Genomic DNA, 61,673 nt, shown 5'->3' on the forward strand with positions numbered 1-61,673 from the left:
GTCTTCCCTGTCAACCTAAAAATTCGTCTCCAATAACAACGAGCACTCCATAGCCCGCTGAATTGCTAATGTGTGGCGGGGGCTACATCTGGAGTGGGCGGTCACTGTCCTGTTACTTTGACCATATCTGTAGTCAGAATAACAGCACAGCGATAACATGAATCCATCATATTGTAGCGAACGGATAAATGGATGCAGAAGACGTCATCTTTCATTCAGCGACACACAATAATAAAAACATTAATATATGAACCTGTGTATTATCTGAATAGCTTAGTATTGAATGCACAATAACAGGGTATCTATGTTTATACATGGCACTAGGCCAAGTTTAATATAAAACACAATTATTTAAACTAAACTTATATATATATATAGTAGGGGGTCCCTGCTCCATCTCTCCATCAGTTTGGGGTCCTAGGCCTGAAAAACGTTGAAGACCCCTGGTCTAACCTATAAAAACGTCATTTTATCTTACATCTTAATTTAAATATTTGTGAATCCCTTTGTCTGCCTTTATATAACAATTTAAATTAGACAATATTCTGAATTCTGATACGATATTTTTGTTGCAGAGCTGTGTTGTAGCCACTCATCCTTTTTTTTATCCATTCCTCCTGAGCACCTGGCTTTAGAAACCTGAGATGCACCCCCTTTTTGTGACTATTTTGAGAATACTCTCTGAGAGCTCTTATTTCACCTAAAAGGTAGCATCACTTTACGAGCGGTTTCATCACTGCAGTTTGATGCACTTTATAGCATCTTCTTAGTACAGCATGTGGAGAACTTCTCTCTTGTCTCCACTTGTTGCAGCCAAGTCCCCCTCACCTTGTTCAGTGTGGTAACAGATGACACCTACAGTATGCATATATGGATCACTTTCAATGGCTCTGTGATTTTATCTTTTAGGGGAATATTCTTAGAAAATGAGACATTTAGTCACCACTGGGACATGATCGATAGCACTGGAAAGATTTGTGAATCTGAACTTTGGGATGTGATGGCATGTGTTGTTCCAGTAGAAAAACATTTTCAGTGACGGTGCATCTTTTTTGAGTGCAGCTCTGCACACTCTCGATGACTTGCAGTATATTTTTGGAAGGGCTGCTTGGAGGACAGCAAGTAAGTTGAGCAAAAGTTCACCTCGGAGCCTGTTGGTGTTCCTTGCTCCTTCTCTCCCATAACCATGAGTTACTGTCTGCTAGACAGCAACACATGGTCGTTTACAATCTAATGCTGCTTTATAATATGCTGCGATAAAGATAATCATTAAACAGTTAATGTTGTGTGTTTATGAATTTGCCAACTCCTTGCATTAATAAGGGTTTCGGCAGCCAGCTGTTGTTTTACTGTCGTTGTAATTGGTACTTGTACGACAATGACTTAAGTTGATTTGCACCAATATAAGAATAGGTTTGTCGGAGACCAAAGTAAACACAAGACAGCCGATGTACCAAACCACACAGAGCTTTAGTTTGTTTGAATACATATTATTTGACTCCCTAATTTAACACAATCTGTTCATTCTGACTTCATTGAGTTAAATTAACTGGCACAGAGCCGTGCCTCACAGGGTGGTCGAGTGTGCTGCTCCACTGGCTTCAGCAACACGTCTGTGCTTCTTTCAGCCTTCCATACCTCCGACATCTTCTCCTGCATCCACACCATGTGAGAAACCTATACAAGCTTCAAAGTTCAAAACATTTAAATTACATTTTGTACAAATTCCTGTACATTAAATAGAGAATTATTTAATTGGATGTATTTGACTTCGGTGCCATGACGGCCAACATTAAGAGGCTGCCACCACATCCACCCGTAACTAAAATCTGCTTGGGAGCCTATCATTTTTTATTCACATATCTCTGTTCTAATGACACTAAACTGCTTTTAGTTCATGCACTGAACTTTAGATAATCTCCTGAAATTATCCGGAAGAGCTGAATGTGAGGAACCAAATGTCCTTGTCATATGAAGCTGAGAATCTCCAGTTTCAACGCTGATGTCCAGGTGCTGTTAGCATCTTATCTCCTGTTGCGTTCTTAATTGGAAATTTTTCTGGAGTTCATGTTAGAATACAGCTTGTTTAAAAAATGCATAAGCACCTCTGGACTTCTTCCTCTCGGCTTAATTTGGATTTCCTTACATTTTTAGACCTGTGGCTTTTTCCTGTGGCTCCCAAACACTGACATTGCTTTTTCACAATATTGGCACCATTAGAGGGAAATCAAAGTGTCAGGAAGCAACCAGCTGGTTAGTGTGCAGCTACAAAGGGAGGCGGCGTCAACCCATTCGTTTGCTCGTCAAGAGTACTGACCAATTTAAAGTGTTGGAACCTGGACTCTCAAGGTTGGGCATGTTAAGACTTTGGTCACGGTTGGTTACAAGGAGGCACGGAGATCAGGTTGTGCCGATTCCGACACCAGAACACGTTGATGCACTCGGTAAGAAGCGTGAAACCCTCCCACACGACACGAGCGCAGGCGTGACGCACCCTGCCAGTTACTTCCGAACCAACAGAGGAGGTGGCGTGAGGGGAGGCAAGGAGAGGCAGCCTGTGGAGGAGAGCAGAAGCACAAACAATAGGTGGAGGGGTGGGGGCACCACCACCACCACCTACCACTCTTCCCTCCATTATTGCCTTCCCCCATCCCCCTCTCACCCTTAACGAGGGATAGTTTTCTCCTCGTCTCTCATCTCTCTCCTCCCCTCCATTCCTGGTCGTCTCTCCGGGGACCAAACACACCCCTGACAGGTTGCCATGGAAACGCCTCACACATACTCTCTCTCTCTCTCTCTCTCGCAGACACTCATCCTCTTTCTGTCTCTCGCTCCGTGTCTTGCAGCGGTAACGGCTGCATCCTCTCTCTCTCTCTCCCCCATTAGCATCCCTCTTGCTCAGAGACAGCAGGGGTGGCACTTGTCTGAACCCTGAGCTACCTGCACCTGAATGCATCCGTCACTAGGAAACTTGCGAAAAACCTACTTTTGTGTTGGTGCCCGAACGCGAGATGTGAGACCATCGTCCGAGTGGTGTATTGTTTGACACGGCTAACTCCAAACTATTGTTCCCGAACGCCCATCTTTCTTTATTTTTAGACACGCCACGTAAATGCATTCCTGTCCATTTCCCTCGAACTTTGCTCTCCATTATAAAGATAAGAACGTCCAAATTAAATTTGCACCCAATTACCTTGGCCCGTGCCATCCTCAATTAATGGCCACGGACGTCAGACAAGAGACAGTCGCTGAGTCCCTTCACTGGAGAGTTACTCATTTATAATTCAGCCCTATATCTCATAGGTCACGATAGAAGTGTGTAAAGTGTTTTTGTATGAAAGACTATATGTACACTATAGCTGACCCCTGCAGCCTTTTAGAGATCCAGGTCCACTCTGAGAGGGGGGGGGTTAGAAAAAACAGGATTGTGTTTCTGTGCTGCAGGGCCACTTTGACTCACAGCAGAGCGCCAGCATCCAACTTCATACAGTGCATGTGTCATCCCCGCTGAGCCACCCGGGGGGGGGGGGGGGGGGGGGGGGGGGGGGCTTTATGCACCTTGTGAAGTGAGTTGGTGTCATCGTGTGTCACCTGGTGAGCAGATGCAATCGCTCTGCTGCAACACTCCCATTCCACGGGCGTCACCAAACCCCGAGCGGAAAATAAATAAATAAATAAAAAGACGCTTTTAACACATTCATTCATTTTGAACAATATGAAATCCGTCTTCATCAGCAGTGGGTGTTATTAGGGAGGAGTGTCGTCACCCACCCCAAACTCACCCACAGTGAACGCAGCACATTTCCATTTACACCTACATGACTCTCAGGGGATGAGGCAAAGCTTCCATCTCCATTCATCTCCTCACAGGGACCTGCTCACTTTTATTTATTTATCCGGTGAATTACCGGAGAAGTCCTCACGCCCACAGACTGCTGAGGAAACCAAGGGTCATTATCATTTCTCCCATGATCATCATGCCAGTTGATGGTGAGTTGTGCGGGGACAGACTCTCACTCATCTTGGCAACAGATAGATTGAAAGCACAGATTGAATTCCCCCCCCCCCCCCCACCCCAACCTGCCCTCCATCCCAAACTATAAGACATGTTGAAGGTGTGTGGTGAGTCTTACCTTTCACCTGCTCCTGCACACGCCAAAATCCACCTTCACGTTTTACATCACTGAGTGGGAGTCCGAGGCACGCACACACGCACACACACACGCACACAAACTGTCACTGACACACTCTCACACACTTGCACAGACTGAGAATGCAATCCTGTCCCTGAGTTGCTCTCCTTCCACTTTGTCCTGCGTGGGGAAAAACTACCCTGAAGGAAATCCGTTGCTTGTCTTTTTAATGTCTTAAATTTCATTCATATCTGATCTGCGTCTCTCTCCAGTCACCAGGCTGCTAATCCGTCCTGACGGCGGCTCCGGGTTTGAAGAGGGGAGGCAGCGGCACCGCGATGGATGACGGCGGGTAGAGAGAGGTAGAGGTAGAGAGAGAGAGAGAGAGAGAGAGAGAGAGAGAGAGAAAGAGAGCGAGAGAGAGAGAGAGGGCGTCAAGCACGCAGCTGCATCCAAAGAGGCAGTGCTGGCTTTGCCTTCAGAATAAAAGCCTAGAATTTAAAAGAAGAGATCAAAAACCTTGAATAATAATTTAAAAAAAAAATTACTAACAATTTTTTAAACTAACAATTTAGTAGCACTTAAATGGCACTTACTTATAGCATTTTGTAGTTTTGCTTTATTTTTGAAGAATTTGTTCTTTCTTGATTCTTGTTGAATGCACTTATTGTAAGTCGCTTTGGATAAAAGCGTCAGCTAAATGAAATGTAATGTAATGTAAAATGTAAAAAAAAGGCATGAAATAATGACGTCCAGCAGTGACTGAATCCACTTGTATGTTGCACAGGTGTTGATTCTGCCTCTACGTGGACCTGCTGCTGTCGATGAGTGAGTCTATAGGGGCCCAAACAATGGAAGCTGGGGAAATTAATTAAAGGTCCAGTGATTAAGGTGAAAGGGATATATTAGCAGAAAGTCAATACTGAGTAATCCTATTGATATTTTTACTAGAGGCTGCCATGTTTTTTACAGAAGTCCATACTGGACAAACTTAACACCTTTGGGGGTTTTACGACAACTGAAGGCGACCACAGGTTCTCTATCATGTTTGGAAGGGGGAGGGTGAGAGTGCAACATACAACGTCACCATTAGATGTCACTAAATTCTACACACTGAACCTTTAAAGTAATGAATTAATGAATTTATCAGTAATTATGAGATCAGAGCTAAGAACTATATATACAATGTGTAAATACAAATATCTTAGTAGCTGTATCATTCAGGTGGCCTATTTATTAACTACTGCTGATAAATCCTGGTCAGGAACATATTCTGCAGGTTACTGTATGGCAGATTTGTATTACTGATAAATAAGGCTGTGTCCGAAATATCCATTCATTCAGTATCCCCTACTCACTATATAGGGACCTCTATATAGAGGACTATACGGTGAGCGCATCAGCAAAAGACACTACAATGCGCATTTCCTATGCGACAGTTATTATGCTATTGTCGCTGGATTATGACTTAAAAACCGCAACATCAGCCAGTGAAAAATCACATTATATATTTAAATACTTTACTGCAATGAAGATTTCATAGTCAATATTTTTCATAAAATGAAACAGAAAATTACTGTTGTCATGAGTGGCTAATATAAATTTGAATGACTTACACAATATTCAGACCCAAGTTCACTACTTATCTAAAGCAATTAAACAAACGTTATGCTTTTACTTTGATGAAAAGCATAACGTAGAAGAGGGTTCGAGTTTTTCCCCCAAATCAGTGCAACGTATTTATTTGAAAAATCCTGATTTAGAGATTTTATTTTGACAGATTGGTAGGAAGTCCCGTATCAAATTCTCGGTGGTTTACCAGGATGATGGGAATCGGGTCTTCCAAGTTAATCAGTCTGATATTACCAGTGAACAGCAGCTCACAGCATGGGGCAAAAAGAGAGGAGTGCCTGTGGGACCTATTTTGTTTCTACCTTCAACAACCCTCTTTTTTCATTTCTTTTGTGCTCTGCTCTGTGTGAGTTTTAATCCGGGTTCATCTTTTATCCACCTTTACCCCATATCCATGTTACTCATACACACCACACTCCCCTAATCCTTCCCTTATTTTAATCTTCTGTGACATAATGTCCCTTATAACTAAGTCACAGGGGACCCCCGACTCACATGTGGCATAATGAAGATATGAGAAGTGTGTGAGCCTCACATGTAGGTTGTGCCGGTTTATCTCACTGTAGGAACTGAGATTTGGAGTGAAGATTACATTTAGGATTAGGTGAAGATTCTTGAGTTGCTTCGTGCGTGTGGTTTATTTTTCCAGCTCAAACTGTTTTTAGAGCATCAAACTTATAAGAAATACTTACACTTTAACAAGCATTAGTATGATAAAACTAAAAGAGCTGACATCTTTAAAATTAGAATTCGAGCTCTGTGAGTTCATACCTCTGACAAGGCTCCTGTCACACCATGTCAAAGCACTGTTTCCCATATATTATGTAGACTGTGGCAGGCTGCCATATTCCAGTTTGTCCAAACACAGTTTCATAATACATTTCTTAATCAAATCTAACATTTATAACTTGCTATCTAACACACAGCTATACAATTACAAACAGCATTTATTAGATAGTGGGTGTCAACAAGCTGGATGGAGAGCAAGGTATCTCCCAGCTATATTATGTGGCGCTCTTTACATGCATGATATGATGTAAGATGTGATTTGCCCCCATTGGTTGTGAGGCGTTCAGGCGCCCCACATGGATTTCGACATTGAACTTTAACAGAGTTACACAGTCAAAATCGTCGCCATGCTCTTTCTTTATCCACAGGCTTGAATAAGTTATTGTTAAAGCGAGGAGGAAAACCCTCCCTCGCAGTAGTTTGGCAAACGCATTGTAGGAAATATAGATTTTTTCAAAGTGATGTATAAAAGTAAAGTAGGTTCGCAAAAAAGCATTGGATAGAATTAGCTGTATAATCCAGACTGTGGTTCATTTTTCATTTGTGTGAATCGGGACCAAGTTTAGGCAATGGGGGGTTCTCAGAAGTATAGAAGCCTGCAAGTGCGGAACTGAGGGGAGGATGGTAGGAATATATTTTTTGCTGTCTTCATTAGCATGTACCTCTGGGGCTAATGTCTCTGCGGGGTTCTGGCTAGACAACCTAACGCTCCCCTTCTCTCCCTGTGGTGAAAGACTGGCTTGCCGCTCCCTCCTTGCACTGCCTGACACTTTGGACTGAGACAGAGACCAAAATAGAAGCATTAAAGACGTAACAGGGCCCAGTGGACACACACAGTTCTGGTATCATGCTGAGGAAAAAAATGAAACATTATCTAAAATGTTTGTAGCCATTTACACTTTTTAAAGCTCCATAATTCATCACTCTCCAATTAATCATCAAATACTTCCTTTCATAGTTTGATGCATTTTCCTCGTCTCAGCTCTTCTGATGTGAACCAATGTTAATCACACTAACTTGCATCAAATTGAACAGACTGGAAAAGCATGTATTTATTTATATTTTATTCTACTTTATTACAGACAAAAAAATGTCCATATCTATTTTTTATTTGATTAATTGAACATTACTGATAAAAAGGGAAACAAACCAGACATTAATATTAAATGAGAGGAATTATTCCCCCTTCAGCATTTTCTAGACAATGCTTTGATAAAAACATGTAGTGCTTAAATGAGGGTTCAGGAATAAGAATCACAGAAATCAGTTTCAAATGCATCTCTGGCAGCAAACGCCTTGTTCCCCATGAGAACAAATGTGTGATATGCAAAAAAATGTAAACCCGCAATGAACTATTCTAAACAGAGAAGATAAGAAGTCAATCATCAAGCCCAAATAAATACTGTGAATACTTTTTGTTGACAATATACCTGTGCTTTGATGTATGATGTCTGTATGGACTCAACAGGAGCCGGTTATATTTTAAGATGAAACACTATGACTGAAATTATCTGGAGGAGCTGTAACAAAAAGTCAGAGCCAAAAAATCAAGCCGGAGGATTCAGGGCGAGCGAATGGGCGCTTCGATGAATTTTCAAACTGGCGACTGAAAAGGAGTGGCCATACATGTAGAGATGCTGATGAAGACGTCAAATCGGAAAGAGCACAACAGACAACAAACTGATTTTTCATTTTTGTCTATAATTTGAACAGTTTATCAGTCTGAACCTCTTTATTTTACATTAATTCTCCTTTGCATCACCTATTTTTCTAATGATGAAGAAGCTAAAAGATTCAAAGTATTCCAGTTATGTCTGTACCACTGCAGACTCCTGCTAACATTGAGGGAATATTATTCTTCACTGATGACAAATAATGATGGATGCGAGGCTTTTAATATGAATGCCTTGCATTTTGACATTTTGGATTGATAACCAGGAAACAGTAGTTAATTAATATTCCCCGTAATTAAAAATGTAAGTTACATGACATTTCAATTTTCAAAAGGTCAGCTGAGGAGACTTTAAACTTATTTTGAGACTGACAACCCTTTCATAAGGAGCGTACACTGCTAGTTCAGGATGACAGTATTTATTCCTTATGAAGCAATAGAAGAATCACCAAATTTCAATTCATACCAAACTGTTGGTTTCACTTGCAGACCCATTATTTAGAAGAGGGGTACTTATTTCTATTATTGACCATATGCAGAGGAACAATTGATCATAACAGGAGTTTCATGCATTCATTGTTTCACTGAATAGGATGTGGATGTTCAACAGTTTGTTTGTTTGTTTATTTTTTTGTTTGCTTATCTACGTCCCAGCATCGAGTTTCTGTAGATAGCACCGCTTCATGACTCAAAAGAAGATCTGAGCGATAGGCTGCAGGTCAGCCCCTCCTCTCAACGAGCCTCTCTTCAACTGTGTCAGAGCCTGGTGGTGGCAGAGCCGCAGGGTCACAAGCATCTGGCTTACATCATAAATGTCGCCTTTACTCACGCAGCGGTTGTGCAGGGAGGTAGAAACAACAGGGACAGACGGCAGACCATTTGGTCCCAGGTCTGAGGCCTCAGAGAAAACAGTGCCACCTTGACTGCCTCATGCCAAGTTTGTTCTGCCACTCGCCGAACCTTGGGAGTAACCTGGGTGCACATTATTGGGGCCACTGTGGGGTACTCAGGAACAGGGCTTTGGTGTGGGTGGAGCTTTTCATAGTCTTACTTTTCAAATTGTTAATATGCATCCCAAATTACATGCACTGGGGAAAATGTAGAATACTTAAACCATACTACATCCACAGGTCCAACTTAGCTAACAATTCAGCTCTATGAGCAGCTGCTTTACCTGAATGATTGGAGAACGTTCCAATTCTCTTTTTTGTTAATTTGTCACAAATACCCTCATTTAAGGAAAAAGGTACAAACCCCAAAATGTATACAATGGGTGAACTTCTTGAAACAATTAAGTCAACTCATCAACTGGAAGAAACCTCCAGCAGAACCAGACTCAGTGTGGATGAGGGATATGGGAAATTGATGCGCATTGGAGAAGATTACATATGTTCAGAAAAGAAAGAGTGAAATGTCTGGTTTGATCTGGGCTCCCTTTTTACACTTTTTAAGTTCTGTTGATATGTCCTATTTGCTACGGGATGTTGACAGCGGGAAATGAGGTTGCCTTTAAGGTTCAGTATGTAAGTGAAAGAGATCTGTTGACAGAAATTGAATAATAATAATAATAATCTTAGTGATGTTTTCACTAGTTTGTTTCATTTAAATTTTTTTTTTTACAGTACCCAAAACTGGACAAACTAAACACCTTTTGAGTTTTTATGAGAACTGAAGGCTTCCACAGGTTCTCTTTCATGTGTGGAAGGGGAGGGTGAGGTGACGTGCATTCAACTGCAACATGATGCTTCACCACTAGATGTCACTAAATTCTACTTACTGAACCTTTAAGTCTTTTTTTTATTCTAATCCTTTTTTTATTATTATTATGATTTTCATTTTATACATTTTTTTACCGCTTTGCCTCGTTTGTTCTTTCTCTTTTGTGTGTATGTATGTGTGTGCATGTAGAGGTATTAGTGTATATATGTATGTATGTATGTGTATGTATCTATATATATATTTATATGTATTATGTGTGTCTTTATGTAAATAAGTGTCATGTTTGCAGATGTCCACATATATAGGTCTGTGGGTGTGTATATGAATATAGGTGTAGGAATATATACAGATGGGTGTATGTATATTATGTTCTTCCGTGTATTACGTTTAGACCTTATGGCGGAAAAAAGTAGATGTATTATACATGAAGAGCCATTTTAACAATTAGTCAAAAGAGATGGTAGTCCCCTGATTGTGAAAACTGTATATATTTGCAGTGAATGAATTTCATCATTCAGTATTTCAGGTATTCCTAATCAACACCTGTGGGAGATGTTTGGGGCATGATTAGCAGCATGATGGGAATCCGAAGGGAATGGCAGTATCCAGTAATGAAGATGGGGGAGGATGCAGCAGTGTCTGATGAACAGAAGGCAAAGATGATAGCGGAAGCACTTATTCAAATCCAATGTTCTGACTGACTGAGGGTGGAAAGAGAGCAAGGGCAAGGGCGAGATTAGCTAATCCTGGAATTCTTGAGAGAAGGAACGATACTAACAATACAATGGATGCTCCATTCACATTGGAAGAAATGAGGAGAGCAATGGAAAGATCTGGGCCAACATTTCCAGGGAAGGATGAAATCTGTTATGCAATGCTAAATAAGTTAGGTTTGGTAGCATCACTGAAGCTGTTAGGTTTGTATAATAATGTATGGGGAGTGGGGAAGTTGCCAGTTGCTTAGCAAGAGGCGGTGATTGTTCCTATCAGGAATCCAGGGAAAGATCCCTCCAATCCAATGAACTGGATGCCAAAAGCACTGACATCACATTTAGGAAATAAAATTTTTCCGAAGAGATTAGAATTTTCTATGCAAAGCAGAGAATTCTTATCTCGCCTTCTGTGTGGATTTATGAGAGGAAGAGGGACCATGGTCATTCAATCCATGAGCATGGTGACTCAAAGGTCATGACCAAATTGTCACAGATGTAAGCCCACTCCCAACCAAACCTTTATAAATAGTTCAACACCTCCACTTGCTCTTATACTGTACAATACATACAAGACATTTGCATTGACAACATTTCATCAGTCATACAACAAACATAAAACTCACAAATCTGTACATTATAGGCTTTGTTACAGGTTTTGTGGAAACATTTGAAAACATGTCTGCAGTTGGACAATGTCAACATGCTTGCATCTTTGACGAAATATTGTGTTTTTGGACAAAGCATCAAATATTTAAAATGGTGCATATTGGCTCTGATAGGTAATGAAAAAATGGACTGACAGTCCAACTTAGATCAGGTCTGGTATACGTCATCAAGTAGATCAACCTGCCCACTAATCCACAATAGATCTTTAGATTAGTAGGCTCACCATCAGAGTCAAAGTTTTGTTTTTGTTCACATGGGGTTAACCTTGGCTTACATTCAGACATGCTAAAACTTTCTAGTATCTTCATCATGTATCGATTTTGGTTTATCCTCATTTCCCAATTTCTCTGTGCAAAATCAATGCCAAAGAACTGCTTCAGTTTCCCAAGTTCTTGCATTTTTAATTTTGATCACAGGCAATATTCAAAGCATCAACCCAAACGATCAGAATTATTCTTTCATTTACTTTGTTCACTATAGACCCAGTGGTCTGCTGGATTCAACATGCAGCTTCACCACTTTATGTCACTAAATTCTACCCACTGCAACTTTAAGATAGTACAGTCTATCTTACTATATCAAACCTGGATCCGTTCTTGTGGATGAGCTAATTACACCCCTGTCTGTAGTTGGTCGTCACTGCTTTAACTGGGAAGGTGCTTGTGGGAAGGATGGGAAGTACAGCATTCTTCAGCATTGTTTTTTGTTGATGACCCTTGCTGTCTGTCAGGCTGACACCTGCATCACCTCTCCTCTATGCAACACCACTCATTCTTTTGGTTGAAAAGTCTCATTACAACTCTGAAACTTGTCAATGTCTGTAGTTATGTGTGACTTTGCTCCCGTGTCAACCATCGGCCTCTTCATTTGCAATCCATGGTCCTCGCAGTAACTTACCTTGAATGCAAACATGTGGACTTCAGCATCAGGTGCTTGCTTCATAATGTTTAATTTCTTTGTCATCTTTGTGTACTGTCTTAGTCACTGTCTCAGTGGTCTCTCAGTATCCGCAACAACTTTCCCCCCCGTCATCCGCTGCCTCCCTCATAATTAGCGAGAGACTTTTGTCTCACTTGAATTAATTCAGCGTAGGCTTGTTCGTTTTTCTCATCTCCAATGAAACATAACTGGTACCATTGGCCTCCAGACACCCATGACATAGTAAGGGTAGAAAAACACTAATGGAGAAAAACACATCAGTAGACCTTTATTTTGTGCATGCTCATTTAATACATGAGCGTGGTGGATCAAAGGTCATGATGTAATTATCCCAGTTAAGAGCGCACCCCCAACAATATTGCTTCTTATTATAATATCGACAAACATTCTCTTTTCTTCTATTTCAGAATAAGATCAGCTTAAACACTAAAATGTAACCGACAAAATGCGCGTCATATTATTATTATATACTCACACAATCATATATGTATATAAAATTACATGAAAAATCAAATATTTACATGGTTAAAGGTTGACACATAACACATCTCAGTGTAGCCTTCGGCCAATCAGACTAGAGTTGTGACGTCACAGAAGCGATGGCCCCAGGGTGCTGCAGCTGGACGAGAGCCACTGCACGCTCTGACTGTGATCGGTTGTTTTCCTTTAAATGTCAGCCCTGGGATACGCTGGCAACATGCTAATTTCCAACGTGTGAAAGAGGCACTGATGACATGCAGCTACATATTCCGATCATTTGCCACAATGTTATTAAATAAATAACTGTCACCTTCTGTAATTTTGTCAACAAGATGTGGTTATTGGCACCTCCTCCCACCTCCTGTTAACAGAACAAACACGTTTCCCAACAACATACTCTTGGCCCGTCTGAACAGTAATACTTTACAATAGCACAGCACTGCCATTAAAACATGTTAGCATAAAAAAGGGCAGTAAACTGAAATCAGAACAAACCACAGCAGGAAACAAAGCAAAATTATCAATCAATCAATCAATCGATCAATCAATCATTCAATCGTTTTATTTGTAAAGCCCAAATAATGAACAAATCACAATTCATAGGGCTTAACAAGGTTCGACATCCTCTGCCCTAAACCCTCAACAAGCAAATATTTCAATTAACAGGGGGAAAAAACAGTAGAAACCTCAGAGAGAACTGCATTCGATGATCCTTCTTCCAAAAAAGACATAAGTTATAAGTGCATTAGATAAATAGCAATAACAATATTTAAAAAAGTTCATGAGAAAAGTCAGTGTCTAAAATACATTGAGAGGTGAATCATAATCAAACGTATTGGTTCGAAAGAAGAAAGTCAGAATTGCTTTTGACGCAAATTTTTCAGAAAAAGTTGGTATCATTATTTCTTAGTTTTGCATAAAAAATGATTACATCCACTGACATTTTAGTTCTGTTCTAGAACAGGTAATGAAATCCCTTGTCAAATGCGTCGACCTGAGATGACACGAGTGGGGATGTTCATGCCAAGTGAGGGTTTCCAAGTAGGTGTAATGATGCTATGTGAGGCAGGGTGTAAAGGGTGTGGTAGAAGCTTCATTGGCGTCATCAGGTAGGCACCCTCCTTCATAGGTGTTTCAATGATATGTCAACAACGACTCCAAAGGGCTCATCTGCAACATCTTACAACCACGTTGTGCCCCCCTCTGCTTTAACTCACTCTATGAAGTGGACAGTGGGACGTGAGCAGGACTATAACACGAGGTCTGGTCTGAGGTTTGCTGTGCAGATCTCTCCTGGTAAGCATTGCTTCTTGCTCTGTCCACAGACAGCTTCCTTGTATCCCCCCTCGCTGGCCTGTGTGTGGCTTGGATGTATGGGCTTTGCTTTGCCTTGCATCTGCACTGACAAAGTCTATTGCAGGTAGATCAACATGGCTGTAATGTTGAGGTTAACATTTTTTAAGAAGTCAGCCATAGAAATATAATTTTATTTGACTCCACTTCAAAAAATGCTTAATAATGTCAAGCAGAACTTCGTCACAACCGTCCAAACCTGTTCAACGAACTCATCACTGTCTTATTTCTCAATAAAAGTAGTTCACTCACTAAAACCATATAATTTTCCCGCCAAAAAAATTGCTGCAGCCACTGGGGAAAGAGCTAGCATGCAATCCTTTCTACAAAATTCAACTCATTAATTTTCCTCTGAAATAGTTAAAACACCTATTAACACTTTTTTTATGCCAAGTAATGCCCTAAAAATCCTTCGAAATGTGATTGACTAGCCAGCTGTTAATTAGTAATACCTTGCTATTGTAATCTGCAAAGTAATCTACTTAAACTGTCATCAGCTAAGTATGCTAATAACGTAGCCAGTAGGAAAAAAACAGTTCGAAAGTTACTGACAATTATTCACTTTCTTGACCCTTCAGTTGTTGCTGTTTACACTCTCCCACTTCTCTCCCTTTGTCTTTATTTTGCGCACAAAGTTTGCCATGGACAAATAAGTTACTATAAAAGAGTATTTGAGTTGACATTCTTGGTTGCTTTACATCACAAGCTTTGAATGTTTTTGCTCTAGCTTATGCGAAAGTGAAATGTGACATTAAAAGCTGAGGTTACTGGATGCCATTCTGACAACTTGATCCACAACCCACATTGTGTTTTTTGCATACACTGCAGCTGGACTCTGAGCATAGATAAAGAAGAGACATTTTGGAGAACCTCTTATACTCTACAACACAGGTCAAATAAAATATTAAAGAGTTGGCTCTATGTTATATTAATGGAAGGATTTGCAACGACCCTAAAGCCTAAATATTTCTGTGTTGCTCACTGTGATGAGTGTGTTTTTACCTACAGGGATGCAGTAAGAGATGCTGTATGTTGGACGGTGGAGGATAAAGTGAGTGGTTGGCTCTGGAGGCAGCAGTATTAATGAACCATTTTATCACTGGTCCAGAGCCCTGTGACTTGCAGCACCTGCAAAGAACACCACGGCCTCTCTTCATCTTCACTGTGCTGTGGGAGGAAAAATTAGTCAGGAGACAACATAACCTAGTGAGTCAATATGTGTAATGAATTTATTTTGCAACCACCTGGTAAATGAGAACCCGCAGAGAGGGATCAGAAGATGAAGATCACAGAGCTAAAAAGTGGTCATTATCATCATGGAGCTAGAGGAAGCGAGTTTCATGTTAATGGGCTTTCCAGGAATGTTGTGATCGTGTCTTGATAATTGCCACATTTGAGAAACCACCCTTGTTAATAGCCTTTTGCAACTTTCCATGATAGTGCTTATAATTCCTGAACAGTTCGTTATCTCGATTTATGCTCAAGAATAATGTATAATTTGAGCTGTAGCCATGTAACTCAAGCAAAACTCTGTACTGTAAACATCTTAGAGGCGCAATTAAACAAAAAACACAGCCGATTTATTGTGCACATTGAGTTCAAACGACCGGGTTCTCCATAAAATCATGCTCAAATGCACTGGGAAATAACAACCATGAAAACGTGACGTGAAAGATGTCTCTGAGGTGGACAAGGCTGCATCAGTCTGTGAAAACAAGCGTACAAAGATAGCAACAGACTGCAAAGTACTTGAGGCAATAAAAACATGGAGCAAAACATCATCAAAACAGCACACAAGCATTATGAAAAAAATGCCAATATAAATGAAAATTCTCTTTCACTTATGCCAATAAAGGCAAACAAAGCTCGATGTAACACAACCATTGTGTCAAGGAGAGGACTTCCCCCTGGGGACACCCATTCTAAATATGTAGTCTGTGCACTCATGCAATGGTAAAAGCCCTCATTGACATACTGGTACTGGGGAGAAAACATGTATCTACAAACAGAAAGGAAATGTTTTGAAAGCATATTCATGAGAGCAGCAATAATGTTGCTTCAGTCCTTATAAAGGACCAAGAGGTTAAATAATGCTAACAACTGTTCATGCAGCGTCGTCTTAATGACAGAAGAGGGCCTCTTCTTTTTTTTAAAAACCAAATGTAACATCTTTCTTTGTCTGTAAATGTTTTATTCACCAGAAGGAGGGGATCATTGTTGGAGGGTTTCTTCTGTTGGTTTAAAGGTCCAGTGTGACGAATGTCAGAAATGGAAAATATTATTTAAGTCCATTAGTGTACCTGAAACTAAAAATCACTATGTGTCTGTTACCTAGGAACAGTGGTGTCAAACTCAATCACAGAGAGGGCGTAAATTAAAAACTGGGACTACTTCGAGGGACAAACAGGGTCAAAATTTATTAAACAGGATAGACAAGATATTGGATAAAGAGCATAAAGAAAACATATTTAGGTGGGCTACATCCTTCTTTTATGTACGTGTGCCAGATTTTCTAGCCTGCCTGTTCGTTATGTTTGGAGTTAGGTTCTGTGCTGTGGAAACGTGAGACGGCTCCTGAGTGTATTTTTGTTCATCTTCATCACAGAGAAAAGCTGCTCACACAGGTATGCAGTGTAGTGCCAGTTCACACTTAAAATGAACTATAGTTCACGTTCAAGGTTCATTTTTTTAAATTTGGAACTAAGTTCATGGTTCCAAAAGTGAACTAGGTCATGTTCATTTGTTCCATTTTTTATAAGGATGATTTCGATGACAAACTCACGATCATGTGTTTGATTATTAATCGATGGTGTTGGATCATGTCTGCGTGTCGCTTCCCTCATTTTAACACTCCTGACTGTGAGCGTCATGCCTAGTGTTGTACTGAGATGTTAAATGTTGATGAGTCCTTTTTCATGATGTTTAAATGCAGTCTCATAAACTCAGGAACAAATAAAACAAACACTTAGTTACTTAATTTACTGATCAGGTCCTGATAACTAATGATGAGTGTTTATTAGTTCAGTGAGAGCAGGTCAGAGTGGAGGAGGAAACAGAAACTCCAGCTCGTTCCGAACCAACTGCAGCTTCTGCTCTGATGACTGAGCAGCTGTGCCTGTGTGTTGTGCCAGTGAGTGTGCGCTGTCTGGGAGCACACACACACACACACACACACACACACACACACACACACAGACAGACACACACATTGTCTCTCAATCCTGGTATGTCACATGATTTTATTCACCCCAATTATATACTGTAAACTAACTTTATATAGAATCCATGATGAGTTAATTGTCATTGTATACTGTCTTTACTGGTTCCATACCAAAGAAGAAAAAAACATTTATTAATCAAATTACAGTTCGGTGGAATTTTTCAACAATTATCACATGTCTTTATTCCCGGATAACATATTTCTGCAGCTTTGTCATGACAACCCTGAATTTATTTCATCTCACTGAGCTGTGAGTGGCTATTCAAGCGGCTGTATTAATCAATATGTTCATATCAGTAATGGATCAAATGAAGATGTGTGTTTGATGTGTTTACTGCTGCCAGCTGGCCCAAAACACCTGCTGAATGCAGCTTTAAGTCTTTGGGATTCATAAAAACGTGCAGACCCTTATCAGTTATATATTGGAGGTGGAGTGTGGGTGTGGCATAACAAAATGTTCACCTCAGTGAATCCAGATGACAAATTCAATGTGACTGCTGAGTCTTTCATGCTCATTTGTCACAGCTGGATTACACAGGGGTAACACAGGGGCCTATTATTACCAGCCAGTTTAATACATAACTGCAAGTAGAAACACCACGAAACTTCACAAAAGGCTAAACGCTAATTATCTCCAGTTTGTATATACATGACTTCTAATGACCTCACCATCTGTTGAAAGTTGGTTGGAGGCAAAGTTGAAGTTAATTGGAAATTCTGCTGATTGGAAATCTTCAAAATATGTTCAAAATGCTTGAAATAATTGATTGATGCCCTCGGTTTTGCAGAAAGAAGCTTTTAAGCTTAACCTTCTAGTCAAAGCAGTGGTCAGCTACTGGTTTTCACTCCTTCTAATGAAGGGCTAACTACCTGCCATGGTGCAGGCTGAGTGTAATTTATCGTAATGAAGCACTTGGTAAGATAGATAATCAGCATTGTGGGTCCTGAGGACAGGAGTCAGAGCCACTGTATTAAAGAAACAAATCACTGTGGCCATTAACACAATGCAAACTAAATGTCAATTTTTCAATTAGCAAAGGAAGGAAGAAAAGGGCAAAGTGATTTGTAGCAATGAGTTAATGAGTAAAAGTCAGAAAAGTGACCAGATACCAAAGGACAGCTCAGCAAAGGGAAATTACAAATGGTTATTTCAAAGTCTGAGATTATGGACCTTCCCTCAGACAAAGGTTGGATAAAGGTTCCTCCTCACCCTTCCCTTGTTTACTTGCCTCCAGTTTCATCCAAATTTCTGGATGCCTACGTTATCTTCCATACATCGGTTAGCTAGACCACTCATCTTTTTGAGGGTAGCAGGGGGATTCTGGAGCCAATCCCAGCTGACATTGGGTGAGTGCTGCGGTAAACCTTTGACAGATCACCAGTGTCACACAGGGCTAATGTACGGAGACAACCTTTCATGCTCACATTCACACCTATTGTCAATTCAGACACCAGTCTGCATTTTTATGGACAGTGGGAGGAAGCCGGTGAATCGGAGATTATCCACACAAACAGAGGGAGAGAATGAAAACCCCAAACAGAAAGACTTCGGTCGAACCGCGAATCCAAACCTTCTTGCTGTGAGGCAACAGTGCTAACCACCACACCCCCATGTGCTATCCCCTGTGTTATCGTGACAACATACTTTTGTCTGCTTACATAAAGCCTAATATTGCTGTTTGATATATTTCTGATAGTACAAAAAAAAAGGTTTGCCCGAAGGCATTTATTTCTTTCAGATTCAAGGAAAGTGGCAAAAAAACTGTAGAAATTCCCCCAAAAGACTTTATTACTGACTTAAAACCAAATCTGATTTCCTTTTGGTGACTAATGTAAAAGACCTAACAGATGTTATATTACTCACTTATGAGAATTTCCCTCGACATTGTTTGGAGCCTCGATCCCTGAGGAGACCTACCACGCCCTTTGGAAACATCCAGGAATCTAATGCAATGGCTTGGCATTTTATTAATGATATCAAAGGATCAACATTGCTCTCCTTTTAATTAAAAATGGTAAATGGTTTGTATTTATATAGTGCTTTTCTAGTCTTGATGACCACTCATAGTGCTTTACATTACAGTTTCCCATTCACCCATTCACCCAGTGTATCTATTAGCAGCACAAATATTTTGTTCCATGAGGGGCAGCATCTTACATGCAGATGACGAAGACTGGGGATCGAACTGCCGACCTTCTGGTTGGAGGACGAATGCTCTACCACTCAACCACATCTGAGTCATTAGTGAGTCCTCTTCAAACAGTTTGACAATGACCTGTCACTTTTTATCGTTTGATTGCTAGACGTTGTGTGCAGAGCTTTTATTAATCAGTCTATGGAGCAAAGTGTCAGAGAACTATTTGTTCCTCCTACCTGGTTTATCTGCACTGAAGACTTTATAGTCAATGTTTTTCACAAACACGTGTGGCTTATATGAATATGATTTACGTAACTGTTGTTATTTTTATAATCATTGCATGTTGGTTATTTCAGAGGCGTGTTAAGCAACTGACACAATCTTCAGACCCAAGTTCACAACTTTAACTTTAACTTTAGCTCAAAATAAAAGTGCTGTAATTCCTCTCTCTATATAGCAATACTGCAACAAAATGAACATGTGCATTTACTTTAAAGACAGCTTGCTAAAGAAGAAGCGATTCTGTGTTGTTGAATGTTGATGCCATTAAGAAAGATCAGCATCCGCTACCTCTGTGCATGTCTGTCTCAGTTCAACAAGGTGAAATACAAATAATGAAATCATCAAAATGATCTGGCGTGATCGACAAGTTTAACTCACAGACAAACTGTTGGCACACTGCCTCCACCCCACTGACTGGAGAGAAAAATAATAAATAGGTCCTTGTCTAAGATGTGCCTAACATGTGATCAATAAAATGTTCAAGTCAGTGGTCTTGCGTACTAAGAGCCCACAATGTTAAGCTAACATGGGAACAATACGCTGTTTCTTCTCAGTCGGCTGTCAGGAGTCGGCTGATGGCAGAGAAGGGTGCACAGGGAGTTTGAATCAATAATAGAGACACCACTATGTTTGCAATGACTGCTCTACGCTCCATGGATGGTGTTCTGTTTTCATGTGCTAATGGATCTCAAGGGTCCTTCTGTATATATGTTAAGTATGGGCCGCAAAATGTAATCCGAGGATCGTAATTACAAAGCCGCAAAGTAAGCTAATTGCGTCTCTCATTACCTCCTTCATTCATTTAATCTGGGTTAACAAATCCTGCCATTGATCCCTGCGCTGGTGGGAGAGAAAAGAGCACCCGAGTGGGCCCTGGGGAAATTGATCAGCCATCTACCGAACGGTAAACTGATAAAGCATTAAGCTTCACAAATAGCCATGGCTTAGATGCTTTCGTTGTAAGGGTATTACACATTGTAATGTCCTTATTATAACTGCTGGGAACATACACTCTATGTTATAAAGATTTATTTGATGGCAAATGTGTAATTTCATTCCTGGGATTCATTTTGTCAATACATTATGTATCCTCTACAGAGATAGTGAGTGCCTTTAAAATAAAGACAATTCACAGCAACACCAAAGAGGAAAGAGTTACTTCTGATGTTTTATGCTTCTGATAATTTATCTGGAATTTCCTCGTCACCTCTGCACACACAAGACATTATCAGTTTATATTGCTGTCTTGGTTAATTACTTTTCCTGTTAATTGTGCGCTGCCACCATCAAAAGCACCTGATAGGAAACAGACCGCAGTGTAATCCACACCACTCTGAGCTGCTAAATTGCTTAATCACTGCCTTTCGAAGATGAGAGCCTGCATTATGCAGATTTATGGCTGTAAACAAATCCCTCCCTGGACTTTTCACTGCCCTAAGAAACACCAGTTTAAAGTTGAAAAGTTGAATGGAGTTGCAGCTCTCTCCAGTGTACACTGCAAGCAGCAATGAAATCATCACCTATTAAAACCTGTCTGGAGCCACAGCATTAACAGAAATACCTAGAGATGCTGAGTAAATATTCCACAGTAATAACATTTTTTGCTCTTTGCGTTTTTAGCTCAATTCAATAAGCTCGAAAACAAATTGCCTCAGCGATATTTTCTCCCTGTTGGAAGGCTCTTCTGATTTGGGCCTTTATTTCGTATATCCCCCTGCTGAATTATCACCTCCCGTCCCATTGATTCAACCCATTGTCTGGCGCTGGAGGCATCAGGGTTTTTTGAGAACTGCCTCTGATTGGAAAACAAGGAGGCCCTGCAGCTACAGGGGAGCCAACTGGAGACTGAGAAACTGTTCTCAATTCAATTTGCCACATTGATTGCGTTCATTGCTGCCAAGGTTAGTCCGTAACCCCATTTAATAAAGTGACCATGTCAGTGGCCTTGTGGTTACCTGTCTGCACAGACTGGGACATTTGGTTTTATTGCGATGCACAACAGACAAAAAAAAAAAATCATTTTAAACTGTGGACAGATTTCAATAGATGCAAGTTGGAGAAAAAAAAAAGGATTTAATTTTGATGGGAGTTGCACAACAGATCTAATTAAACACACCATACTGAGGTGTTTCAGATGTTTTGACCACTGTATTAATATAACATGACATTACCTCTACCAAAGAGGTTTAGTTTTGAATGTCTGTCTGCCTTTCAGCAGCTTTATTCAAAAACCACTGACTTGTTTCCCATATTGTGTGGAGGGGTGGGGCCTGACCTAATGAAGAACTGATTATATTTAGGAGCAGGTTTGCATTTTTTGTTCACATTCTTTCGGGCGTCGGCCTTGGCAGAGGTATGGCCTCCCTTTAGGTTCAAGGAATTTGCAGAGCGGTTGTTTGGGTTTATCAGTGCTGTGGATGTGGCACATTCACATTATTACTCAGTTACACTGGTGTGATTTGCCTGATTAAGAATTTGAAGTGACTGATTGAAGTTTTGGTTAGTGGAACGCTCATCATGTGGTTTTTGTGCAGCTGTCTTGTCTGTTAAGAGTCATTGTGAGGCACTTTGTGATGTCTTCAGTAGAACGGGACAACAAAGACATATTTTACTTCCATTTGGCTTGCAAATAGTCCCACAAGATAAATCAGCTGCCCTTTAAAGGTTTCTACCACAACCATGTCGGAAACGTCAACAAGGACCTAATGAAGCTTCTCCACTCACTTAACGCTTCATCAGCTCAAGAAGGCTCCGGTTGTAGACGCTTCGCCTGCCGGCTTAAAGAATGCCAAACCTTGAGAATGTGATGACATTTGTCATGTTGAAGTGACATTTTTAAAGCCGCCCTGGTGGCATGAAGTGAGATGGGAAGCCATGTTGCCTAAAGTAACCTTTTCTTTCCAAGTTCTTTTCATTCTGACATTTTAAAGGATCTTGGGATGAGGTAGAGGGTGGAGTGGGGGGGTTGACTTTGTAGTTTCACACCAGCTCGGGCTAACAGTGAATGCTAAGCTGCTGGGAAGCTGTGGGAAGGATGTTCCTCTGTTTTCTCTTTCAGAGTTATTGGATTATACAGCGGGAAGATTCAGTTGGTTTTCCATACAGCACCACTGCAAGTGTAAAAGCTTTTCATTTATAACGGAAATGTGCCGATGACAGGTTGCAAAAAAGCATTCCACAATTGAAAAGTTAATAACTGCAAAACCAGTGTTTTAATTATATTAACACTCCGCTGAGTCATGATATACTTTAAAAGGTTGATTATGTTCAACAGTTCAAGGCAAAAAAGCAGAAAACAAAGGTCTAGAAATCTAATAAAATGCAGGCAAATTAATAGAATAAATTAAAAGGGTTTAATGTCATTTAGGATTACAGCAAACAACAATGCTGTAGAATAATTGTTTTAGCATTTCAGGGTTCCCTGCGATAAAAAAAAAAAAAAAAACTTTAGTAGAGTATGCAGTACTCTAGTTACCATCGACTATTAATACCTCTCACGGTTAGTGTTTTGGAAGATTCATGTTTGTCATGATTTTTCCGTGGGTGTTTTCCCTGTGATTCACGTCCTTGGCAGTTTATGGAAACGTTTGGCTTGTAGTCATGGATTGAGCTTCCTTTCCTCATGATTGCATTCCGCACAGTCTTTGCAGCAAAGTAAACATATGCACCAACAACAAATAAGACAAGAAGATGAGAGAGGCACATAGGGCATTTCTCAAACAACAAATTTGTTCTTGGTGGTTGAGCCGCTCTTGGTGGCTGTGTCTGCGTGGGACTGGTAGCCGATGGTCATCTTTGTGGGAAGCCCCAGGCGCTCCTTGTACACTCTCCTGTTATGGAAAATGGCAACATATGACAATGTAGAGATCGCCACCACCTGTGTTTGAGATACTTTCAACTGACACCAAACATCCGTCTCACCCTATGTGTGTTACAGCTTCCCGGTTGTCGTAGTCTGCGGTCCACACGGCTATTTTGTCTCCTTTTGTGCGGATGTTGACCACGGCTCCGCAGACATGATCGCTGTAATCGTCAAAGGCCTCTCCGACTAAACACAGCAGCTGATGGAGGGATAGAGAGGGAAGAAAAGGGCTATTGAGATAACCTGATGAGTCACATCGTAACTTTAAATATAATCGCAAATCCACCACATTCTCACAAAAGAGGAAGGCCACAGACATTGTTGGCTTTGTCACCTTGATCACTGAATCAGTGTGAACTGTGGGATTCCTGCGCTCTTTCATTCTGGTCTACGCAAAACATTTTCAGGTTGAGATGTGATTTTTTTACAATTCATGTTTGACCTTTCTAAGATCAGTGAGGGAGAAAGAGTATTTCACAATGAAATAACTTTTTCAATAATGAAAACTATCTCAGTTGGAGCTATAACATTTAAATACTATACTCGAAACACCTTATCCTTCAAGGGCCATTTTTAATTCATTGTTCAGCTGCTGGAATACTTGTGTTGCATTTGTGCATGTAAAGAAAGGGAAAACCAGCTCTTTATTCTGATTCAGGAGTGAGTGATCACCTAAAGTTATAGTCACAACAAATAAATACCTTCAATTAGCCGTTTTTTTAAATATATATTTGTAGCAGTTTGCAAAACCATATACATTAATATATAATGAGTAGAAAGGTTTGCAGTTGTGTGGTGGTGTATTCGCAACCCTTCTGCCTTCAGTCTGTTAAAATGTCTGTGAATTTTTACACCAAGTTTTAAAATATTGTCATTGTCAGATATTCAGAATATATCCTATGTTTATTATTTGTTTAATAATCAGGCTCTTTGTGATTGTGGTTTAAACAATATGATGTAAACCATTGTCTGCGCAGGAAGATGGATGGGCAGCTCCAAAATGTCAGCAAATGAGACTTAAACCTCCAAAGAACACGTAATTTTTCTCAAAGATGGTTTCTCTCATTTATGATTATTATCCTACTGCTTTATATCAATTTTTCCGGTAGATGTGGTTTCAAATAGGTATTTGATGCTATAAAAACAGGCTGAGACGGCATGATTTAAGACAGAATTGTGATTGGTAGAGCATGTGAATCAGCAGAACCCTGATGCCACTTCTCAACTCCACACTCACTAATGCCCAGACTCAGGCTTTGAATAATATCTCTAGTGAAAGATGGCAGCACCCATGCTTGGGATATTTTCTACAACATAGCCTCCGGCTTGTAGTGGCAGCACACCGCTTAGCATCAATCCGACCACCTGCGTTGTTTTACCCAGTCTGGCTGCGAAGTCTTCGTATTATCTGCAAAGTATTTTCAACAATTTTTCCCAGAACACCTTTTATGATCAGATCTGTGAGGGAAACGTCTAGGTAGTGGCAGCTCCGAGATCAGGACTAAGCATCCCTCCACAACTCGATACGAGAGCCTAAAAGGAGCTTATTTAAAACTGTCTGCAATCGTTAAAATAGGTCTTGCTTAGCTCAACATATAGTAAAACATTTAGTGTGAATGTCATTAGAAAAACCTAAGTGAACCCTTTCAGCCCACAAGAGTCTCAGTATTGACAGTACAGTTCAGGAAGGGCTGGTGAGCAGTGTTGGGGAGTAACGGAATACATGTAACGGCGTTACGTATTTAGAATACAAATTATGAGTAACTGTATTCCGTTACAGTTACAAATTAAATAGATGGTATTCAGAATACAGTTACATTGTTGAAATCAGTGGATTACATGACGGTACTTCTCTGTTTCACGAGTTTAATCACTGTCTCGTAAATCCACCGGAGGCAAAGCCCCCAGGAAGCAGCTGGAGACCAGGGCTGCCGTAAGAGCGCCCGGACCCCGGCGGCGTGAAGAAGCCTCACCGCTACCCGCTCGGGACCGTTACAGGCCCCGGGACCTTGGCTCTGAGAGAGTTCCGTCGCTACCAGAAATCTACGGAGCTGCTGATCCGCAAGCTGCCCTTCCTGCGCCTGATGAGAGAAGACCAACCTGCGCTCCCAGAGCTCTGCTGTCATGGATCTGCAGGAGGCCAGCGAGGCACGCCGGGTTCACACCGGACGCTGAAGCGACGCTAAAATAATATCACCCGTTGACCCAGTAGTATAAAAGCATATAGTCACTTGTTGCTCCAACATTAACTGCAACAGCGTCCCAATTTAATTTCATCCATCTTCAAGAACTTCTCCGCTGTTTGCTCCGTTCAATGTCGGGTGTCGAGGGTAAATTACGTATTCTCCGCCCCCCCCCCTCTCTTTTTATCTTTATGACTGCTTGTGTGTCTGTATGGAGGGGCAGAGGGGGGCATTTAATAATGTGATCGGTCAAATTGGTAAATTTAAAACTCCAGGACAACAGAAGGGGAATACAAACTATGGGATGCATGCTTTATCATTTATATCATATAAAATATGTCATCAATATCGTTTGAAATCATTTTTCAGTGTGTTTCCTGGAGCGATACGCTCGCGTCAAGCGCAAAAAAAAATAGACTCGACGCCGAAACGATCGTAGCACGGCGCGAGGCAGCCTTGGCGCAGGGGTGGGGTCCTTCAGCCTCCGGTGGGACCCGCACAGAGGTGGGAGTGGATGGGAGCCGGACATCCAGCGGGCCCGCAGCATCGGTGGAGAGAGAGTTTAAACTGCTGCTGCTCCACTGACTATAACAACGCCGCAATCATACACTTAAAAAATGCAATACAAACCGGAAGTATTCCAAGTATTCAGAATACGTTACTCAGATAAGTTAATGTAATGGAATACGTTATAGATTACATTTTTGTGCATGTATTCTGTATTCTGTAACGGAATACGTTTTGAAAGTATCCTTCCCAACACTGCTGGTGAGTCACAGCTTGATAGATGTCTGTGTCAGTGACCTTTAGAGCAGCAGGAGAGCTCACTACACTGTGTGGACTGGAGATTTAGCAGCGAGCAAGTCAAATTTCAATTATACTTATCTGAGTGCGCTGTGACCTCATCATCAGCTCAGCTCATAGTCAAGGGGATAGCAAATTTTCTTAGACATTAGTTGAAGATTGTGTGCAAAAAAAGAGAGGACTGAAACATTCACATCTGTGGCCCAGATCAGTTTGGAAAGTTATAAAAGGAAGTAATAACCCGTATAAACATTGTGAAGGATGTAATAATAGAGTGGTCGACAAATTACATCTGACAGCAGGTAAGAAAGGCTCAGAGGAGCCACAAGGAAGGATTAATTTGATCACTTGTTTGAGTAACAGCACTGAAGACTTGACAAAGCAGAACTGAGACGCCCAAAACTTACTGTTTCCAGCCAGAAGCGGTCCAGGTCTGATCTCCTCATCTGCTTGTTGAGTGTCATCAGCCAGCGGCCGCCGCGCTTGTTCCTCTCGTCTTCCCACATGGGTTCAATGCCATCCTGCAGCGATGGTTCAAACTGTCAATGCACATCCCAAAGCACTGCACCACAACTTCAACACAGCCTTAAAAAGTGAGGTATGGACAGTTTTCCCACATTGGCTACAGGAAGAATATCTTTTGCGGCCTTCAAACTATCACAGTGGAAAATCTTGAAAACCAATTGTAGATGTCTGCAGTTGGAATACTTAAAGGATAGCGAGAGATCAGCACTTGTCCATTGATGGTTCAATTTGTTTCACATTTTCTCAACAAGTTTTATTTCTAACCTACTATACAAGATTGGCCTTGACATCCTCAATCAGATCACCATTCTTGTGTTTTTTTCTTGTCTTTGTTCAAGTGCGTGATCTTAAAGTTTCAGATTGTGTACTGCTTTCACTTAAAACACAAGGCTCACACTCAGACTCTGGGTGTGCTTGGATTTGCCCTGCTTGTGCTCAAACTGAGCGCTTGTAATCAGATATTTTGTTGCCTGAAAAGATTTCTTCTCCTCACCCTCTTGCTGCTTCAATTTTTTCTCCTGCAGCTGCAGAGATAACAAATGAAATTGATCCGCCTTTGTTGTGAGCGTGTTAGCTTTACTTCTTTGGAAGTCCCATATGGGCGGATACTATAACTATAAAGTTCATGCATGCACGCCCTCCACAGCTTTATTATTTCACCAGCTTCTCGTCTGTGTGCTTGAAGTACAAACATCATCTTCATGCAGCAGTCCCGCAGATCCCTGGTCAACATTAAGGGGCAAATTGAAGGAAGTGTTTCTATATTATAGTACACTGTCAATGATAAAAACAAAATAGACACCGTTTAATTTTCCTCTTTGTATTCTACGGGTATAGTGCCAACAGCAGAAGTAACCAGATAGGCAATAGACACACCTACAACAGGGGCACAGGGTTTTCAGTGAAAGTATTACAAAATCTGAACGTGATATCAATCCTGCTCTCAAACCGAAAGACCACGCTCATGAATTAAGATAAGGACAAAAAAACAGTGTAAATAGAAAGACACTATAATTTCATATCTGAAATTTGTTCAACTTTAATTTTACAGGTGCTGATAAACTAGCTCCCCCGCTATGAATACCGGTTCACTCATTAATCTCTTCCACAGGTGATACTGCCAGGGATTTACATAAAAAGCTGGCTGATCAAAGAGCGCAGTCATATTTGATGACTGCCTTTTCCATTTATTATTATCACCTACCTCAAATGCAGTATAATTAGTGGCTGCTCCTGCTTTTCAACTTACAAGAAATTTCCACCCACGCTTCTCATTTTCTATCAGCACTGTGGCTAAATGAGCTCTTTTAATCGGATGAGTTCTGAGATTTAGTCAGAGAAAAGGAAACCTGTCCACTTCAGTGTTTGTTTGCCTACCCTCCGGTAATGATGCTGCCATTTTGACTGGAATTATTTGGTTCAACAATCATAATTTAAACCTGCTGTCATAAAGAAATCTTGCAATTGGGTATTATTGGTGTGCTGGTGATAAAAATGATTTTAATACGCTTCAGTTCAGAAACCCAACTGTAGCATGACAGTTTATAGCTGCCTATCTAATGTCTCAACAAAATAAATGAATAATGTAAAAGCTAGATATTTGTTTCAATAGCTCATGTCCATTTAAGTGTGAACCACCACCACTTTAGAAGAAATATGTTTTATAGTTATTAACATTGTGTCACAGACAGAAAACACTGTAGTTCATATAGATGAACAGAGCTGTTCTAAGCAGGGTTGGTCACTGTTACGCTTTAATACTGAGGAAGAAGAATTTTAAGACTTTCTCTGCACATTTACACAAATACAAAATTTAAATAAATGGACACAAACTTACCTTAAAAAGTGAGTAATCGCAGCCTGACATGAGGTTGCTTGACACCTGGATGTGATTGTAGAGACTAGAAGGGACGAGAGCACAGCATTAACGAAACAAGCTAATTCATCGCTAACGCATGTAATGGTTATTCAAAAATGCAGCATCTGTTCAGGACATTTGATTGCTCCCTCCATAGTTGTGCAGAAAAACTAAGAGAAGACTCAGGGAAATGTATAGCTCCTTACGCCCAGAAATCTTCAACCGTGTCAAATTTGGAGATGAGCCGCAGGTTGGCCTGCCACGTCTTGCTCTTGTCATTCTTGAAGAACCAAAGAGACCAGCTGTTGGGCGAAAAACAGAAAAGGTGGAAATTTGAATATATGTCACAAGCCCCTAATTAAAACATGAGGTAAACAGAACTAACCAAAAGCCATTGAGCTGTGGAGCAGCGTGGATGCTGCTGACAACACCGCCCAACTGTTAAGTATGTCACACTGTCACTCGCGTGGTCAAATTAATTGTGACACAGTGTCATATTTGTTCATCGCTAAATCCTCTCACAGCTCAACAACTGCCTTTACCCCTCTAGGTTCGAGAAGAATAAATAATTGTGTGGCTGTTGACACTAGAATAAAACCATTAATGCCACTTGTCTGTCGGGGGCCACAGGTACAACTGTATTTGCATACATACATAAATACATAAATATAAGTGCCGGCTTCGCTATATGTCAAATCCGTGTATTCCTTGTTAAATTGTCCAGTTCAATATTTCATTGTTTGACTATAGGTCATAATCGGAGGCGGTTTATATATTTATCAGTCTTTTTGACTGGCAGGTTCACCTCTAGCACCCTATGACCCTGTATCAAAACACAGAGATTGATAAAATGAATGAAAGGCAGACAGAAGGCTTGTCTCTGTTGTGCTCTGTCATAACTGTAAATAAAGATGGACAACGCGTCCCCACTTCCTCACACTATTTACAATTTAGCGCGTTTGAAGCCTCAGTCTGTATGGTAGTGATCAGGCAATGCAGCTGCTTATCAAGGTCTCACCGATACATACATACCAGTCATGACTCAGTCTCAGCTGTTAAACATGACGTTTCACCCTGTTTGAATAACGTCAAATAACTAATTAAAACAAGGGAATTTAAAACTCGATCATTATAGTTATAAGAACGACCTAAAATGACGGAAAACCATCTTTGAGATAAATGTATTTGAACTTTGTACTTTGAATCAGTTTTGTCCATGTCTCATGAACTGACATGGAGGAGGCAGGATTTATCACCTACACTGCCACCAGCCACCAGGGGAGCAATAGAGATGTTTTGGCCTCAACTTTGGGGAGCTGTCATGATATCCATCTTTATGTACAGTCTATGTGCTTTGGGCACTGGTGTTTTTAAGCCAGTACAGTAAAATAATAGTCATTAATCTTGAAACAACAGTCGGGGGGTTTAAGTGTTAGTATATTTAAAACCTCACAGTTTGAGCTGTGAGTCACCGATAAAGTGTTAGTGTAGGGTCCAACTTTATTTCTTTAAGCAGACTCTCTGTTCAATCAGTTTATGTATTGTACCTTTTGGGCATAATTAACTTCATGCATTTTAACTTTTATAAAATATTAATACATTGCTTGTTTGTATTTAGCACCAAGGGGAGCTGAGTATGGATTCAGAGGTAAAAACTGAAAGTCTTTTAACCGGTCACAAGAGCATAACAGTCAATCACAGTCTGACTGTGGGGAAATAAAAGACCCCAACCCAGCAAACTGTATTTGTTTGGAATGTGACAGGAGATCTACTTTAGCACATGAACCACATAACCACCCACATGGCATATACAGAATCGACAAACAGCTCAGTAATTACTCATCCATGTGCAAAGCAAACATGTTTATTTTGAGGAAAGAGGTTTTTGGTGCTTCTATTTGGTGGTTTGACTTATTCTTTAATATGAACTGTGCACAAACAATTTTGTGAAATGCGAGGTTTCCTCTCAATGAACAAGGAATTCACTTTTTTCAGTTTTTATGTCTTTCTTTCAGTTCCCTATAGGAGGCCCCATTCAGGAGAGAGGAGGAGGGGTCATTCAGTTTCTGAACCACACATAGAGATAAAACAATTGGGGGACGCAGAAGTCAATATATGAGTCTATGAAGCTGGTGATGGACCAGACTGCATTTGAATACTACGTGATAACTACGTGTAATTATCTTTTTCACATTCAAAAGCATACTTTACCCAAATAACGTATTATTCACGTTACTTACTTTCATCAACTTTTTTAAATTTAAACCCAGTAAATTCCACAAGCCAACCAAAGATTTAAGCTGCAATCACTAGTTAGGTAATCAATCAGCTGATTGATAGACAAATTACTATTTTGAAACCATTTAAGTAATTGGTCTTCTGTGATATAAAAATTGAGAACTGTCAAAAGCATTTAGTCGGTCGACTAAATAATGAATTAATCATTCAAACAAAAGTAAATGCCTGTATTAATAAAAATCTTCAACGCCATGTAGTGAATAATGGATCGTTCACACCGATGCAGACATTTTGAAAAAACAACTTCCTCCTGTGTTGGGGCCTCTCGTCCACATGCAACTTTATGTCAATTAGGGCTGCAACTAACGACTATTCTGATAGTCGATTAGTCACCGATTATTGAAACGATTAATCGACTAATCGGATTATGAATGACACAAATTCTCAATTGCTATTATTTAGCAAGCAGCTTTTAAATTTAGCTTGAGGTTGTTCAAGGCATGTGATGACTGAAAATAAAGACAATAAAGATTGATACTTCATTATAAAAAATGTCTTTTAATAAACTTTGCTGCATATAAGGGTACTGTTGACACAAAAGCAAAGAAAAATCAAGTTTTTGTCCATTTTATTAATAAAAACATCAACAAACGAAACTACAGTCTTCTTCGGACTAAATCATTTTGATTAAAACAAGACGTTTGTCAGGCAATAGGATAACATTTCGCTTTTAAACTCGTTAAAAAAAAGTAATTACCTCCTTTACAACATATTTTTGTAATGGATGCTAGAATCCTGCGTGCAGGTATATACGTTTAAATATAACATCTGACAGAGGCGAGTCCGCATCGTCTCCGTTACGAAGTCACACGTGCCGCCTCCTCAAATGCGCGTGTCCTGCTTCAATGGAGAACAGGTAGTTTTTTTCGGGCTGTTACGGGTGAAGTTCTCCCGAACTTTTTACTTCCTGGTGCGCGACTGCCGACATTGGTCCATGTTTTGTCGCTATTGCTCATGCGCGACTTTCAGAGACAGGAAGGGAGCGAGATGGCTCACTCCTCAGGTACTTCCATCAGCACCTCCGGTAAAACAACGTTAAGTTCCGCTGCGCGGCACGAGAATCACGCGCTATGACGTCACCAACGATTCATCGACGAGTAAATTCGTCGGCGACTATTTAGGTCATCGATTTTTGTCTTCGACGTCGACTAATCGTTGCACCCCTAATGTCAATATAACTGCGATTTTTACAAAAACCTTCCAAAGTGCCGATTTTCAAGAACAACAGTTTCTATATAGTTTCTACAGTGTTTGGGAAAAGATGATGTCTCCGCTTACTTCAGGCATTCTCACTGTTGCTTTATATCAGCACTGTGTGGCACAAAGTTCTTGGACAAGGTGATAAAACAGATGTCCATTAACAATAAGCAAAGATGCAGGTAAATAAAATAGAATGAGATGCTTTTAGTTAGAAAATGCAGTTTTTTTATGCAATGTAAAGGTAGTAGTGTAGATGTTGATGGCTGTTTCAAATCGATCTAACCTGTTCTGGAGGGGATGTTTGATGTAGGCCTCTGGGCTCACAATCTCCAGTCCCGACACATCAGGTCCATCTTCCTCAGGCAGCGTTGGACTTGCGCTGGTTTCCTACAAGGCAGAGAGGCAGATGTGAGGTAAAAAATCTCTAGTGGTGATCTCACTGGAGAAAGGAACCTGTACCAGCTACCACCAATAACTGTCCATTGCATAAGTGGACCTGATTACATTACATCACATTTCATTTAGATGACGCTTTTATCCAAAGCGACTTAGGATAAGTATATTCAAACATGAGGGAACAAACCCACAACAAGAATCAAGAAAGTACAATTTCTCCAAAAAAACAAAACTACAAAGTGTCATTTAAGATGGTGGTGGCACCATAACTATAAACAACTTTTACCCAGTGTCCAGCTGATTTATCAAGTGCTGGTTGTGATCTCAGATGAGATCAGTAATCTGCTGAAGAATCTAACATATGTAAAAAAAAAAATAAGAATCTGTGAGTGTTGACTTCTGAACCCTGATGTGAACATCTGGCACACATTTCACTGTGATGTCAACCTGGTGTTTGGCGAGCGACCATTAACTCGTGTACACCACGACATTTCTATTCATTATACAGGGCTACACACCCACTATGAACACATTAAAACATTTCAGCTAAACTCAACATTCGGTATACATGTTAAACAGCAATCCTGATCAATGAGGTGACAGATCGTGGTGACATTCACCCACGCTGCTCCACTATGTACGTTTAGACACTAAAATAGTCACTGAAGTCAGCAGAGAGCAGCGTCAACTAATTTTGAAGGTCGAAAATGTGACTTCAAGAACACAACTATTTAGCACTTTACGTAATTCAACGTGCCGAATTCACCAGTAATCTATTACAGTTCCTAATGTTTTGGAATCAACACGCTTTCTTCACGTATTCGACCAGATTACTCAATCGAGTGCTGAAGTGAGTAGTTCTGTAATGGAGGTCTGTGTGGCCAGAGTTAACGGCACGTTGGTAACGTCAGCCTTAAAGTTGGGAGACACACGAGTGCTGCTCCTGGGTCGTGGCACGGAACACACACTTGAAAACAACACGAGTGCTAACAGCAACAGCCACTTTCCGCCTGAGGGAAGAATCGTACAGCTGTTCCGGAACTTTTCAAATGTTCTCGGCCCGTAATTAAAGCAAGAAGCCCCCCCGAAAAGAGTGTTTAGTAGTGTGGAGAAAGTGCTCACCGGTTCGGCGGTCGCCATCTTATAATTCTCGGAGTGGGGGAAAGTCTCCGCCGATTGGACGGGAGCGGGGCCACGTGACGCCGCCGCCTCGGACATGCGAAGCGCGACGCCGCTGGCCTGCGCTGCTCGCCGCCGGCTCCACCCTCTCCTCGCAGACGAAGGCATGGCGAGCACCGAGACCAGGAGGGAGTGTGAGACCGAGGGCTGCAGCCAGGACGCCAAGCTCCAGTGTCCCACATGTATCAAGCTCGGTATTCAAGGCTCCTATTTCTGTTCCCAGGTACGGCTGCCTCCCCGGCTCGCCCCGCTGTAACGCCGCTTGTGACTGTCTGAGCTCAGGCCCCCCCCTGTCTCATCACGAGGCTGCTAACGCTAGGTGTCATGCTAGGTAGACATGTGTACGTGCCCGGTGAAGCGGTCACAACGCGTTAGCTGAACTTGACCGAACGCCTCCCGACTGAGTTACCGCCACACCGACCGCTGAGGATGTAATGGTGCAGCCGGTAGCCGATGCTAACCCTCTGCAGCAGCAGGCCGAGGGGAAACGTTGAGCTAGCTAACGGTTCGCAGGTTAGCAGAGAGTGACTCCAGGTAGAATCTGAACTGTGCAGGGTGGGGTGTGAAATAATTAATGCCGTGTAGGAACCGGGTACCAGTGTGTAGTGTAATGTAACACAACACAAGTCGTGATACTGGAGTGTAAAGTGTTGCAGAGGTAATGTGGCGTGACAGATGACTCGGTGCCACGATGTGTGATCCTGGTTCTCCCCGGGGGGGGGGGGGGGGGGGGTGCAGAACTCCACTCCCAGATCAGACAGTGTAGATCTAAACTGGTTATGGACCAGACTGACTGGGAATGTAAGATGTTCTCCAATTAGCATACAGATGATCAGCTGAGCAGAAGTCGATTGAACTGTATGAAAACTTTTAGTTTGGGCACATCTCAGCACTGGTCTCTCACCAAAATATTGAAGGGACTTGAAACACGTCTAGTGGGACCACAGAGAGTTGGTATTTCATTGTTGAAGTTGGTAGTATTGTGGCATCTGCTTTACAGCTGCACAATGAAAGTAGACACAATGTAAAGACAGGGTGAAATAACATACAATATAATACCATTGAACTGCTAGGATGGGATTTTAAAACAACTTAAGGACACAGAAAAACCTGCGGACATGATGGTCTTCAGTTAGTCTTAAATATATTGAAGGAAGGAGATCACTTCATCGAAATAAGACTATTGTTACGAAACTTTGGGGCAGCTCCAGCGAGCGCACCATCACCCACTGCATTTATTTGTCTCCATTTTGAATAGACCTTATGTAGTGTTCCTTGAATTCAAAGTTTTATAAATAGTTGGGCTGGGGGACCACGTACAGGCTCCCTTGGTGTCATGGTATTTGGTCTTTGGTCTTGCTGTCAGTGCAGTTTTGGCTGTGCAACCTGACCCTGCTCTCTATACCACCCCCCACCCCTCTTTCTCTCTCTGCAACTAATTGTTCACTTGTCGCACACACACACACACATACACCATTGAAATAAAGAGCATGGCAGAGGGACTGTGTGTCCATCCAAGTAAAACGTTTTTGTTTCTTCTTAAATAGTTTAAACACCATCACAAGTTCAGTGACCATGTTCGGGATTATTACATGTTAGTTACTAGTTTTATTAGTGCACCATTAAGCCCAGTTTGCTCTGTATCGGTAATAGTTTGTCTGTCCATCTCTATCCTTCCTCATTTCGATGTTTTTGTTTGTGTTTTCTTTTCCAGGAATGTTTCAAAGGGAGCTGGGTGTCTCACAAGTTCCTGCACAAGAAAGCAAGTAGGTATCCCAGGTCACTGACTGTTCACTTATCCCCCGGTTATGCTCACGGTTTTGTAGTAACCCATTTTTGGGTTAAAGCATGTAAACGTCTTATTCCAATATCAGTATCCCGGATAAGCCTTTGTCTGGGTCTTGAGAAATACGATTTTACTAGCTGGGGTGCTCCATAAGCAACTGGGATACTGGTACATGTACACGTCTTATTCTGGTTTCTGACCACTGCCAACAGCTTGCACAGGCGTTGCTTCAGCCAAGTACATCTGCCAGTTTGTACAACACAAAAGCCACTCGTCAGTATCGGAACTGGTGCTTGAACTTTTGTTTCCTCTGGTCGCATGAAGGGTTTAACTGTGACACAAAGCCGGCAAAAGGATAAGTCACAGCAGAGGCCTTAGCCACCGTACTCGAGTCAAACTGCTGATAGCCAGTGCTGTTGTTACTATGGTAATGTTAAACATGTAAGGCACCTGCGCAAACAGCACGCAGTTATGAGTTGGCAGGATACTGGTATTTATCATGTATAAGGGGAAATTAACCAGATTTTTCAATGTCTAATGTAAACACCATGTCCCGAATATGATGAAAACCAGAATAGTACTTATAAAGAGATACTAGCTCACATTTAACAAGTCACTTTTAAACTGTGTTGACTTAAAGCTCACACATCACATTACATACATACTTTGCATGTTATTTATGTCAATGACCAGGTTAAGAATTTAGAAACAGCTGTACTCATACATGGTGTTTTATTTAGAACCTGTAGCAAAAGTCCTGAGTAGATTATATTTCTTGGCAGAACTGACATTGTGGTGTCACACGCTTTAGAGGCTTTGTGTTACATTTTTTCAGAGGAGGACAAGAACCAGACTGAACCCAATAATTGTGTGGAGAAGGATATAAACATAGACCCATGGCCAGGCTACCGCTACACCGGCCTACTACACCCTCACTACCCTCTGGTTGGTTATTTTTTGTGTGCAGTTTTTTTCTTTTCAGTGGTGATAAATACGTTTAAACATTCTTGTCATATTTTATTAATATGTACCACTAACCACTGTAGCAATGGGAGCAACTAAGAGGACAAGGTTTTGAAAAAATGATTTAAAAAATGTTTTAAATGTCGATTGTTCCTTTGAGACATTTCTGCACTGTGAGGGGAAAGAATGTCGGTTTACTCAATGGTCTCATGCTTTCTTATATACATCCGTGCACTTACATTCAAATGTTTTGTATAAAAGTACTGGTTGTGGATTCCATGATGTGACATTTCTATCGTCTTGGTCCCTGGTGTAGACTCCCATGAGGCTTGTACCTGGTGACATCCAAAGACCTGACTATGCTGATCATCCCAGAGGTAACTATGCTTCTTTCTCCCAGGATGTCGTGTGTTGACTGTATTGGCTGATTGTCCACCTTGGTAGCTTGGTATGGGGTTGCAGCAATAGTATGAAAATGTATGGTTATCATTTGTTTAACCAAATGGTTAGTGGGGGCTGCAACTAAATGGAGAAGGTCACCTGTGTTATATCTACACACACACACACAGAAAAAGAGAAAGGAGACTGATTACCTCCATTTGTCAAAAACAAACTTAAATCAGCAGTGGGATCACTTTTGATATCCAAAAAATGAAATGTATGAATCAATGGATTTATTGTCTGATGAAGAAGGGAGCACTTCAAACATGATCTGCCATCTTCCAGAACACCATTCTTCCTTGTTGTGTCCCTTGTAGTGTTATGAGTCCCCTTAATACGTTTAATCCCTATGAATATGTGTGATCATTTAAACACAGACTAAATTATGCAATGTTGAAATAGTTTTCCACATCACAGATTCTGTCTGTATCTGTGTCTTTGAAGACACAGTGACCCTGAATTCACCCCATTAGGAAACAAGTGCAAACTTTTCTGACTGTGCTGACACAAGTGTGAGGATGTGAAAAGTTCAGACAGGATCCGTCTATTTTAGGGCTGAAACGATTACTGCACGATCCAATTTTTTCAGTCCCGATCCGATACCATTATTTAATCAATAACTGTATACCATGCCACATTACACTTTTTTTGGATAAGGTTAAATTGGTATTAATAAGGTAATGACACTCTAAAATGCAAGACAGACCCACCAGGAGTAAAAACAAACAATTATTTCACTCATAATATTTAGTGAAAACTTCAACCAATAAAATTCTTCGGACCGAAGGACCTTATTGGCCGACAGACCTGTCTGTTTGCTGCATGGACATGCAGGTTTTCCGTCTGCTTCTTGTGGCGCATTCGGGCCCGCGTCACAAGGCGCGTCCTCAACTAGAGGGTTTGTTTTGATTCCACGGCAGACAGTAGCGACCGTAGCGACCGTAGCGACTGACGATGGCAGACCAAAGTGGTCCACGGCGTACTGAAACAGCCGCTCCCGGGGGGAAAAACAAAAGAAAAAACACCGCGGATGGGAACGAGGGGGTGGGGCATTGGAGGAAGGCGGGATGATTTGAATGTGCTGTAATTCTCAAATGCAACAAAGGCAGGGTTCGTACGGTCATGGAAAACCTGGAAAAGTCATGGAATTTTAAAATGGGTTTTTCCAGGCCTGGAAAAGTCATGGAAAAAAATAATTTCCCAAAAGTTTTGGAAAAGTCATGGAAATTTGTTATATTCTTATTTTCATGTCGTTCGTTTTAGGGATGGGCATAAATACTCGACTATTGATTAATTGATCATTAAGAATTTCATTGATGACATGTTTTCATCGATAAACTATTGCATGTTCGCTATGTGGCAGGAGGTCGGAATATCCGAGTTGCCCTGAACGCAGCATAGCGTGTCTGTTAGCAGCTGGAGGAAGCAGCCCGGAGCTAAGCCTCTGCTGCTCGGCTTCATGTCCGCACACGGACCCTCAGTCCACGCGGAGGGTAACCCGGACAGACCCGGGTCTGGGTGAGGGGTTCCGGGAGTGAGGGCGTTACAACGACCGGACTGAGAGGTCGAGAGCCGTCAGATCGAGCTAGCTCTCAGCGGCTAGCTGCTCTCTCAGCGTGGCTTAGGAGGACAGCAGCGCTTATTTACAAGTGTAACATTGAACGGATCCTGTTTAACTGCCACAAGAGTTGTTAATCTTGTAATAAAGATCTCAATGAGGAAACACACTGTTTTTTCTATTTTCACTGCATTTTAATATAGGCTATAAATAGTGAATTTTAATATAAAAATATGAATGATTAATCGAAAAATCGATCGTTAATTCTTCCGACGATCGATTAAGACAATTTAATCGAATGCCCATCCCTAGTTCATTTACGCTGAGTTTTAAATAATTCATACATTTTTAAAGAAATATGCTCAAAATATAAGCAGGCATACTTTGGTTTGTGTCATTTAAGGTGTGCTGTATGCCTTGGAATTCTCATTGTTAGTTTGAATACTACATTTTGTCACTTTTTCGCGTATACACCGAGATTTCACGCAATGTACGGTCATGGAAATTTGGTTTAAAGTCATGGAAAAGTCATGGAAAAGTCATGGAAATCCATTGGTCAAAATGTGTATGAACCCTGAACAAAGGTGAGAGTCCCTTTAATCATTAGTCATTAGTAATCATCGCTAACTTTGTAAACAAATTCAAGTCAGTGACGGAAGCCTTTATTTTCAACAACCGACAGGGGCTGAGCATCCAAAAGAATAAATTCCAGAACCTTCTCTGATATTTTTGTTAACAGCTAACAAATGCTAACATCTACTGTAGCCAAACTGACAACAGTTTATATGTTGAACTTGAACTTCCAGTTTACCTTCACAATAAACAAGCTGTTGTTATCCTTGACCGTTTTTCTTTTTAAGTATTGCCTCTGACACAGATTAGGCCCGGTACAGATTTTAACAGTGATGAGTAAGCTCCGGTTGGAGGATTTTTTTTCTGCTTATTAATGCCATATTTATCCTTTTTTTAATAGTTTCTTCTAAAATATGCCGATTAGTATTTGAATCATTGTGATTTTAGTGGCTGGAATCTGTTTACAGCTGCACAGTGCTATATATCTATTCTCAGCAGGAACAGTGAAACACTTGATTTGACTTAGTATTACACAATTTTATTTTTTTTTGTGCATAAGTACATCATAAATTGATGCAATTATTCTGTTCTTGTGATATTTTGACTCAAAGGCATCTTCTTCCTGAAGATGCTTGTTTCAAAGCAATAACTGGAATTTCCTCTTTTGTACAGTCCCAAATGAATGATGATCTCTTTCCACTATTCGCCCTATAGTGCAATATACTTGTTGCAGGGAAAGTGATGCTGCCGACAGGTCTGCTGTCACACTTTCTGTCACACTTTCTCACCATTTTGCTTCTTTTGTGTTCTCAGACAGTCATAATTGTAACCTTCCTTATTTACGTCTATTTCTCTGGGAAAGTCATTCATTGTGCAACCATGGCAACCTCCCCATCCTTGTCACCTGACTGCATAGATCCATACTCAGGTAGTCATGGCTACAATCTCCTTTCATTCTCTTGTGATGCCTATTCAGGGACTGAGGCACAGTCGTTACAGGCTTATCTTTCACACAGATCTGTCAGCTCGGTTTAATTTTATATTCTTAGATTTTGAATATGCATTTTGACATTGTTTCCACTATTGAACCTATAAGCATCAAGCCAGAAGACATAGTAATGTGCACACTGTGGTTTTTCTCATATCCTGTGCCTTCTTTGAGCAGCTGTATCAGAGCGTAAGTAATACTAAATGATTGTTGCACTCACACTATAGGCTCTTGGGGTCAACAGAAGGGCTCTATTTGAATTGTACACAAACCTGTCTAAAATCCGTGTTGCTAGGCAACTGTTCACGTTCATCCAGCAGTCATCTTGTTGAGTTAATAAATTATAGATCAGTGAATTGCTGATGACTCCAGTGCTTTCACCAATACACATTTAAATACTCCATTAAAATGTTTACGGTCTAGAAAAGAAAGAATAGAATGTGGAGATGCCGTTTATTCTGCAGCTGAATTGCTGGTAGTCTAATTTATTGTGGGGCTGAAAGCACTGGCAGCTGTGCTTCTGTTTTCTGTACAAACGAAAAAGACCTGCTCTGCTCCTCTGAGTCCACAGTGTGAGTGTCATTAGAGTCTGCCTCTGTTCAGGAGCTGATACTGTAGTGTGTTCTCTGTAGGAGCAGCTAGTTACCCACAGCACCGCAGCTCTGCACGACCATTTTATGTTTTCGGGGATTTGGGAATTTAAGTACATAGTATAAAGACAATGCAGTTTATATTCATAATTTATAGAAATTATTTTAATAGTTACAATTATAAAAACTGACATGAGAAGCTGGAGAAAAAGAATAGTCCATTTTAAATGTACTATTAAGTGTGTGTGTATATATGTATATATAAACGTAATATTGTTTATATGGCGAGATATACTTGAAAGTAATATTCCCACCAAGTTTGGTGGACATTTTTTGAGTTTTTTCTACACATTTATGCGCAGACACACAGACATGGGCGAGAACAATGCCAGTGTGCAAAGCTATGCCAGCACACATGCTACAAAGAAACATGAAATTAATGTGTAGGTATTTGCAATTTTTTGCTATTGCTACATAGTAGGGCTGAACGATTTGGGGAAATAATCTAATTGCGATTTTTTTCCCCCAATATTGCGATTGCGATTTAATATGCGATTTTTTTATTTGATCCAATTTGTGGATCGGAGTTGTGTTGTCCCGCGGCATTCTGTCTGCGGGTGACGACGGCAGCCCGGTGCGCTCCTCTTGTTGGCACGTGATAATCGCGCACGTTGCGATTAGGAAATCGCGTTTTATCATATCGCGATTAAATCGCAAATGCAATTAATCGTTCAGCCCTACTACATAGCCAGCATTAGCATTTACAGCTGTTTATTTTTATCACTTTGCACTTCTCCCCAATAGCTGTCTCCAGAGGTGGAAAGTAGCACCAGTGTTTTTGATTTGCTTCTACCAAAGATTAGCATGCTAACCAGTTAGCCCTCGCTAAGATGGCCCATGTTGTTTCATTCAAATGTTCCGGTCTGACCATAAGCGCTGCTCAGAAGACTCAATGTATCCAGTTGACTTGTAAATTGAAATATGTTGGAGGTATTTTGATGAATTGTCAGCACCACCCATTCCTGGTGTGATATTATATGTTTTAAGTCCTGATTTAAGATAGATGTACAAATTGGAATTCATAACTATTCACCCTGCCACTTTTTTAAACCTTTTTTTATAAAAACTGATCAGGAGACTGTAAATCCAGCTGTTATGGTCAAAGTGAAGGCTGGCTCTGAAATTTTACATCTGCTGCTTTGCCAGGTCCGATCTGAGTGAGCTGACCATGCCTGTTGTTTCTCTTTGTTGCCATCCCACAGGTGTGTCTGAGTCTGAGCAGACCCTTAAGGGGACGTCACAGATCAAGGTCCTTTGTCCTGAGGACATTGAGGGCATGAGAGTTGTGTGCAAGGTAACTAATTGGCATGTCGCCACTGATGCCATAGTTTATGTCCATAGTTTTCCATTTATCATGCATTTTTTTAAACATGTTTGCAGCTGGCAAGAGAAGTCCTGGACATTGCAGCCGTGCTGGTGAAACCAGGTGTCACAACAGAAGAAATCGACCATGCTGTGCATCTGGTGCGCATACACACACAGTTCAAGACTTAGTTATCAAACGTAACTCTTGTAAAATATCATGGATCATTAAGGTTGTGTACAATGTAGGGCTGTAAAGTTTGCGAGACACGAAGACGGAGCCGCGACATGTCTCCCTGCCCAATCTTCTGAAAAAATATTACTCTAGAAAATTAGATAAAATAAAACACTCCTAGTCAGAGTAGGTAGGAGATGCTACATTTGTAAGGCAGGTTTATATCGTTGAGGGATGAGACTACATTGACTCACTGTCGCCTCATGAGGTACAGAGTGGTATTACAAGCCAGGGCTAGCTGTTAAGGATAATAAACAAATGCGTTGTTCTTCAAAACTAATGGCATGCCCGTCAGCCTCAACTGTACTTTATGTGTTATGAGGCAAGTACTATCATGCTAACATACTTAAGTAGGATTGCAGTCATGTAAACATGATCTGCTGAACATTAGCTTGTTAGCATTGTCTGATGTATTTAGCTCAAACCACTGCAGCCTCACAGATCTGTTAGCATGACTGTATACACTCTTGTTTGAATCGTTAATAATTGTAGTTCTATAACTGACTCTGCTGATGAATAATGCAAGACTGTATGTAAACAGACCCCTGCTGTGGAACAGCAATTTAAACTTCAGTAAAAATTATACCGTATGCTGACACGAATACTGACGCACTGTCATATCGTGTATAAAACACACAGTACATTCCTGTTAAATTACTATGTGCAGATACAGAGCCCACACTGCTACTGATCTTTATTATGTGTGGTCCATTCTTGTTTTTCTAACATGATGCTTTTCTTCTTTCTATAACCAACATGACTAATCTGTTAAGGCCTGTACAGCGAGGAACTGCTACCCATCCCCTCTCAACTACTACAACTTTCCCAAGTCCTGTTGCACGTCTGTCAATGAAGTCATCTGTCACGGCATCCCTGACAGAAGACAGCTACTAGACGGAGATATCCTCAACGGTATGATCATTGTTTAAGTTTAATAACACGGCTTTCAGACATGCACTAAACTCCGGATAACCTCATGAATTAAATCCACTACACAGTGAGATCGGAGCTCGTTCACGCAAAGTAGCCGTCAATGACTTTGTTGAAGAACAGTTCGGTCACTGACTCCATGTTTTTAGCCTAAATGTCCGCTGATATCATCGGACAAGGTGCGATCAGTGATTTAGAGGAGGTTTCATAGCCTAAAAATATAGCAATATTTGTTTTTCACCCATATCGCCCAGCCCTCTGCTTAATTATGGTGTTAAAGTCTTTCTGCTTTGGGTTTGCTGCTAACATAGATCCCATACAGTAATCTATGAAGAAAGATTTTACTCATTTAAAAAAAGCATTGATCATTATGTGGTGATCAGTGTTGATATTGTGGCATCATTTCAAATCAACTGTAGCGGGTCAGACACGTCAGCTGTGTTGGTGTGTGTGTCAGCACAAGAGAGAAGAGAGCGAGCGTGCGTGCATTCAATGACATTGATATATATATAAAATTAACCTAATAAATGCAAGTTCGTGGGTTAATTTACAACTGAGGCATCGAGACGTCCACGAATGTGGTGAAGTAATGATGTGGCTCATCGTAAAGCAAACTGGTTCTTAAAAGCTTTGCAGGTTGAATCAGTTCTGAATCGTCACTTTGGTTGAAAGGAGGTAAGAGATATTGTAGAGCTTTTGGTGGAAAAGGCTAGTGTTTGTAAGTCATGTAATGCCTCCTGTAAGTTATGTCATGCCTCCTGCAGGCTGTGCCACCGCTCAACTGACGCTCTGCAGATTTAGTTGTTGCTGTGAACGTGTCTGACCTGAGAATTTCCTGCTGCTTTCTACATATGTGAAAGGCAAAGTCTAAACCCCATTGTGAGGACATTCTCTGTAGTCCATGTCTGAGAACGGCTTAGGATTGTCAACCACCCAAATAGCTGTTGTCATCTTGGCATTCAACCAAGTCCGATGAATAGTTAAGCTAAGTTTTGATGTGGGGAAATGTTTAATTGAAGATAATTGAGGGGTGGAGGAGAGTGGGGGGGTTTCTGGAAGATGACAAATGGTTTTAGCAGCATGCTGAAATGGTGTCAGCAGGAGTTTGACAATTTTTAGCCTCTTTATGAATTTTCCTGCTAAGGAGATGTCTTCAGTCCGCCACTCCCCTCAGTGCAACTGATGGAGCAACTCGTCTCTCACTGCATGAACCGACAAGACAAATAGTTCCATTAACCTTTTCCAGCTTTTCTCTTAAGATCGTCCAAGCTCTTTATTTCATCTTAAACGAGACGGGTTGACCGATCTGAGGGTTCCAAGTTCATCAGAAGTTTTAAAAGCTGGGACATTTTGCTTGGCCTTGCAAATGGGTTGATATATTATAAACGTCCATGTTCACCAGATCCGTTCCATTATCAACTGTTTCAGACAGATTATATAACAGCCATTTCGTTGTGTTGAACATAATATAATCTATTCTGTCATGCAACACAGTGGCTCTGACATTTTCATTGTTTTTCTCTGACACAGTGGACATCACCGTCTACCACAACGGTTTCCATGGTGACCTGAATGAAACCTTCTATGTCGGAGAGGTGGATGAAGGAGCAAAGACGCTGGTTCAGACCACATATGAATGCCTTATGCAAGCCATTGACTCTGGTAGGATCCTCAGTTATATTCATTCACTCACCAACTGTGGAGATTGCAGTAACCTCATTTTTACTTTTCACTGCAATGGCACATTTAAACCATGTCAATTTTTTTTGTATTTGACTGTAGAAATGTTACATTAAGGCTTTAGCAATAAAACAAATTGTACACAGATGTTTTGGAATAAATGAGTGAAGTATAGCTGTAAAAATTTGCTTTTGATAGTTAGATCTTTGTCAGTATGCGCTGTGTGAGCCAAAATCTTACCAAAAAAAGCACAACACAAATGTCAAACATACCTTTTGAGGTTATTTAGTGTTGCCATTACATAGTTTGTACACCAGAGATAACTAACAATGGTTGTGGGAATATAAAATGTATTCATCAAACTCTAAAATACTGCTTATTGCCTTTTTTAGATTCCAGCATTGTTTTGGTCATTAACCACAGTTACATTTTCAAAGACCTGTCACCCTGATGCTCTTCGTCTTTGCCTCCTTTTCCACAGTGAAGCCTGGTATTCGTTACAGAGAGTTGGGTAACATCATCCAGAAGCACGCTCAGGCCAGCAGCTTCTCTGTGGTGCGGAGCTACTGCGGCCACGGCATCCACAGACTGTTCCACACTGCTCCCAATGTGCCACACTATGCCAGTGGGTAGTCACGTCCTTAACTCTGAAAGTTGCTATAAAATCCCTGAATGTTCCATCACAGCACAGCATGATCTCCGTATTTACTTGTTTCCCAGAAAACAAAGCGGTTGGAGTTATGAAGCCGGGCCATGTGTTTACCATTGAGCCCATGATATGTGAAGGTGAGTGGAACTGCCTTCGTTTGAATACTGTGAACAATAATAAGGCTAAAATTATTTCAAATCATAAATTGAATAATATATAATAATTATATGATGATGAATATGATAGATGCATTTACTTGATTTGCAGTCCTAGCAGTCATAAAACAGAGTTTTCTCAGGTCGGAGTGGATGACTTAATTCTTTCTTTGTACCTTTAAAATATAAATAAATTAAGTACATATGTGGTTTTGACAGGAAAGGGATCATATTTATTTTTAATAATTGATAATTTTTCAATTCAAGCTGCAAGAATGAGGACTTTGGCTGTTGACTCTATCTCATGATTAAACCATGTGTCTTGCAGCTGGTCATTAAACACAGTATACCTCGTGGGTGTCCAATGAGTCGATGCCAGAGTTTGAGTGTTTGTTTCCACAGCTCTCTTTTATTGATGGCGTGTGTGTGTGTGATATTTCAGGTGGCTGGCAAGATGAGACGTGGCCAGACGGCTGGACAGCGGTGACCAGAGACGGCAAGCGCTCTGCTCAGTTCGAACACACCCTGCTGGTGACGGAGACCGGCTGCGAGATCCTCACCCGCCGCCTGGAGGAGGAAGGTCGTGCTCATTTCCTGAGCCAAGTGTAGGCCGAACCAGAACACACCTAGGGACTGGACTTTGTGGACACAGACACACCCAGCACATCTGGGTCTCACACACAGACACTCACACATCTCAAACAAGAGGCACCACTCCTGGAGCTCAGTGTAACTGTGGCTCTCATTGTTCTGTGCATTAAATATGGGTTCCTCAAACTAAATGGAAGTACTTGAATGTGTCTTATATCAAATGTGGATTGCTTATTAGTGAAAATTGTCTCTTTAGAAGGAACTAGAAGGAGTATTTATGAGATTATGCTTTGCTTCTTTTCTGTCATCCTCTGCAAGCTTGATCAGAATTCCTCTGAATTCACCAGAGAGACTGAGAAGAAACAGCAGCAGTAGAGTCCCAGGAAACGGGGTCAGCAAGTCACACAAGCTCAATATGTCAAAACTTATTGTAGAGTTGGAACAAAACCCGAGGCTGAAAACCCTACTTAACATTTATAGCCAGCACAACATACATAATTGATAACACACCCTGGTGGAGTTGATGTAAGTATTTATTAATGTGTTCATCAACAACTACAACTCGTCCTGTGGGCATCCACAACAAGATGCTTGTATTTAGACGTAATGAATGGAGAAAAAAAGTCGTGATTGTTGACAAATACTGTACATTAATAAACTGTCATTTAAGTGTTTCCACAATTAAGATGTCAAGTCAACAACTTGCAACAAGTTTGAATATTTAAAGAAAGGCTTACACGTTTTCTAATGGGCCATCTTAACAGAACAATGCTGGAAAAGTTTGACATTTTAGGGAATATACTTCTTTGCCTTCATGCTGAAATTGGTACTCTAATCTGTTTGTTAAATATGAAACTAGAGCCAGGAGATAGTTAGCCTAGCATAAAGACAGGAAATAGGGGAAGCTGCTAGCTGTGCTGTCCAAAACTTAATAAAAACACCAGGCTAAATCTTTGTAAAGTGGTAAAAAAAACTGCAATCTGTGGTCTACTGGGGCTTATGTTCACGTAACCTCTTGTAGAAACAATTAGTCTTTTTAAAAAGCACCTCTACAACTCACTAATATGAAATTTAATTCTGGATCTGTGTTATTGTGTCACATGCAGAAATTACAATTTGTGGTTTTATTACAGTAAATTGATGTATTAATGAACTTTGGTCTGGGGGATGCTAGCAGTTTTTTCCACTTCCTGCCTTATTGTAAGTTAGGCTGAGCAAATGTTGCTGTCTCTTTGGTCAATATTTAAGGAACTTATGTGAGGGCTATCAATCTGATGCAGATTTTACAGAATAGGAATAAAACAAAGTTGAGCTCAGACTTTCAAGTGTTGAACTTGTTTCTCTGCTTTGTTGTCTGTTGTTGTTTCTGAACAGCCTGGGTGTAGCAAATCGAGCCTTAATGTGTAAATCTAGGAATTAAAATTTGTCAGATGTGTCTCGGCACATTTACTGATGTTTCCCCTTATATCTCGAAAGTCACCATTTATCTTGATGTGGGGATTTTTTTTCCTGGTGTGAGCAGAATTCATTATTTCTACATTTTCAGAGGACTTATGTGATCCCAGTCTCTGTCATCTTTGTATTTCTTCTAAAGGAGTAATAAATGACTCTTCTGTAGCTCTGTATGGGCGAGTTTGTCCTTGATTAGATTAGTGATCTAAAATCCCCAAGGTGGTTTATTCTACTTGAAATAACCCTCTGGATGCCTGTCAGCCATAATGCGGTTTTACCTCTGTGGAGGACAATGTCGGACTTTAACTCCTATGGTACAGGATTAGCATGACTGTACAGGTAAAGATTTCAGTCCCTTGAGTTACACTGGATGTTTTCTATGCACCATAACTATAGCTCCACAAACCAGACTTCATTGAAAACTTGGCCAACTATTTAGTTTGCAGTGACAAAAAACTAATTTAATGCAATACAAACAAGTCTTGAAACAAAGTGATTTACCAGTTTCAGTGCACAATGAAACACTGAACTCAGAACAAGCACATTAATGAACATGTTACATCTCACTTTTTAAATCGGACAGTCGCTTTTTATCAAATGTGTGCTGCTAATTACACACCATAATATTTTAACTCGTACAGTGATCTACTGCCACAATAGTCGTTTTGCCTCGTATGACTAATGGTTTCACTGTAGATTAGATGGTCAGATTCTAAATGTTCATTAAATCTACTAATAGAGCTAGAGAAGCAATATAAATGGATCATGAATAGTCAATCCCCATCATATGTCATTTGAAAAGTGACCAAATGTCATGCATTGTTAAAAAAATATTCCAGGTCGCTCTGCATTTTATAGGACTACAGACGAGACCTAAAGCTTATATCGATCGAAAAAACGATTGATTGATATGGTAGGAATGATGTCGTCATGATGACACTGGGGTCAGATAATAATGTCATAACACATTAATCATTGCAACCTTTAACATTAGAGACTGGAAACAGCTCATTAGATTAACCAATCATGCATTGTCATATGTCTCCAGACAGGAATCAAACCAGAGACATTGTATTTATAATGAATGTCATGTCATGAAAGTCCTAAATGTTTTTTTCTATTGTATATTTAGATCAACGCAGAATATTCCATTTTCAAAAGCCATGTTTAGTCTACAAGTCAATCTCAAGTACTGAAATATGCAGAAATTGCACGTTGTTAATAATAGTTATATGACAACAATACCAAGAATCATATTTATTTTTAATTGAATTATTAAAGTAGAACCAAGCATTTTAAGATTAGGAGACGTAACGATCTATCAAGGTATGAACAGGAAAAATTTAAAAGAAAAACCAAGATGAAAGTCAGGTTAAGAGGCAAAAAGACACAGAACAGTACACATGTGACAAGTATGAGACCAAAGGTTAAATCCAAACAGATGTGTTTTGATCTGAGATTTGAACTGTCCAATACATTCCAGCTGGTGGATGCAAGGTGACAGAGAGTTCCAGTGTCGTGGAGGCAAGCAGGTGAGGAATAGAATAGGGCGCGGGAAGGGTTGTAGGGAGAAAGTACAACAGATATGGTGGGAAATTTTGTAGTGTACTATCTGTTGGACTGGAAGCCAGTGAAGCTTGATGACGAGTGGGGCGATGATCCTGACTGCAGAGGTTTGGAATCGTAAGAGAGAACGGCATAACAGTAGTCAATACACATATTATTGTTTGTATAATCACTAGAGAAGATCAGCTTTTTTGTGATTACAGTTGTATCATATTATTTTCAAATGATAAAATCTGATTAAATAAATCTTTAGCATATTACTGAAAGCTTCCTGCCATGTTTGTGGTGAAAAAAAGGCATTTTGAAGCATAAACGGCCCACAGTCCTTGGAGCCATGCTTTTAGCTGTATTGTGTTGTCATCAGGCACAAAAATAGAAGAGGGAAAAGTTTAGTTTTGCGTTTCGGCTGTAGAGCAGGAACAGAGCTGCTGGGGATTTTTTTTTTTACCTAATTAGGATTGGCATAGCAGAGTACAAGGTATTGTAGAATCCTCTCAAGTCGGTTACACTTTGAGTCAACGTTTTTGAAGTGGAAGTGCTTTCCCCGAGACTGGAGACACTTAGATTACAGGGAGAAAATTGTGTACCCGTTACATGTCTGTGTGCTCCAATCCTACAGGGACATGGGACAATAATCAAAGAATGTTTTTGCGAGTTTTTAAAAAGGCTGGATTTCATCTGTAGTGTTTCCAACATCCTTTAAAACGACTTCGTCATCAGACCTCCATGTCTGTGCTGCTCGGACTCAGCAATCCTTATCGATTAACAACCTGCCGACATCGATGTCTGTTTGACTGTTTGTGGTTGTATTTGTTATTTATTTAGTCTAGATCAAAGGATGTTTCTGAATATTTATGAATAATCTTGTTTTGGTTGCTGCTTCTCTCACATGCGTTCCTTCAGGGGGGTTGATCAAAGATGTGACTGACTGTGAATTGTTCAAATAATACACTCAGAAAGGGAACTTTAAGATTATTTATTTGACTCAGCATAACATGGTCTTCCATTATGTTTTCAGTGCTCCTCTGCATCTAGAACTGGAGGACCACACGGATGCTGAAAGAGAAAAATGGGATTAAATTCTGAATATTGAGTTAGTTTTTTTTAGTTTTAAAGATTATATCTACAATATGAATCTAAACCGATATAATAAAAGAGCAGGGAATAGATTTTAGTGAAATATAAGTAATTTTAGGTTCTTATTCCACTGATGTACAGTATGTTCAAGCATTATTTTGGTAAATTTGGTTTAGGTCAGGATTTACAGGTAAGACGGACTCGTGATTGGTTGGGCGGGACCCTGATACCACGACTACATCCCCACATTCTACAGCACAGACTCTGCACAGCGTTCAAATTCAAAATATTTTGGTTTTTTAGGTAGTTGAGACACTTCATCCATCTTTAAATTCATTCTATTTTGTATTCATGAAAGTCACCATACCCACCCTGCTAGCTGCCGTGCCAACTGGTGAAATGTGTTTCGTTGGCACAATGGAGTGAGACATGTCGAGCCATAAATATGTTCTTGAACTTATTACAGGCTTTGTTCACCCTTACAGCCCCAAGCACGGTACGGTTACTGCAGGTCTGCACGGGGGAGGTAGCCAGCCTGCATGGCTAACTTTGATTTAAACAATCGATACAACCTTCAGACCTTCAAACATTTCAGTTCAAACATTTTCAAAATAAAAGCTTGCAGCTAAAGACAAACTTTGTGTATTACTTTGTAGATAAATTGCTACAGAGGAAGTGATTCTACGAACGTTGTTGCCATGACAGCGATCTGCACCAGTCAGTCTGATATTGTGAAATAAAAAATGATCAAAATGATCTGATGAGCCAGATATTATTGCTGGTTTTGGCCCATGGTTTGCCAGTTGCCAAACACTGACGTAGAAGATGTAGAAGAAGGAATGTTGAACTCGGTTTGATGAATGTTAAAGCTGCCCCGCCCCAACTGACTGCAAGACACTGTTTGCCTGTTTATTAAAATTGACTCTGCACCCTCTTGGTTTTTAAGAATACACATACCACGTGTAAAACCGATAAGATGAACAGTTGGAGAGATATGCATTTCACAAACAGACATTGGTGGAGTCAATATGTATGAGAGGGTACTAAGGTACAGCTGCGAAATTCTGGTTTAACGGCAGCGTGAAACAGCACTGAAAAAACTAAGTTCACATATATGTTATGTTTCCATCAACGCTTAGATAAGAGCTGACATGTTCTCACCTTATAGACGTGGGAACAATTTCAAAGGAGGGAAACACATGCAGTGACATGAATGTTTACCCACGCTGGCAAGACAACAAGGAAGAAAGAAGCTCGGTTTGCACGCTCACATACAGGACACACACATAGACACACACAGGGAGTGTGACTGTATTTTCTGCTCAGGATGCCATTACACCACTAGATTTTTATATTGAATAAACTACTGGCTACTTTTTTAATGTTGACAATCTCATATATATATCTGACCTTTAAAATACATTACAGATACACGCTGCTTGTATTTGAATGAAAGGTCTCAGTATGTCCTCAACATAGGGCAGGAGTGATGCATAAGTTCCTAACTATAGACTGTATTAAAAGATGGACGACACGTCTCCACTTCCTTCCACTATCCAAAAATAAAGTTAAAATATCTTGCATATGGATGCTGCACATTTGGAACTAGAGTCTGTGCGGTAGTGATAGGGGGATGTAGCCGGAGGAGCAACGTTCTGCCGATGTAAGCGCTAGACCAATCACAATTTAGTATCAGCTGTCAAACATGACGTTTCATCGCGTTTTTATAGCATTGAATAACTAACTACAACTAAAGTTACCATACACACCAAACACATGTACTTTAGCTTTGCTTTCTAAATTTAGTCCATGTCCCATCTGTTAACAAGGAAGAGGTGGAATTTATGGCCTATACTGCAACCACCCACCAGGTGGCGTGATGGTCATTCTCATGCAACCTTTGGTCAGTTTAAACCCAGAGGGACACCAGAGCGTGGTACATCATTAACAGAACAAAAAAACTTTTGGTATGTATGTCAAGTTGAGGCTCACCACTTTCCAGCATGCATGAGATCAAAACCATCAGTGATCTTCTCAAAGGGCAAAGTGTGAGTTACAAATTCATCCACTTTCAGCTTCTTGTTCATGTACTCGTCCACCAGTTTGGGAACACTGTCCACACTCTTGTATCCTAGGGAAAGAGTAAAAGGGCCTCAAGTGAACAAAACAGGACTCATACACAAACAGAGCATACACTATTTATCTAAATGAAAAGCAAACAAGTTATCCTGTTAATAGACGTTACACAACTGTTTCCACAAAGTTACAACCTGGGGGATATTTGCTCTGAACCTCCACCTACACACCTGTGTTAGTGTGTGCATTAGTCAGTGTAAACGTCTGTGTAACAGCTTGGCTCTGAGACAGACACACAACGTATTATTGTAGAGAATGAATGATGACCTTGTTTTGTGCAGTATGTGCTCATTGTTTGCTTGGAATGAGAGCGGGGAGTAAAAATATGGAGTGGGTGAGTGGAATGGAGACCATTCAAGCAGGGAACACGAACACAAACAAACAAGAAATTGCCTCCTTTGTTGTTTGTTCCTTCCCCATTATTGTTAATGTTGATTAAGTTCATTAAACCTCATGAACCATGAAACTTTATAACATGAACCAGATTCCATGACAAACCATCTAATAATTGTAGTGACATCAAAACGTTCAACCTGCTGATAGCACTAGATTGAAGTCATGGGATCATCAAAGTCTTTGTGATTGGTCCTCTGGGGACCGTGAATATCTGTGCAAAGTTGCATTGTAATTTTACAGAGATGGTTCTATTCTATTCTCAAAGTGATGGTGGTCCGACACCATCAGGAGCATGAGCACTGTGTCTGAAGTCACTCTCTATTCACTTTATAGCACATTATATCTTTAACCTGCACTGTTAAATGTAAATATCCAAACTGTGTGAAACGTATTTACCCCCAAATATTCACACAATGAATCAAATATGTTGTGAGGATTAAAGTAGGAAAACATGGAAATACACATGCTGGTGATGATGCAAAAATGAATAATGTTTCCAAAATCTCAACTTGCTGCTCACTATGAACTATCGAGTGTTTCTTAGTAGTTTCTTGGGTAGAGTGAATGAGTGGAATAGAAAGTGATTCTGCACACAAATATTAATTGCGATGCTTTTGAATATATTTATCTGGGGGCGGATCCAGGGGCAGGGCCAGCGGGGGGAACTGGCTGCAGCTGAATCTGATTGGCCGCTGTATTGCCCCGGTTCAATCAGGAAAAAAAGTTACGTACAATGCTAACAACAAATATAACAACTTAAGAATATTTATTTTCTAAGCATACACAGTGTACACAGACAAGGGATATTAAATGATGTGGCTTTGAATCAAAGCTAAAAGAGCTAACATTAAACCAGAAATGTATGTTGCTCAATAATTGGTCCCTCTGTGTGAATTGTGACCCCTGCTCAAGAATCAGTATTGATATTGAATGAGCAGTCAGATTCTGTTCCTTTGAGAAACGTCCCTGAATTGAGGCCTCAACAACAATGTGGTTACCTCCGAAGGCGGTGCCTTTCCAGGTGCGTCCAGTCACCAGCTGAAAGGGTCGGGTGGAGATCTCCTGGCCGGCAGCTGCCACCCCGATGATTATGCTTGTGCCCCATCCTTTATGGCAGGCCTCCAGAGCTGCTCTCTGCCACCAGGGAACAAGGTCAGGACATTAAAACCTCTGTCGGATCCAAACAGCACCTGTCCACAAACTCAAACATTGTTCAGTTGTGTTTTTCTCTTTATGTGTTCTTCTTTGAAAGCCTGACAGGAGGAGGAGGTATGTCATGTAGGACTCAGTATTAGGGCCTTGGAGGATCAAGGTTTTATACTACAAGAATAAAGTCTTAATGTTATGAGAATAAAGTCATCAAATTGTTTGAATAAAGTTGTAATACTATGAAAATATAGTTGTAATGTTACAAGAATAAAGTCAAAATATTATAAAGATAATGTTGTAATATTGCAATAAAAATGGTAATAATATTACCAGAATAAATTGATAAAATTCAGTCGACCACTAACAAACATTTCCTTCTCCAAAAAAGAGGCAACTTCCTCCAAGTCTGAGTGGTTCTTTCTTATAATAGACAGTTTCTTCCAGATATTTTTTCCCTGAAACTCATGATAATGTGATGCTGATGTGCCACAATATTAAGTATAACGTTTTTTTTTAACATATACTAAAGTATAACCTTAATAGGATTGACAGATTTCCTGATAACCTCCCTATAACATTACACATTTTTTCTTCTAATATTACAACTTCATCCTTAAAATAGTAGTCATGCAAGTACGTGAGACTGAAATAGTAATACATTTCTAAAAGTAAAAATACTATTAATGTTATGGAATAAAATGAATACCTGCTGTACATCAAGAGGCCTTTTTCTTTCTCAAAAATAGTAGTGTCTTTATAAAACCGTGCGTTAAGCCACATCATGACTCGTGGTTATTCAGCATCCACAATTTAGTTATTACGGTTCAGTAATATGGTAATAAATATAAAATATATAGATTATTATGTCCCTCCCTCACCATGATTGCCACATTGCCCACACATTCGAAGGAGTAGTCCACGCCTCCGTCTGTCATCTCCACCAGCACCTCTTGGATTGGCTTGCTGTGCTCCTTCGGGTTCACCATGTCCGTGGCCCCAAACTCTTGAGCAGTGGGGAACTTGTCAGGGTTTAGATCGACGCCAATGATCCGAGCGGCCCCGGCTGCTTTACAGCCCATTATGGCTGCCAGGCCCAGTGCCCCCAGGCCAAACACTGCACAGGTCGACCCAGCCTCCACCTGCGGGTGAGAAACACCAGAGGCAGATTCAGGTCAGCACATCTCTGTGGCTAGGAATGATACAGTGCACAGCAGGGGGAAGAAATAATGATGCTGATGAAAATATAAAGCAACTTTACTGCCTCAAATTAATGCTACATAATGATTAGAAATAGATGTGAAATAAACACATTTTGACTGTGCTGTTTTTTCCCTCTGGCATCATGTAAATACTGCTATAATGCTAATAATCAATAAACAGCTACAGGTAGTCATCATTAAAAATCATTACAGAGGCTCTGCTGTGCTTTCACCTATCTTAAATGCTAATGTCAAGAGGCTAACCGTTCCCAATGGCAACGCTAACATGGTGATGTTGAACAGGAATAAAGTTTTCCATGTTCAGCACATTAGTGTGTTAGCAAGTGAGTCAACTCGAAGAGTGTTTGTCCCAAACTTCATGGCAGCCAACAGTTGCTGAGACACTTCACTTAAAAGCACAAATGTCAGAAAGACGTGACACTAAAGGAAATTGAAGTATTATCTTTAATAAATAATTATAGTCAAAGGCATTGCAAAAAAATCTGGATATTGATCCAGTAAGACTTTTCAACATGGTGACCATTGCAGCCATTTGTTCAAAATGGCCTCCGGGGACCACTGTTGTCTGATACATTTTCTCGTCAAGCATATAATGTGATATTTGGCGCATAATTAGGTGAATAAATCTTGAGAACTGCCATTTGGATAATATATCAATATTCAAGATGGCTGCCTTTTTCAAAATAGACGCCTTATTAGTTTCAGACTAAGGCTGTCCAAAATCACTCACTAATCACTATAGAGCCAGCAATGTAGTGACTTTGCCATTTTGTAATGCTGTCCAATTGTTTAGTGACATTTTTTATACCCTATATAGTGCACTCATTGTTTCCCACAATGCATCGTTAAAAGTAGTGTACAACAGATGGTCGCTGACTGAGCAATACCATCATGCATTGTGCCTGCGGAGGAGAGACGATGAGAAAAGGCAGCATCAACAGCTCGACCTGACGTATAAATGTAAATACGAGCAGAGCAGAGCAGAGCAGAGCAGAGCAGAGCAGAGCAGCACAGACTGACACAAACACGATTAAATCTAAAAAATAAAAATAAATCCAAATCTGTATTTGAAGATGATCATTCATTGTGATTTTCACCTAAACGTATTAGTACTGACTGTAAAATAAATATTTAAAATTTACTGTCGGATTTTCCACCAGCTGGCTTTGTTGTTGTTGTAAGTCAGAATCCTGTAGCACAGAGAAAATGTGCCGAGTAGTGTGAAAGGGTTTTTCTTCTTCTCACTGTATAGTCCTCTACATAGAAGTCACTACACAGTAAACTCAGGGTTAATGATTTTGGACACAGCTCAAATCTACCCATCTAACCATCTTGAAAAAAAGGCAGCCATCTTGAATTTTAAATGACTTCCATTATCCAAATGGCAGTTCCCACAAATGAATTATAAACATATTCAACTAAGTATGTCCTTAACATCATATTATTGTCATTATACTTTACTGATCAAAACAATTTATCTGAAAACAGTTGTCTCTGACGGCCATATGGAAAATGGCTGCCATAGCTTCTTTATTCAAAATTCATGATGGCTCAATATCCAAACTTGCCTGTCACCAAATTTGTTGCTTTAATCCCAAAATGTTGTCCAAATTTTTTGCTAAGTTGCACCAACATAAGGATCATTAAAAACCAGTAGGTTCATCTGGGAGATATTTTCCTTCAGGACCAAAGTGGTGGACTTACTGACTGACACTGTCATAATTACCAGAGTGGCTTAAATAATATAAACCAACACTAAAAAGCTTTATAGAATTGAAGGAACCTGAGTTCCCAACAGAATCAACGAAGCTCTTCTGCCTGACAGGCTTTGTGTGGTACTGAGAAGACAATCACATAAATACAAAAATAAACTTCTGTAAACTCTATTTAATTATGTACGCACCTAGTTTCACAAGTTGATAAAAGATTTATCGACATTCCAGTAGCAGCAAATCATACTAGTATTTACTGTAGTCTCATATTCATTCTTTTCACATGTATGGAGTATAAAAAATGGATGATCAGGGATTTAATGTTTGAGCGTGAGAGTGGGGAAGAAAACAGTTTGAATCAAAATGACAACTGAAATACTCAATAAACAATGTTAAAATGAAAATGTGCTTTCTGACATGCCAAGTATTCTTCATTATTCATTAGCTCTGCCAAGAAGGTTATGTTTCAATTGCTGCTTCTCTGTCTGTTTTTCAGCAGGGTTATGCAAAAACAACAGAACCGATTTTTCTTGAAACTTGTTGGAAGGGTGGGGAATGAACCAAGAAAGAATCCACTTTTACATTGTCACTGATTTCCCAGGGAATATTTTGAAAAAATCATATTTATGGGACTGATGTCTCTGGGTGTGTGCAATTTGGTGTTGCTTGACTGAATTTAAAGAGATTTGGGCCTTGGTAGAGATATTCGATCTACTGAGCGCAGTTCAAGTCCTCTTACGATTTGGTTTCTTGGGTAGTGACACGTTTCTGTACACATCCCAAAGTGACTATAAGTTCCTGGTTGTGATGAGCGATCGAAGCACAGTGGTGTTAGGGGAGGAAAGCTGACTTGCCTTGGCTGTGTTTATAGCAGCTCCATATCCGGTGGTGATGCCACAGCCCAGCAGACAAACCTTGTCCAGCGGGGCCCTGCGGTCCACTTTGGCCAGAGAGATCTCGGCCACCACAGTGTACTCAGAGAACGTGCTGCAGCCCATGAAGTGGAAGAGGCTCTTGCCTTTGCAGGAGAAACGAGTCGTCCCATCTGGCATCAAGCCTTTGCCCTGAGTGAGCCTAGAGAACAAGACACGGATCAAACCGTTCAGAGGTACGACACAAGGAACGACTGTAGCAGATAATCTGTGGTGCTGCACAGAGGAGATTCAACACTTACCTGATCTTTTGGCACAAGTTGGTTTTGGGATTTTTGCAGAACTTGCATTCTCCACATTGTGGGACGTATAACGGTATGACTGTGTCCCCTAAAATACAAGCACACTGTTTTCGAGGGGTCACATACCTCTTTAATCGTCAAATTCAAGGATTTATTACTTGTCCTACAAAGCTTTTTCCTCAAAGTAACAACCTTTAGGATCTGTGGCAACCTGGACTATATTTGAGCCAGTCATTTTTTATATTTAGTTTTTTTAGTTCCAATCTACAACATACCAGGCACTTTGCATTGTGATGTCAAGACCGTACAATATAAGAAGAGAACCTGGTTGAAACTTGACGACCCCCTCTCCAACACTCTCCACGATACCAGCTCCCTCGTGGCCCAGCACCGCGGGGAAAACTCCCTCAGGGTCCGAGCCACTCAGGGTGTAGGAGTCAGTGTGGCAGATCCCTGTGGCCACAACCTGAAATAACGGTACAGCATCAGATCAACGCAGGATCAATTAAATCTAAAGACGTGATGTATAGGCGAACATCCTCTACACATTAAATCTTTAAATTTGCTCATCACTCTGCCTTAAAACACATCCCTGGTGATGCTAATGGACTCATCATTGTGATTCTCTCTGTATTTATTTTCTAAAAAGCTGACAAAATTTCGGACATTCTATAAACATTACTTTGACAACCAGATGGACTTAATCACAACCATTCAACCGAAAGGCTTTTAATTTAGGTCGCAGGAGTTTACCCTGAACTTTGAGAATCTGCCTTTTCTTGTAGTGCACCTGGTTCGTGAAGCACAATATTTTCACAATTTTAATTCCACACATAACTGTGTTTTATAATTTTTTTCTTAACACTTTGATAATCATCTACCTCTTATTGCCCTAATCCAATTGTTTTTACATGGCTTTTATTTGGGTAAAATGTGAAAATGTTTATTGCTTTACCCCTATGTTGTTATTTTTGCTGTTTTTCTTTCCCTGTAATTTAACTACATATGATTGTAATATCATGATCATGAGTTGGTATTGAATTTAATATGTGCTGAAATCAGAGGAAATCTATCAGTCAAATCTTACTTATAATTTAAAGAGCATCACTTTACAGTTAAACAGATATTCACACATCAGTATTTACTGGTGGGAAGTGTGTATTTAAATAAAGAGCTGTGCTTTCTTAGTCAACCTTAACTATCAGCAAAGGAGACACCTACAAAGTATATACCCTATATATAGACTCCTACAACATATATACCCTATATATAGACTCTTACAACATACAGGAGGGAGGGTGCAAAGTACACTGTAGTGTTGGAGAATCAGTACAGTAAATGCCAAGACCTGACTGGATAATGACTGAAAAGAGGCTGTTAAGATATAAACAGTGTGTATAGCTGTTATCAGCGGTGTTTGAGTGTAAATGTCAAACCCGGAGTCTTTACCTTGAGCCGAACTTCTCCTGCTTTAGGAGGCGCCACCTCCACCTCCTCCATTATGAGAGGTTTCCCGGCCTCCCATGCTACTGCAGCTCTGCACCGGATCACCTACAACACAACATCCAAGAGCTTCAGCTGGTCTGGAATCTGTCATTGCAATAGGTCCCTTGACACGTCACCCAGTCAGTGCAAAACAGGAAATCATCAACTAATTAAATTAATGAAGGGGGATGCATTACAGCTGGCTTCTTTTTGCCGGCAGACAACAGGATGTTGGACTGGCTGACAGTTCTTCTACTCTGTTCTTTGCCGCATTCGGACTTTAACTGAACCTTACAAAGCTTGTCTTTAAGAGAAACTTTGACCTGTTGTGTGGAAATATTGCAAAAACAGGGTTAGTCTGAACGAGATATCTCAGCACATAGTCTGAACCGGACAAACACAAACCTATTCAATGACTCATCGTCTTTCTTTACATTTACATTACATAGATTGTGAAAGAGTTCAGCAGATCAGATTCAGAGCCGCCCCTCGCGTCCGTCTGCTGTAAACAATCCCTCTGCTCCATAAACATGACACTGAGCCATGGTAATCCCAGAAGGGTTTTCTGTGTGTAGACTCACTTGAATCCATTCAAACCCTCACTGAAGTTCACTGTGCGAATATATGTGAGGAGAAGTCAGCATGCTTACCTTCCCTGCAGTTGCCATGCTGTTTCATAAGCTGAGCCTTGCTCACAGGCGGATATGTGGAACTTATCTGAGTGTGGACCAATCACAAAGCAACGCCCTGCCTTAGTGGGCTGAGCGTCGTGTTGGAGCACTCGCTGCAGATTTTCCCACAATGCCCATTTCCTTCCTTATCTCAGATATGAGGAAGATGATAACATTTCTTTCTATGTTGTTGCAATTCCAAATACAATAGTGTGTCACTTGGTTTGACAGGATGAGGATTTAGGATTTGGGATCTGGATATACAGTTTCATTGAATAATATCTTTTAATTACAGTTTACCTTTAGCTTGTGATTTTACAGATTGTTTCAATAGTTCTTACATTATTTTTAGAATGCAGATCGTAAGTTAAGTATCCTAAGTTTGGCTCATTATATTTGGATAAATACTGTATACAACTGCAAGGCAGTTGTGTCAAATTCAGTCTTCAAATCCCTCTCATTGAGAAGTAGAATGAAAGTTGATCACTTACCTCCACCGAGACCCAACATGTTTGAATTTCAATCAAACCCTGTAAATATTTAACACACTTATCAGTTCTGTAAATGTACCTGACTTAACCTGACTGAATTATGGAAAGAATTTGACTGGAAATGAAATATCTGATATTTTTACAAACCTCTTATCTTGTCCTCATATGTACAACAACCAATGGTATGTTAGAGATATCATGGAAAGGTAGGAGACCACACACAATTATTCTGACACTGTCCAGAAATGCAAGAGAGGTGTTAAAGAGGAAACTGCATTTTGAAGAAGTATTATTCTTTAGATCCATTATTGTTTTTGTTGGGAGCCATACCTGAAGACCAGTATAACATATACCTGAGATACTTATTATGGATTCCTTTGCTGACTGCCAAGAAAATGATAACTGTGAGCTGGAAGGATGTAAAACCACCGGCTAAAACAAGTCTTTTATACAAAGATGGAACTGGATGAACTAATACATGGAAGCTGCTAATTGAGATGGGTTCCATCAATAGCTAAGACATGTTTCATGTGTTGCAGGGATCTCTTCTTGGGTAAACATCTGCCTTTACTGATTTTACTATATATCTATATGTATATCTA

The 61,673-nt window shown here is 40.4% G+C and overlaps 3 protein-coding genes across 3 annotated transcripts; 1 reads left to right on the top strand and 2 right to left on the bottom strand.

The window, feature by feature from the left end:
* Nucleotides 1-22,929: 22,929 nt before the first annotated feature.
* Nucleotides 22,930-34,036, bottom strand: eif4eb (eukaryotic translation initiation factor 4eb). The gene is made up of 7 exons (XM_061083177.1): nt 33,985-34,036; nt 32,750-32,853; nt 29,175-29,270; nt 28,948-29,011; nt 26,993-27,106; nt 23,658-23,797; nt 22,930-23,566 (listed from the first exon to the last, which is right to left on the bottom strand). The coding sequence occupies exons 1-7, from the start codon at nt 34,000-34,002 to the stop codon at nt 23,452-23,454; spliced, it is 651 nt and encodes a 216-aa protein (XP_060939160.1). The 5' UTR covers nt 34,003-34,036; the 3' UTR covers nt 22,930-23,451.
* Nucleotides 34,037-34,139: 103 nt separating this feature from the next.
* metap1 (methionyl aminopeptidase 1) lies at nt 34,140-48,167 on the top strand. The gene is made up of 11 exons (XM_061082303.1): nt 34,140-34,264; nt 35,756-35,807; nt 36,663-36,772; nt 37,107-37,167; nt 42,203-42,294; nt 42,381-42,464; nt 43,311-43,449; nt 44,998-45,129; nt 45,629-45,772; nt 45,868-45,933; nt 46,394-48,167. Exons 1-11 carry the CDS (start codon nt 34,148-34,150, stop codon nt 46,558-46,560), a joined length of 1,164 nt encoding a protein of 387 aa, XP_060938286.1. The 5' UTR covers nt 34,140-34,147; the 3' UTR covers nt 46,561-48,167.
* A 2,354-nt stretch (nt 48,168-50,521) lies between these two features.
* LOC133015173 (alcohol dehydrogenase class-3 chain L) lies at nt 50,522-60,624 on the bottom strand. The gene is made up of 9 exons (XM_061082304.1): nt 60,560-60,624; nt 59,874-59,975; nt 58,749-58,890; nt 58,425-58,512; nt 58,105-58,324; nt 55,197-55,457; nt 54,168-54,303; nt 52,630-52,768; nt 50,522-50,616 (listed from the first exon to the last, which is right to left on the bottom strand). Exons 1-9 carry the CDS (start codon nt 60,575-60,577, stop codon nt 50,592-50,594), a joined length of 1,131 nt encoding a protein of 376 aa, XP_060938287.1. The 5' UTR covers nt 60,578-60,624; the 3' UTR covers nt 50,522-50,591.
* Nucleotides 60,625-61,673: the final 1,049 nt, after the last annotated feature.

The sequence above is a fragment of the Limanda limanda genome, chromosome 12, assembly GCF_963576545.1.
Source record: "Limanda limanda chromosome 12, fLimLim1.1, whole genome shotgun sequence".
Taxonomy (NCBI): domain Eukaryota; kingdom Metazoa; phylum Chordata; class Actinopteri; order Pleuronectiformes; family Pleuronectidae; genus Limanda; species Limanda limanda.

Bases quoted from the DNA above. Each gene is read 5' to 3' on its own strand.
- eif4eb (XM_061083177.1), bottom strand. The intron at 29,271-32,749 runs GTTAGATCGATT...TTCGCCCAACAG, and splicing joins AAACATCCCCTCCAGAACAG to CTGGTCTCTTTGGTTCTTCA. The intron at 23,567-23,657 runs GTGAGACGGATG...TTTCCATAACAG, and splicing joins GAAGCTGTAACACACATAGG to GAGAGTGTACAAGGAGCGCC.
- metap1 (XM_061082303.1), top strand. From the start codon at position 34,148: ATGGCGAGCACCGAGACCAGGAGGGAGTGTGAGACCGAGGGCTGCAGC. The intron at 35,808-36,662 runs GTAGGTATCCCA...ACATTTTTTCAG, and splicing joins GTTCCTGCACAAGAAAGCAA to AGGAGGACAAGAACCAGACT. The intron at 45,934-46,393 runs GTGAGTGGAACT...GTGATATTTCAG, and splicing joins TGAGCCCATGATATGTGAAG to GTGGCTGGCAAGATGAGACG.
- LOC133015173 (XM_061082304.1), bottom strand. The intron at 54,304-55,196 runs GTGAGGGAGGGA...CCCTGGTGGCAG, and splicing joins TGGGCAATGTGGCAATCATG to AGAGCAGCTCTGGAGGCCTG. The intron at 50,617-52,629 runs GTGAGCCTCAAC...TTTCTCTTTCAG, and splicing joins CTCATGCATGCTGGAAAGTG to CATCCGTGTGGTCCTCCAGT.